The 59,354-nt window shown below is 38.7% G+C and overlaps 4 protein-coding genes across 5 annotated transcripts; 3 read left to right on the top strand and 1 right to left on the bottom strand.

The window, feature by feature from the left end:
• Positions 1-13,079: 13,079 nt before the first annotated feature.
• nfam1 (NFAT activating protein with ITAM motif 1) lies at positions 13,080-17,727 on the top strand. Its single transcript, XM_015040336.1, has 6 exons — positions 13,080-13,363; positions 14,997-15,254; positions 16,239-16,354; positions 16,982-17,110; positions 17,208-17,297; positions 17,398-17,727. The coding sequence occupies exons 1-6, from the start codon at positions 13,270-13,272 to the stop codon at positions 17,458-17,460; spliced, it is 750 nt and encodes a 249-aa protein (XP_014895822.1). The 5' UTR covers positions 13,080-13,269; the 3' UTR covers positions 17,461-17,727.
• An 877-nt stretch (positions 17,728-18,604) lies between these two features.
• Positions 18,605-26,759, top strand: f8a (coagulation factor VIII associated). The gene is made up of 12 exons (XM_015040335.1): positions 18,605-18,719; positions 20,030-20,076; positions 21,267-21,339; positions 22,842-23,001; positions 23,114-23,182; positions 23,296-23,416; positions 23,517-23,609; positions 23,748-23,812; positions 24,338-24,419; positions 24,561-24,607; positions 25,962-26,017; positions 26,133-26,759. Exons 1-12 carry the CDS (start codon positions 18,661-18,663, stop codon positions 26,212-26,214), a joined length of 954 nt encoding a protein of 317 aa, XP_014895821.1. The 5' UTR covers positions 18,605-18,660; the 3' UTR covers positions 26,215-26,759.
• Positions 26,760-27,614: 855 nt separating this feature from the next.
• LOC106952307 (epithelial membrane protein 1) lies at positions 27,615-34,195 on the bottom strand. Of its 2 annotated transcripts, none has more exons than XM_015040337.1 (5): positions 34,089-34,195; positions 33,227-33,310; positions 31,901-32,009; positions 31,655-31,795; positions 27,615-28,103 (listed from the first exon to the last, which is right to left on the bottom strand). In XM_015040337.1, the coding sequence occupies exons 2-5, from the start codon at positions 33,299-33,301 to the stop codon at positions 27,943-27,945; spliced, it is 486 nt and encodes a 161-aa protein (XP_014895823.1). In that variant the 5' UTR covers positions 33,302-33,310; positions 34,089-34,195; the 3' UTR covers positions 27,615-27,942. The 2 variants fall into 2 exon arrangements, with proteins under 2 accessions (XP_014895823.1, XP_014895824.1); XM_015040338.1 differs by lacking the exon at positions 34,089-34,195 and adding an exon at positions 33,482-33,718.
• Positions 34,196-39,295: 5,100 nt separating this feature from the next.
• Positions 39,296-52,009, top strand: LOC106952304 (uncharacterized). The gene is made up of 18 exons (XM_015040334.1): positions 39,296-39,808; positions 40,684-40,842; positions 41,137-41,255; positions 41,343-41,526; positions 42,592-42,704; positions 42,787-43,852; positions 44,565-44,689; positions 45,315-45,570; positions 45,795-45,922; positions 46,026-46,122; positions 46,219-46,341; positions 46,621-46,793; positions 48,627-48,724; positions 50,291-50,418; positions 51,011-51,191; positions 51,300-51,444; positions 51,641-51,764; positions 51,964-52,009. Exons 1-17 carry the CDS (start codon positions 39,382-39,384, stop codon positions 51,713-51,715), a joined length of 3,597 nt encoding a protein of 1,198 aa, XP_014895820.1. The 5' UTR covers positions 39,296-39,381; the 3' UTR covers positions 51,716-51,764; positions 51,964-52,009.
• Positions 52,010-59,354: the final 7,345 nt, after the last annotated feature.

Here is a 59,354-nt window from a genome sequence, read left to right as displayed (position 1 = left end):
GTTTTTTGTTTTTTTTAAAAAAAATTATTTTTATATATATTTTATTATTTATATATTTTTTTTTTTTTTTTTTTTTTTTTTTTTTTTTTACAGAAAATACTGTAAAAATGTTTGCAGTTCACTTACAGTTCTGGAGCAGTTTATATAAAATCAGACCTATATTGGGATTGGAAGGATTTATTGAACTGTTTTTCTTGTGATGGAATGATTTTTGCAATGTTTTCTTACAGGGAAGAGTCGGATGCTAATGTTTAAATTCATGGTGGATTTTCTTTAAGGCTAAAAGTATCAATATAACCTCAAATATATACATGTACCCCACTATTACTTAGATAAAAGTCCTTCAGCGAACTGCAGAAAAACCATAGGATATTTCCCAATATTCTGGCTGAATTTGACCACTCTTTTCACCAGATATGGTTGAGATCATTCGAGATGTTTCATGGTCTCCCACATCTCGTAAATTTTCAATATCTTTCCAGAAGCTTGATCTACCCCAAACACTGTTTTTTTTTCTTGTTGTTGTTGTTGGGTTTGCTGTGTCTAAATAAAAAAAAAAAAAAAAACACAAAAAACACAAAAAAAAACAAACACAAAAAACAAACAAAAAATAATAATTGTTGCTTTGAGCTAAAGTTAAAATTTTTGGATGTAATCTTACTTTTTTATTATTCCATCTACTTTTAACAGAGTAAAAGCAAAGACCCTTAGCATGGTGCTGCCACCACCATGCAAACACAGTTTTCTTGGGCCTAGAAAATAGGCCTTGTCTTGACTCCTCTAAACATGTTGGTGATTGCTGTAGCCAAACAGCTCAAAGTTTGTCTGTTCTGAGCAAAACTCTTTCCTGAAGAAGCATTTGGCTTCTTGTGTATGCAGCTTCAAGCTTTTAATTGTGCTAATGTTGGAGCAAACCCTTCAAAGTAAATCTTATGTCAGATCTATTCCACTGTTGACACTGTGGAATAGCAGGATCCAAAGAATGGCTTGAGCCTTGGTGGATTTTGAATACAGTACATTAACTAATCCCCTCGTCTCAAAGTGAAACATTTGCCACATTTAGGTGACCATAAACATCAAAACTTTGGGAAGGCTAACACTAAACTTCCTGATTGGTCGACCTTAAGCGCTGACCTCAACCATATTCAGATCTATCCACTATGCTTCAAAGGGTGGACCTGTGCTAGGAAACTTGCTAATTTACATTAGCTTAACTAATTCCAACAAGAACAGAGAGAATGATGCCAGAAGCTTGTTGAAATTTACCCAAAGTGTAAGTGACTTTTATTTCTATTTGAGCTTGTATGTAAAATGACCATTGCTTTATAAACACTAAGAGACATCGCATACAGTGGTTCAGATTTACTATTTTGTAAGACATTGGTCACTTTAAATGTTTAAAAACTGATTTATTAAGAATTTGTAACTAATTTGTTATAGATTTTTACTGAAAATTTGTATCTAATATTTAGTTTGAATAAATAAATCTAAAAGATAACGAGTAGAAACAAAGAATGTCTTCAATTACTTTGCACAAACTCAATTGTTTGCTTAAATTTCTATTTTACGCTTTCTGAGAGGAATGAGATAAAAGGGTTTTAGTAAAATTTTCACCATCTGTGGATTAGAAATATTAGCTGTTATCTTTTGCTTTTTTAATGTTTCATTTGCTTCCCTCTGTCTGCTACACTAACCTGGACTCTCTTCTTGGAAGGCTTTCCGACAACGGACAAGAAAGGGTTTGGGTAAAAACACCTGAGGAAAAAAAAAAAAAAAACAGAGCGAGCTAGTCGATCTGTTGAGGGAGAAGGAAAGTGATGCAAGCCGAGAAGCACAGATCAAAGCTCCCAAACCTCGCTCACTCCTCAGACTCGCCCTTCACTGTGAAAGCCTTGTCCAGCAACAGGAGTTATTTAAAGAAACCAGCAGGTTGGATAAAAAGTACCAATGCCTTGCACAGAGATTGGGTGGGAGACTCCTTAACATCTGCAGTCCTGGGTGGTGACATAGAACAAGGTGGGGTGCTGGAGGAAAGCTGTTTTGATCCGTCTCGAAACTTTCATCTTCTTCTCAAAGGATGGAAGGAAAACAGTTTATTTTGCTCACTTGTTCGGCTCCTACGCAAAACCCAACAAGCTCGGGATGCAGCGAAACACATGTAACTACTTCTTGACAATTAACTGTTACCTAGCAACTGGCTCTTTTTCCCAGGGACGGGAGGGAGAAGGGATGAAGAAAGAGAGACAGGCAGCGAGAGAGAGAGTTATACAGTATTCCCGCAACATCCTCACTGGATCGTATGCAACAATGCATTGACAATACAGTACCGAAATGGAAAGAACAGCCTGAGCTTAACGCCCACACCGAGCAGCATGGAGGAAGGAGTGAGTAAGTAGAGGAGGGTCTGGAGGAGGGTGGGCGGGATATACAGCTTACAGTATGAAAGAAGAAGCCGAAACGGCAAAGGAAGAAGGTTGAGGACCAGGCCTCACGGCGGAGAGGGTGACAGTCTGCAGGAGAGCAGCTTGTTGCTGTAGAAACACTTGGCGAAGTTTTAATGAAAGTGTAAACTTCAACGCCTGTGCCCGCAAACTTGCACACAGAAGCACACGGCATCGCCGTAAAGAAAGAGAATATTAAAATTATGTTAGAAGATAATGCACCAGAAGGGTCACTTCTGACTTTGACAGTAAGTCCTCATAAAAGGATGAGGACTTACTGTCAGATCTGAGCACAGCAGCAGGTGAGGGCTGACACCCTGTGGCAGAAACAACATCGTCGGATTGTGGAGCCGAGCTGTTGTTTGGTGCTGGACGGTTAAGAGTGAAAGGTCAAAGGTCTCATAAGAATTTCACAAAGACCAAGCCGGTTGGGACTATTTTGCCATCTGTTGAAATGTCGGTATAATCAGGGCAAAAGTGCCACAATTTAATCATCTGAATTATTCAATAATTATGTATGCAAGTCTTTAATGAAATAACATTTTAAATAAATAAATATGTCATCTGACAGCTGTTTTTCCCTGTCTTTATGTTTGCCTGCTTCTCTGCTGAAGTGGGAGTGGTCTTAAATCAGCGGCTAACTGGGAACACCTGAGCCCAGTGTTCCCAGTCTACTTAAATCTAGCTGCTCCTCAGACAGGTCCCTACCTCTGCCACAGCAGGGTCTAAATCATTTTTATGTTTTTATCTTTTACCCTAGTACCTGATTTTATGCTGGGATTTTTGTTGTTATTTTGTTTAAGAGATATTTGATGAAAAATAAATAAATAAAAACAACTTCCTAATTTTAAATCTAATCTGCTTTAAGTGTGAAACATCTTGTATTTGTTTATTTTGAATATTTAATGACACAACTTAAAGATAATCCATTGTTTCATTTGTGATACTGAATTGTGGCACTTTTGACCTTCCATAGTAATGCACCAATATTCAACCCTAAAGTTGCTGTTCTAAATGATAGGAATTACCAATAATGGCTCCTTTTTTATTTTCTAACATCTCCACCTCTTGTTCATTTATTATATATATTTTATTTCTTTTAAAAACCTGAAAGGGGGACAAGAAGAAGCCAGATCTGAAAACGCTTCAATCCTCAGAAGGAGTCTGTGACTCGATTCAAACAGATGACTGAAGATTTATATCAGCTCATCCCCTGAGGATCTTTTCATGGCCTGTTCCATGATGTGTGGAATAAAATGTCACCTTATTCTTTAAGGAAATCATGTTGAGAAGTGAAACACTTAGTATCAATTTAATGAGAGATGCCAGTTGATAGATTATCTCTCTCCTGCGTTTCATCTGCCTTTACTGACCCTCAAAGTGCATAATATAAAAACACATCGTAACATTTTAGGAAAATTGGGACAAAACAAGTAGTAATATAGTTAAAACCAAGAGCTTACATTCACTGAACGAATGAGAAGACACACCCTTTTTTTCCTCAACGTCTGAGGTTAAATTAGACTGTTCTCTTGTTTTAATTCAGCTAGAATTACCAAAACTGTATTTTATGAAAACTGTGTTTTTGTTTTTAATTCAAAACTGTAGAACGTAATTAACATCCTGGCTCCAAAGGATTAAAAAAATCACCGACATATAATTAACATTTGACATAACTTCTATGTACATAGTTGACAAAAATAATAACAGGTTCGTAGTGCTGGTAATGATTTTTCTTTGCTCTCCATCATCAGAAAACACCCACTCTTCTGGAAATAGTGAAAACAGATTAAGACCATTTTGATTAGATGAATTACTCTACCATTTTTATTTGCAGAAAAACTACAAGTCAACATAAAATGAATACATTGAGTTTATTTGCAAAAATATTTCAGAGAAAACTGTGACAGAATTCTACTTTTCATTATATCTTTGTTGTCTAAGCGAAACAAACAGGACAGAAGCTATTTGATTGTATCCATCCATACATTCATTTAATTGATTTAATTTTTAAAATACAAAAATGTAAAACAAGACAAAAAAACTCTCAATAGAAGCAAAGACAGACATGCTTAGAGCAGATATTACAGATTTGATACACTCAAAATAATATTGAGGATAACCGTAAAAGTTGAAAAATAACACCAGTAGGTAGGCAGGTATCCTATCTGTCTATGGCAACCATAGAGCAAGAAAATGGCAGATCAGTCTTTCAACTGTAGCTTATTGATCTTTGGGTATTTTAGTTATCAAATATCCTGAATGTCCTTCAGTAGGAAAATTAAGTGTTTGTTTTGATCACATTTGTGAACAAAGGAGCTGTGAAATCACATTCCCGGCCACTGGAACTTGTTGGAATACAGCAAACTAAAACAAACAGAGTATTATTGAGCTTTAAAGAGTTTATCGAGTCACACAATGACAACTCATAATCTCAGGATTGCATTTGAGTGTGTTGCACATATACTTTCACATACAAAGACTCCACAGTTCATTATATGCAACTTTCCTCCCTCGGTCCAGTCTTCTGTCCCTCATTCTGAACCAGCACCTCTGTTCCTGACCACCCTCACTCGCTTCCTCCTCATCACCCTGTTCCCTCTCGCAGTCATTCTGCTCTCAGGGGCGTACCGGGCGAGTGTGGTGGCCTCCCCATGAAGAATCTGAGCCCTTTTGCCGCCTCCCGCCTCCGCCATGTCATCCCCGCGGTAACCGTGGCGACGGAGGTAGGGCTCCAGCGTTGCTAGGCGATGAGAGAGTTCGGTGATGCGATGGCGCAGCAGGGAGACTTCCCTAAAGAGGTCGTTAAGAGACTCGGACAGAGGGCGCACCCTGCAGGAAGAGCAGTGGAGGTGCAGTGTCACACATAAAGCGCCTTTCTAACCAGGGAGAAAAACATTAACTGCTACTTGCATGTTTATGTAATACTCCTTATTTTTATTATTTTTTTTGGTTTATTTTATGATTTAATCTCAAAGTCAGCCAATAAATTCAGAAGTATCTTATGGCTGAATAATTCAAAAGAAAGAGTTAAAAGAAAAAAAAACAATTAAAATGTTCATCTGAAAACAGTCAGGTGTTGGACTGACTGACTTTGAGGTAAAAGCAGCTAAAGTTCAAAGAAAACCACAAAATGATTCATTTGGAAAAGCTTCAGGAAAACAAAAACATGTGGATCCATGGAAACAAAGTAGAAGGAGCCCATGAAAGACTAAAAACCTCTACAGACCTAGATCTTGGTGTCAGAGTGAAAATGTGGAACCTATTCTTTTAATTCTACTTTTAAAACATCTGATTCGAACTGGCCCATTGCAAAAATAAAATATATTAAAGAATTTGAAAAGGTTAGCTGGGAGTTAATACCAAGAAAATGCAGTGCTGTTTTTCTGTAATGTTGCCACTGTGTCCCCGTGCCATCAAAAGAGTTTTTGTTTTGAACAGTTCTTCTAAATTTGGCCTCAAATAACATCTTAAATATTTAAAAATGAGGCGTGCTTTTGTTTATTTCTTGGGGAAACATCTGTTAGTTTCAAATTTCGTCCAAGCCACATATTTAAAAAAGCCCTGAGCTTGAGGCAGCTTTACTGCTGCGTTGCATCACTTCCTTTTAACAAGACTCAGCATTTGGAAACTGCTGTTGCTGTAAGAAAGTGAAATCATTTGTATTCCCCTTTTTGTCTTGTTCAGCTGCTAAAGAGTTTTTGTGCTCAGTTGCTCCAAATGGTGACAATGCAGGCTGACACATTAATGTGTAATAGAGTTTGGTACTCTGCTACACATCAGAGTGTGAAATACTCAAAGTTATAGTCAAAGAATAAAAATTGGAAACAGGGCGGGGATTTAATTTGGTGCAGCTCCAGATAGTGTTTAAATAGGATCTAGCATAATATTTTTTTATGTAAATGACACTTATAAACTCTATTTACTTCTGAATCTTCCCCTTTGCTTGCCTGATGTGTAACTTTGTGACATTACGTCCCCTCTAATTGTAAAACAGGGTGGTGGTGGCACCATCATGAGAAAAAGGAGGCTGGTCAGAGGTGATTTGAAGATGGACTGAGCTAAATTCAGAGAAATTCTGGGAGAAAACATTTCAGACAGTAAAAGACTTGAACCTAGGACCAAAGTTTAGCTTCTAGCTAGACGGCAGCCCTAAACATGCAGCCACAGCTACAATGGAAAGATTTGTATCAAAGAATATACATGTTCAGACCAAGTCCAGAATTTGTGCCATGACTTCTGAATATATTTTCACAAATGGTCAGATTGAGCTTGAACTATTCAGTATAGATTGATAGGCAAAAATGTCAAGATACAGCCACAGTGGAACATATTTCTACACCTCCTCATGTGGCGGAAAACAAGTTCACACCACACTATAATTTTTCAAACAGCCTGAAATATGATGAAAGCAACTTAACCTCCTGAGGGTTAAGTTCGGTGTGTGCGGGACCCCCATCTTGCCACCCTGTCAAAAACTTTCTTGAGGCGCCCCTGTTTTAAAATTTACCTGGAGTAGTCCGGCAGCAGAGCGCTGGGCTCAGAGTGCAGTAAAGTCTTTATCTCCCTGAATATGTGTTTCCCCCAGGCATCCAAAACTCTGGTCACGCTGCGCACCGAGGCCACGTCAACGCTGTCAGCTGAAACCAGAGCAGGACACCATCAGGTTTCCATTCATGTCTGAATATATCAAAGATCTCATCTGGACACTTTGCTGCATTTCATTTAGTTGCTCTGTGATTTATGGACTCTGAAAGTCATAAATTTATACCTCCTTCTCTGTAGTTCCAGTACCCGTAATCCAACTCATTCTCCTCACTGCCTGCTCGGGCCTCCGTTGCTGTGGCAACCAACGTCAACACCATGAACACAGAGAAAGGGGCCATGTCCAGGAGACAGATGCTGTCTTTTGAAAAGACGGATACAAAGAAAAGAACAAAGCTTTATGTGGCCTTTTGCTGAAAATAAACGATAATCTTTTAGGGGTTTTTTATTGCATGAGGCAATAAAACACATTAGAGAGAAAAATTATAAAATCACAGAACTGTCAAGCACGAGACTCAAGCAGTTCTGTTAAGTATTGACATGAATGGGGGAATAAAATATCTCACGCAGCCTTTTAGTGAAGCAAAATAAAGAAATATTTTACCTTTAATCTTAACTTGGAAAATGGAAAATCAGATAATGGGACGTGCAGGCTAGCAAGTCTTACATCTATAGTGTGCCAGTGGACTCTCCCATCTAAATAAGGAAGATTCTTCTAACTTTCACTTTCAAGATTGAAGCAACTCGATGTTAATCTGCTCTTATCGTATTCCGCTTTTTCCTCTTTCAGACATCCAGCATATTATAAAAAGCTACTGATGTAATCTCAACCACAAATGCCTGACTTCCTTTATTGAGTTAGTTTGCAGAATCACATTTCAATCATCTCAAGTCATATGTGCCAGCCTTATCATTTATTCGCATGACTGCTAGCTCACTACCGAGGCATGCTTGACCCTAAGTGAAGGTTGGTAATTATTGCAATTCAAACATGCAGTACTAATATTTGTCCAAAACGTATGATCTAATTTGTTAGGTAAGAGGGGTGAATAGACTTCACAGAAAATTTTCCACAGGAGGAAAAAGTAATTGATGAGACGATAAACTGTTGTTTTATAATAATGTTATTTTCAGGGCCTTCCGTTTATGATTTTGGCTCAAACTGGTGAACAATTTTCTCCAATTAAAATAATAGTTTTAAATACAAAACTATCGCAGAAACTATTTATGCCTTGCATTCATACTTTTAACCAGTGACTTTTGTTTTCCAAATTCAGTTGTTAGTTTGCAAAAGAAATGAGGAGGTAATTTCTTGTTCAGATAATAGTTTCTCTTGCCGATTTAAATTAAATACAAAAATCATTCTCTGTGACCCAAATATTTTGTGTAATTGTTTTTTCTTTGGCAGCCTAACATTTGGGACAAGAGCAACACCTTGAAACCCGATCTGAATTATTCACCAAGTTAAGATTTAAACGTTCCTGGGATGTATTTTCTTTGTTTTTCTATTTGGCAGCTTCATTGCTGTTAAATTTGGCTGACGAGTGTGTTTGGCATTTGATCATCCGCTGTAGGTTTGATGAGGATCCAAAATGTGGAACTGATGTCGGGCAGAAGTCACCTTGGTCCAAGAAAAAGTAACAATTTTCCTAATTTAAATTGTGTTTTACAATGTAACCAATTTCAACGTGGTGGTGGTGGTGGTGGTGCTAAAATTCTCAAAATGCAGACATGAAACTACAGCGCCTTGTAAAAGTAATCATGCGCCCTTAAACTTTTCCAGATTTTGTCCTGTTACAACCAAAAGCAGCTGTATTGTATTTGGACATAATGTGGAAAAAAACAAGACACAAAGTAATGCATAAGTTTAAAGCAGAAGGGCAATGATGAATGCTTGTCAAGATTCTTATGCACAAAAATTTGAAAAGTGTGGAGTGAGTTTTTGCTCAAGCCTCAGAGGTTTGTCAGAGAACACTAGTGAAGAAGTTTTTACCGTTACTGATACAGGATCAATATCATAGCACAACAGGCACAACAGATAGACAAGTATAATTAAAACAACAAAGCTTGTGTATAAAAAAGAGGTCTCACTTTAACATAAATCTGAGTGTGGTGCATTTGTTGTTAGAACATGACTTTCTTCATTCGGTGAATTCACCCATGACAGTGAGAAGATCCAGAAATAGTCAAACAAAGGAAAAAAGTACTGTGCAGTAAAACTACTCCTAAATGTATATTTTTTTTCCAAATCAGTAACTACCTCTGCAAGCAATATGTGAATGTCATGACAGCATAGAGTGACTGCAAAAGCACGGCTATGAAAAATACACCTACACTCTGTAAAAGGAGATTTTTATAATTAAAATAAGTTATTCGAAAGCAGAATACATAAAAGAGAAATTTTGTTTTTGACAGCCTCTCAAAACATTTCTCAACAAGCACATGATGAAACAGAAACCTCATAAGACAGCACTGTCACTCCGGCCAGATCTCTTGGCACGCCTTTGCGCATCCATGTAAAGTTTTCTACATCTGTCACCGTGTAACACACTATGCATGACAGAAAGCTCTGACAGTATGTCATGGTGGACGAGCCATTATGGGGTTGCTTTTCTTCAACAGGAACAGAAAACTGATCACAGTTAAAGGAAACAATCAAACACATTAATGTGTGACCGAATCAAAGTCCAGACATAAATCCAAAACACGTGGACACAGCATTTATCCTTTTCCCTCCACATAGCTACACTGTAAATATCTATTAAAAAGATACACAATATCTCAAATGTTTGTGGTTTTATTGTGGTAAATTGCCAAAAAAAAAAAAAAAAATAAAGAAAAATGAAAACTTTTGCAAGGTTTTTTATACTTCATTAAACTAACAGCTAAAAGCTGCTCCATATGACAGAGGAAGAAATCATACTGAGGAACAAACAGAATGAAACACCAAAGATACTTGTGACACTTGGCTTTGATCAAGTTGAATCAACATATTTGTCTGTCCCCAATCACTTGAATTAGACTTTATGACTAGGCTCATATTTTATAAATATTTAGTCTGGTTGTCTGTTCTGCTCTAATTTGACACACACACACACACACACACACACACACTAAAAAAAACTTTTTAATTTCCATGTTTGACAGTGGAAAAACAAGAAACAGGTTACAGGCAGGCGACTGAGCAGGACGACAACTAAAAGCTAAAATCAAACAGCTTCCATCCGTAGCACACTCTGGTTCCACCAAAGACAATAATTAACCGGTGACTCATTATTTTGCTGTTGAATAATACTAATTTGAAACTCGCAGGAAAAACAGAAGACAGAGGAAGTTATCTTCTGCTGCTGTGGTTAAAGTTTGTGGCTTGGAAATTTGAAACTTTTTATAAACTTACGTAAGAATCCAGGGGGGGGAGGAGGAAACTGGAAGCTGTTTTGGAAAAAATGATGGAATACTCACAGTTGTAAGCAATGATGATGAGACTGTAAGACTTTCTCTCCTCTCTGTCAGTGATCCGCCTGCGATCCACTCTGATGCTCTCGTCTCGTCTCCCTTGGCCCACAGAGGTGTTATGAAGACAGTCTTGTTTATCTGAGTACACCTTGAAGTACGTCTATAAGTGTAGTGGCTTTGAGAGCTGTGGTATCTTTAGACCTCCGCACACGCCCACCTCTGACTCTCCCTCTTTCTCACACACACGCACGCACGCACGCACACATACACACACACACACACACACACACACACACACACGTACACTCACTCTGCTATACAGCTGCTGCCAGATGTGTTACAGATCCCCATTTTCCTGATTTGCCTCTCACTCTTCTCTCCTTGTATTCATCACCTTTTTTCAGTTGCAGTTGAAGTAAGAGGCTTTAATTTTGCTGTGCGAAGTGATGAAAGTTCTGTAGTAATATAGTAGAGTACAGTTTCTTTTCACTAATGTCTGATTTACTTTAAGCATGTGCTGCTGACAATATTTTCTCCAAAGCTGGGATCAGCTTAACATAATGTAACTGCTGTTTTATTAGACATATGGAAAATAGTAGCTTCTTTTTGCAAGAGTGACCTGGGCATCTAATTTAATCTAAATTTAAACTATATCACTCAGCTGCAGGCTGATATATTTGGACCTTTTATTTACTGTTAAAGTTACACAAAAAATACATGGAGTCCCTTAAGGGACATTAAATAATGGAGTAAATAAAAAAGCTAATTTCTTGTGTGCCCCAGATAGTATCTGGTGTTTACCAGATCTTGTGCATACTAGATAACATCTGGTATGCATGAGAAAATGCATTCTTTTATTATTTTTATTCAATGTCCCTTTAGGGATATAGCAATGTTAAAAAAAATAGAGTTTCTTTTGTGTGCTTTCTGTGTATGAGACTGTCAAAAGTTGATTCAGTCTTTACTAGGTAATAAACTGAATCAAATTTAACCGAGTTGTACAAAAACATACAAGATGTTCAAATATGTCATAATTTACCAAAAAAAACAACATAAATGAAAACGAGTTGTATACATAAACACAATAAGGCCTTAGTAATTACATGAGGTTTAAGATAGAAAATTGCAGCCATGTGCTTTTAATACTAAAAGCACATGGCTGCAAGAATGCATTGGCAGTTTGCTGGTCTGGAGCACACAGGTGTGTGTGTTGACATAAAGCTACACACAAAAGAGATCAACAGAGACCTTAGAGAAGTAATCTACTGCAACTCAATCATGGAAAAGTAAAGATTTTCCCCTAAAATATTGAAAGTCTATCATTCTACTGTGAATCTTTCTTTTTTCTAAAAAAAAAAAAACATTTTAGTTTTCAAAGACAGAGGACAACATTTTAGACATCATCATTCTTCCTGGTTGAGGAGGTGTCAGCCAATTCAACTCAAAATCCAGCTGAACTACACAGCCTGCTACATTTGCTCCAGGTCTCCGTTTCTTATAAAACTAGATTTTTGCACTTGCACAATTTCAAATTAATGAATCAAGGATAGGGTTTATTATTGCTGCACATATGCAGTGACATTTTACTGTACTGTGACTGAGACTACAGTCTCTTGTCTTGAGAATGTGCAGTTACACACACCCAATGTGTAAGAAGACCAGCAAATCTGCTTAATAAAATTCACAAGCACATTTAAAAATCATTTACAGAGAGCAAGATGCAGGAGAAACCTAAATGTTGAAATTGAATAAAAAGTTTGTTCAACAATATATCAGTATAAAGGTGTGCACATTTATGTTACCAGCTTATTTCAGCTTTTTATTCTTATTTTGAGATTTCATTCCTAATAGAGTTGTTTGTTTTTAACTTAAACTTTCCCAGGTAGGCCACATTAAAGCCAAGAAATATTTTCAAATGATTCTTTTCCTGGACAAAAGCACCATCTTTTGACTGTGGTGTGTACACGTTTATGGTATCACCATTTTTTTTAAAATGCAGCAAATATTTTTATTCAAATGCATCTTTTAAAGAAGAGAGCTGCTTAATTTATTTCCCAAAAAGGGAGAGAGAGAAAAGAAGCAGAGGATAGGATCAATTGCATCAAATGTGTAATTGAAAAAAAAAAAGTGTTTTCCTGGCATCCAGATGTTTTTCCAGCTCACACGTCTGTTTTCACGCTGCAGCAGAGGTGAGGTCAGAGTTGGCCCGTTAGTGCCCCCAGAGAAAAATGTGGTGCAAAAGTCAAGCAGAGGGGAGAAAGAGGAGGAGGGAGGCCAGATGAAAAACAAGACCACCAAATGAACTTGGGCATGAAAACTGCTGCTGCTTATTTTCCAGCATCCCAAAACCTCACCAGAAAGCGACAGCAATGAAAGAACCTGGTTCATATTAACACAAGTAAAATTGCAACATCAAACACACAGAAGCTCTAACCATATGAACATACTCACGCAGTGATTCCTCCAACACTGTCTCACTGTGGTAGAAAGCCAACACTGCAATTCACCCCTAGAAACTGACTGGAATGCAGCAGCCAGAAACTCATCTTTATTTATTTTTATTTTTTTTTACCACAACTCAGAGCAGGTCACATCAGGAATCAGGCCTTTGTGTTTAATGCAAGCTGCCAGACATGGAAGGTCTCATTGCATTTGTGCTCTGGCCCTTTAATGTCCAGTTGAAGCAGGTTCCTTAAAAATGAAACATTCTTTTGAGGAAGTAGTGGTTTAGTTGCTGTCAGGAAACCCGTTGCTGTTTATTCACTGAGACAAAGAGAGAGGAGACATTTGGCGCAAACCCGTCCAGACGGCTGATAACTTCCCTGACATGGAAGCTCAATACTTCTGGCATCTGTCCCTTACTTTGGCTTGGATATTTCTATTTTCCTTCCCTTCTGTGTGCAAAGGAATGAATGGAATCGGTAAGACTGTGAAAATGCTTTCTCAATATTGCATAGGCCGATTCAGATCGCTACAGAAGTCTTGGCTGACGTCTTCCTCATCAAGTATGCTTTTGTTTAGTGTCAGATTAGTCACAATTACTTATTTTTAAATGTCTTCTAAGGTTTGTAAATGTCATAAAAATGTTTAAAAAAAATTGTTTCATGGGTCAGATTTTTTTTTTTATTAAAACCTATATTTCATATGATAAAATAATTCTTGTTTGGTGCTGTTTACAGTTTCTTATAAATATTTTTAAATAAATACTTTGTCAACCACAAACTTCAGGCATCTTTTTTGGAATTTGACTTGATAAAACAACATGAAAGTGCAAAATAAATAAATAAAAAAAGAAGGAAAGCTATTTCTAATTTTAAACATTATTTCAAAGTAAAAATGAGATGCCTAGCACACATTTTGATTCAGCTCTCTTTACTCTGATAATACTAAAAATATTGAATGCAACTAGTTGCTTCTCTAAATAAATACTTTCCACTTCTGCGTAACGTCATCGGTAACGCTTTATTTGACGGGTTGTGAATAAAACTGTCATGACACTGTCATAAACATGAAGTAACACCTGTCATGAACACGAGTAAGTCTTCATGAATATTTATGACTCTTGTCATAAAGTGGCATTTGGTAAATAATGACACTTTTAATACAAAGTTGACATGATTAAAAATGTCTTCGTTATGACAACTTGACATTAACCAAGAAATCATGATCTGACATAAATTTGTTATAAAAGTATTACTGATTAAACTTTAGCTTTAATAGCATAAAGCTACACAATTTTTCAAGTTTAATCAGTAATGCTTTTATGTGACATATCTAAACTGACAGGAGAGGCAAACAGAACATTAATCAGAAAAGAAGCCAAAAAGCTTTTGGTAACTCTGGAGGAGCTGCAGAGATCCACAGTTCATAGGATGACCTATTTGTGCACTCCATAAATACAGGCTTACTGCATGCAGTTTAGCTTAATCCATCTAGAAAACACAAATTCGTTTATCTCTGGTCAGAGGAAATTTAAAACTTAAGCTTCCCCACTTCACCATGAACACAGCATTCCACCAGCTTAGCATGGTGGTGGCAGCACCATGCCATGGGGGTGATTTTCTTTAGCAGGCGCAAGCAATTTTGTCACTGATAGTAGAGTTAAATACAGGGTGATCCTGTAAAGACTTGAAAATTGCATTTACAGACTCTTCTCTGTCTGTAAATCTGACTGAGATTCAGGTTTTATTTGTGAAATAAAATGGACAAAACTTTCATTCTCAAGATTTGCTAGACTATTCGAGGCATAACTCAGAAATATGCAGCCGTTTTGAGGTTGAACTTGGTTCTACCAACCATGGACATCAATTGTCTAAACCTTGCATTATGTTCTGCTACATCAGAATGCTACTTTGTGTTGCTCTGTCATGTAAAATCCCTATGAAATGCATTGAAAGTTGAGATTGAAACTTGTCCAAATGTGAGAATGTTCAGACGGCATGACGTATTTAGCATGAAGTACTTAGAAATGACCAACTAATTGATCAGAACCTTATTCATCTCTAACCTCATTATTTAGCAGTAACATGAACTTCTTTTATGTCTAAATTGCAGAGATAAAGCTGAACACCGCTGTGTTTGTGGCCTTCTCCGGTGAAGATCTCACAATTAATGGCACCATCCATAAAATGACCAACGAAACTTCAGAATATTTGAGATGCTACGACCCAAATGGACAACCGATATGCAACATTACGATCAACCCCACAGAAGGGGAACACCTACATCTGTATCTGAAAAACCTGAGCAGTTCAGGATTGTACCGTTGCAAATGTAATTCGGCTGAGGTGAAGTGGTTTATTCGGGTGACAGGTAAGCCTTAACAAAACATCAGGGTACACAGAGTTCCTCTCATCCACATACCTACATGAAGATGTTTGATTTTCCTCTGAATGTGACTCCAGCAAATATGATGTTAGTGAAACTTGTATTGCAAATGTTTGTAAAGCAAGCACAGAAGGGTTCAAGTTACAAACCAACGTAAATGTAGCCTTTGTTTTCCTTTTATGCAAAGACATAAACATGCATCTATTGTTTATACTACTGTATCGTGGTTTCCAACTGCCATCTAAGTTTCAAGAAGAAGAAGAAACAAGTAACCAACAACACATTGTCATTTAACAAGTGTATATTTAAAATATATAGTGAAATAAAATTTTCTTTCTCTTCTTTTTTGATTATTAAAGCTACCAGCATGCCAGTACACCAGATATATAGGGACAGTCATAGAAAACATAGCACTCTCTTTCATGCAGATGCACATGCTGGGTATGCAGCTGTAAATAATTGCCCCTCTTATCCAGCAGCTGAGCAATAGTAGCCAAACAGTGGCGGAGTTGTTTCTTAAAGTTACATCAACTGGATTTTCTGCCCAACTTCCATCTCTAAGCACATCACATTCCCTCAATCTGCCACAGGAGCCTTTATCAAAAGATCAAGCTAATTTTAGCCAGCATATGACCAGTTTTTAAATGTTTTTGTCGTCCTAAATAAACTCTAATCCTCAAAATACGGAAATGGTGTAAGGGTGTACACACTTTGTTTTTGTTTTTTTGCATGAAACCAGAAGGCAGATTCTCAGCCTGACTGTGTTGAGCACATTCTGTTTTTGAAAACAACCAGTTTCAAAATCCTTCACTGAAAAATGCCTTCAGTCAAAACTTGGTGACACCAGGGGCAACAGCTTCTTTGATCACAAATACCTTCCCACCAGATGGGGAATCTATAAGTCAACCTCTGCCATCCAGTGTTGCTGCATTCCAGCACAGACTGACCATGTGTGTTTTCCATCTAAAGCCTACAGGGAGCCCCAGAAGCCGGACTACACAGAGGTCTTCATGATGGCTGTCTTCACGGTCTTGCTGCTGGTCTTCAGTGTGTTTGCCTCTGTGTATGTCTTCAGAGGACATTGGGTAAGATTTAGGTTAAGAAGCAACACGTTGCAAGATGAAAGTGTTGCTTTTTGTCTCATATTGGGATGTTACAAAATCTGTACAGATTTTCCTGCATTTAGAAAGATACAAAAAAAAAAAAAAACATGGGGGTACACGCACACACGCAAGACACACACTCATATCTAACTTAGACACATCCAAATTTTTGAACGGTGGGAGGAAAACTGACTGAATCACAAGAGAAAACCCACACAAGCAAGAGGAGAACATGCAAACTCTATTTAGAAAAGCCCATTTTGGCCACAGCATTTTCATAGCACAAAGCAGCAATGTTAATAATGCAGCCCACGCAAAACAGAACAACTTCAATCAGTTGTACTTGTTCTCTATTCGACACTAGATTGGGATTAAGGTTAATGTTAGTGATGAGTTTATATGCTAAATAGACAATAAATAAGGTATAAGGTGTTTTTAACCTGCAACTGTAAAAAAAAAAAACATATACCCAAATTTATGTGCATGCACTGTAGCGTGCATACAGTCATGGATGTATGCAGACACATACATACATAAACATTTTAGAAGAATACTTCTTCTACATCTGTTTCATGTTAGCCTGTGACCAATAAACTTCTTTCCAATTAGAAAGAGACACAGTCTGGATCTCTGGCCACCAGCAGAACACAGAAGCAGAACACAGAAGAAAGGAAGGAGACAGGAAAAGAGGAAGACAACATGGACATGGCAGCAGCTCAGTCTTCTTCGTTCTATGCTGTAAGCATCAATTTTTTTCCCCATTCATCTCTTTTTGTTCTCCATCTGCCATGGTTTTATGAGTTTATTTTGGTTAATCATTCTTGAACTCGGACAGAGTCTGGAGGCTCGGCCCAGCTCTATTTATTTTGTGCTGGATCATTCAGCTACCAACAGTGACGAGAAGCGAGCAAACGCCCCAAAAAAGGTACTCTTTAGCAATCCTAAAATGTTTGATGTCAATAGTGAAATACTTAATGTCAACATAAAACCTATAACTGCTCCGTCTCCTGCTCTGTCCCCCACAGGCGGAGCAAATTGCCGAATACCAGGATGAAGGCATCTTTGAGTGTGTTTATGAGAACTTTTGAGTTAAATAAACTGGGTTTGACTGATTTTGCTTCATAGCACCGAGCTAAACATCAATGCTTTCCACTGTCAGATATTTCAAGAAAAGTAAAACCAAAAGAAAAAAAAAAAAAAAAAACATCCACAACAAATATTTCAATAAAACTGTGTAAATAATAAATAAACAAAAGTATTAAGAGTAACCTGTAAATGAAGATTCCTAGAGCTTGTGTCACATTGTTATACATCTGATATCTGGATTTAATAAATATTGCTGGATCAGTAACAGATATTTCATTTACTGTTGTTTTTGTGTTCTTGTGACATTTCATACACAGGGATGATGAGCAGATATTCACAGTTGTTTGCTTGTATTGTAGTGGTTTAGTTTGGGTGTTGTTGATATACTTGCACACATAGTATACCAACTATGGACAATATGTTTTATTCAATATATTGACACCTATTGGCACTGCCAGTCCCATTTAAAAATGCCTACAAACCAACATGACCAGCAGTCAGTAAGAAATGCAGAGCATGTCAGCTGTACCTAGTCATTTCTCCCATAGTATGATACAGATATTTATACTTAAATAAGTATCTTCAGTTACATACTAGTAACTTCATTTAACATCAAAGGTCTAATATAAAGTATTGATTTTGTGATTTTATGTTTGAAGGTAATCATCTAACTCCATTTGAGGCGAGCATCATGCATCTCTAAATATTTTTTTACTGGAATTTTTACTACTACTTAGGGCATATCATTCTTTAACATCTCAGAAGCAAACAAATTTTTGCTATTAAACTACGTCATTGTTATGTTGCCAAAACTAAGGAGCTACTTTCTACGTCAAACCAACATAAAGGAAGTATTCCAGTTTTGAGTGACAGTGGAGAAAACAAGAAGGAAAAAAGAGAAACTATTATAATCATGAGACGGTTAATTTAAATCATATAAACTGTTTAACCTGATATGATAATAAAAGCCTCTGTAACCACCGCCGAATATACATATTTTAAAGGCTGAATAATACCGTAATAACATTACCTGTTTAGACGCATCAGCTTAGAAGCACTGTTTTTGGACATTTCCTGTTGGGACACGCGCTACTCATTCGGCATACGCCAGCCAATGAAACCTTGAGAAGACCTTCAGTAAGCCAATCGCAAAGCTCCTGTCAGAATGATTTCCTGGTTTGGTTTGTTTAGCTGTGTCGATCATGGCTGCGGAAGGCGATTTTCTGGCGAGATACAGAGCTGTGTCAAATAAATTGAAGAAGTCAGTAAGACTTTAACTTACTTTGTTTCACTGAAAAGTTGAAAGGAATGACTAGACGACGTTAAGGACAATAACGTTTATTATCTTGACTGCTATATGTAGCATTGAAGGCTAATGCTAACAGTCAAAGCTAGCGGTCGCTGTCCGTTTCTGTCATTCTTTTTTTTTTTCCATTATCTGTGCAATACATGTGTTTGCTTATTTTTTTATTAACTTGACGTTAGCTTTGACGCTTAGTTAGTGGTCGTCGCTGGTTTGATTTCAGGAAAACATGCTCCCAAGCAGTTTATCGTTAGACACATCAACCACAAAAGAAATGTAATAGAAATGTCAGACTTCATAATGTTGAGGTGTAAGACCAAGAAGAATAACATGAATGTGACCAAATGCATTTTTCTTGCATAACAAGCGAGAAAAAAAAATCATTTAACCCTCACCCTGGTTGCTTATTTTTAACCTTAAAAATAAGATTGGACTAAAGAATGGAATACTAGTTTGTTAATGTAATCAAATATCTAAGCATTTGTTGATATTTCTGCTGACAGCCATGTAAGTTATTAAATTAATCCAAATGTGGATCAGTTATATAATAAACTAAAAGGAAAATAGATGTTGTTTCTGTTGCTTGATCTCTATCCCCATTACTCTCTGTGTTCTTATCTAAGAGGTAAGCTGTTGTCATGCTTAAAATTAATCAGTTTAATTTCACAATTTGTTTGCTGTTTTTGTTTTAAGAAACACTCTAAGGTAATAATATCACTCTCTGACTCCCTGAACTTTTGGGGTTTATTGAGGTATTTTATAGTGTTAATATTTCTGTGAAACATGTTTGTTTCCAGGTTTCAATAAATATATGCTGCATTAAAGTTGGGCTTCACAATATTAGAAAATCACATGCTTGTAATAACATTGGTAAACGTTAAGATGGCAACATCATTTGCTCTAAATCCCCGTATTTTTCACTCTTCTATTTCTAATCTGTGCTTCCAACATTGTGTGATGTGACCTGTATCATGTTTGGTATTGTAATCTGTGTCAGGTGTGAACATTTAACTGCATTGAGACTACATTCAGTAGGTTTATTGGCATGCAAAGTACGACCTCATTCCAAACAACCCTTTGCCTTATTGTTGTTGTGTGCACTGATATTAACATGTTGCTATATTTCATGTATCCCTAATCAAACTCTTAAGTCTTCATCACTGTCAGATTTAAGCCCTGTAACACATAACAGGTCAAAGATTAATCCAGAGCTTCACTTCAACTAATCATTTGATGTAAACGCTTCTGGTTTTGCTTTCTCATTGCAGACGTTTTCTCCGGAAGCCAAATGTAGCTGAAGCCAGTGAGCAGTTTGGTGAGTCAATCCGTATCCAGGATTGAAGATTATCTGCTGTTTATAACATTCGCTTCCATGAGATAGGTGTTTTTTTCACCTGCATAGCTTCTTAAAAATTAATCTTGTGCCATATTTATAATTAGTCCTTACATAGAAAACTTTTCTTTATGAGTAAGATTTCTCTTTCTTCTAGCAGTAATGTTTGCCAAAACTAAGCATAAACTTGTAACCTGCTGCTTTTAGAACTGCCTTTATATCAGAAAATGACTATTATGTGTCTTAACAAACGTCTATAAAAAGGCTCAAATAACTTAAGTCCCATTGAGTTAGTCTATTCTGTTTTTCTCTTCTACCAAGTTTCCTGGCCAAACAAAGATGTTCATCAGGAGGCTGTCAAGGCTTCAGCGGAGCAGTTACCTGAAACAGAAAATAGACAAAAAGAGGCATTCATGGTTGTCAAATTCTGTGTCTGCAGATTGTCAGGATATCAGAGACAGATTTATCTTCATGGCTACATAGGTTTTAATTGTAGCAACAGTTAAAGATTGAGATGGATCTAGTCAAACCATGAAGAACAGCTGAAAATCTGTCTCTTTGTGAGACAGTTTTGACTGATCCAATTTTATATCGTCTGGTTTCTTAGCAGCTTATAGCTGCCACAGAGCTGACAGGAAATAATGTTTACAATATTTAAGTAAAGAATAGAATAATTGTGCCATGGGTTGTTCATCATGACCCTAAAGACCAAACTGATCACAGGGCAACAGCAAAAGTAATTGTTAGCATAAAGGTACTACTGTTATATACAACAAACACGGCAGGTTAGTAGGGTTGGATGTTCCTGTAGAGGCATAAAAAAGACCAACAATGCACCAAATTCAGCATTAAAGTACAAAGAACAGTTTTAAAATGTGTTTGCTCAACATGGACAGAAAAAAAGCTTGCTTTAATTCTTCATCGTGTGTCTTTCCTTTCAGTTTAGCTGTCCTGATTTTCAGGATGAAGGTTGTGTGTATCCTGCACACGACCCTCATGTTTTTCCACAAATATCTTTAACAGCTCTGTTAGGGTGAGAAATGTCTGAACAGGACACCAGCGCTGTCACTTGGTCTGCCCCTGTGATAACGGGGAGCAGATGTTTTAGAACAGTTTCACTGTTTGCCTCTTCTGTTTCATTGTGTTTTTCCCTTCTGCATGCGTGCTTCCAGGTCAGCTGGCGAAGGAGCTGAAGCAGCAGGACTGTCTTCAGTATGCCGCCTTCTGTAACCTGGCCATGGCTCGGTGAGCACACACAGCTAAGGTTGAATTTTAATGTTGTTTGGACCTCCTTATGGTTATTTCAGTCTGCTGTTCATTTGGTTGTGATGGCGACAGAATGAGATATTTTGGGACGTTTTCTTCAGAGGGTTATATTGACGTATTGTTGATATTTGATGTTATTGGATTTGACAGGTTTATGTATTTGATACCCAGTATAATAATGCATCTACCTCCATATATTTGTCTACATCGTTACATGTTTTTAATTTTGTTTTACTACCTGGAGCAGTATTTGTGTCTCGGAGTGTTTGCTGTGTGAGCCAGCTGAGTTTGGCTCCAGTCTTTGGCTGACTCTAAGCTACTCTTTTGAAACAAACATGGCAGATAAAGCGTCTTACTGCTGCCAGATGAACCTGGTTTTAAATGTTCTAAGTTTTCTAAGTCTGAAGTGGATCCTAAAAACTAAGCGAAGTTATACTGAGGTAGATTTTGTTACGCAACAGCAATGTGCCATGTATGAGCAGCTACATGGGGGCTGATCAAAGCTGGCGGCTGCACTCAGGGGTTGGACGAGTTGTGTGTCTGCTACCTTCAAACTGTGGTAATTTTAGTCGAGACTATCCTACTCAGAATCTAAATACCAGGTATTAACAGCCTTGCTTCCAGCTGTCCATTTGTAATGAGCTTGCAAAATAGAAAGGTTAAAAAGTGCAAAGGTTCCAAACATTGGAGCGTTGAATTATAACATGACAGCATTATATTTGCTTTTATTGATTATTTTTTGTAAAACTGCAGCATAAATGAAAATGTAGCTCTGTTTTTTTCACTTGTAATTGGGGCTGTTTTACATAAATGATATTTGTACGACAATATAGTACTCTCATGCACACTTCTTATTTTTTTTTCAAACCTCTGTGTTTTGCGTTCTGACCCTCACCTATAGTCATAAGAAACATTACTAAAAGATGAGCTGACTGGACTCTGCATTAGAGACAAGCTGATATGCTCTATCTAGGGAACTTGTAGTAGAGCTGCTGCTTCTGTGCGTCGAAAAGATATTTTTTTGAAAGGTCTTGAAATCCCCCAGAATGAGCTGTGAAGCATCACTGGGGAGGAAGGATTTCTGAATTTTTCTCCTGAACCACCTATAACCTCGGCAACCAGATTTCAAATAAGCTGAGTTGGATGGATGTCTTGGATTTAAGATGCCAGTTGCATATGGACAGCACTCTCTACTGGAAGTACCTAAAATTGCAGTTTACTGTAAGAACTTGAGTCCAACATTATTGCTTGACTTTGCTGTAGCTCTAACTATGTAGATTCAGCTGCTTCAGTGAAAGTTTTCCTTAAAGATGCTTACAGAAAATTTTTATCACTTTGGAAAATAACGCTGGGTCACTGCACCATTTTTATTTTTTTTTTCAGCGACCAATAAATGTGACAATTTCAAAATGACTCAAATCACTTTTGCATTCAGCTCCATATATGTTTTTTTTATTTTTTTATTATTTATTTGTGTACAGGTGCGAGCAGACCCTGTTTAATGCTCCTGGAGAAGCGCTGGCCTTAACTGACGCTGCACGTCTCTTTCTGTCATCTGAGAAGGAGATCAGAGCCCTGCAGGCTCAGGGCTTCGACGAACACCTTCAAGCTGCCCTCAACTGCTACAGTTTTGCCATTAAGGTCGGCTGTGTAACAGCAGCAGAACTCCGTTCGGTGTAAAATCTGAAAACAGATGGGAGTCTGACTGCATTCTTGTGCTGTGACTGAATGCTGATGTGAAAATGTGTTACAGGTGTACATTGAGATGAACCAGCCTGTGATGGCAGCCAGCCTGTGTTTGGAACTTGGCAACGCGCTCAAGGTTTGATCGTTGCTTCCAGCTGTCCCGTATGATTAATGAAGAAGGTTTTCATTTTTGCTTTAAGGGTCACGTAAGCCACTTGGCGCATCAGTCTTTTCTCCATCCTTCTACAGGAGATGAACAGACCGGGAGAAGCGATCGTTCACTTCCAGAGGGCTGCGGAGTTACAGGCGCAGACGCCTATAGAAGCTCTGCTGTCCATGGGAGAGATCGCCACGTGTAAAATCCTCACACGTGAGTTGCGTGCGCTCATTCGAATGAGATCATGTCGTTTGCGGTACGTCGGGCTCAATTCCAGATGTTTGACTCTGTATTCAACTCCTCTGATTTGCAGGTGACTATGACGGTGCTTTGTCGGTGTTCACAGAGATGCAGCTGATGTGTCAGGAGAGAGGACTGCAGCTGCCAGGCACCACAAGCCCTATTGGTGAGGCTCCGACCAGAGCCTACTGGTCACCATTCTCAGATGCTCAGACTTTTGTATTGTTCTATGTTGTCTCTAGTGTTGTTTATTCCTGTGATTGAACTGAAAAAGCTGACCAGTTTCTTTTGTTTCAATCAAAAGGCGCCTTTCTGGACATTGTAGCAAAATGTGAGATATCTAGAGTTCTGCTGCTGATGTTACTTGAGGTAAGCTTCGAGAAAAAAAATTGCTATTGTTATGTAAAGACACTTCTGACATGTTTTTGCGCCAAACACTAGGGCCTTCTAAAAGTATTCACACACATGCAAGTCTTTCACAATGCATAAGCAATCATACATTTCAGTCTGATAATTAAATTTTCCAAGTACAAAACAAACTTGCGCAAATTTGTGAGGTGAAATGAAACTGAGACATTGTTTTCAAAAGTGTGGTGTGAATTTTTAGTCAGCCTTCCTGAGTCCGTGCTTTGTAGAACCGCCTTCTGCTGCAGAAGATGGTTCTATGAAGGCAGTGTTTATACCAGATTTGCATGTAAAGAGAGTGAAATTTTTGCCTATTCATCTTTGAAAATACATCAAGGTCAGTTATCCTGCAATTAATTTACAAATAAACGACCCTTAACCGTTAAAGCTCTAAAAGAGCAAAGCATTTTCAGGCATTAAAACAGCTCAACTGCTGCAGGTCATCACATTTTAATGGAACTGCCTCAGTGTGTGTGTGTTTCTTTGCAGCCTCCACCTCAGAAGTTACTACCAGAACATGCCCAGACCCTGGAGAGGTACGCATGGGAGTCCTTTGACCCTCACAGCCAAGGTAGGCACTCCTTAATACTTAACTGTTTGGGAGAGTTGGAGGGGAAAAAGTGAACGATTTTAGTTCCCGTCAAACTCTGAGCATGAATCAGGCGAATGACCCTGGCAGTGGTGTAAATATGAATGCTGTTTGCTCTTTCAGTGACCTTCCTGCCTGAGAATATGTTCCTGCTTCTGCAGTCTGTAGTGGTGAGTTTTGTGATACGTGCACTTGGCCAAGTCAAAAGGTTCCTGACCTTTTCCGCCTCGCACACAGAAGTTGTTTTTCGTAGCCTCTACATGACAGTGATTAATGTTTTGGTTGCATTTCCCCCTTTGGCAGCATAATTACTCTTCTCTATTTGGCACCTATGTTGCTAGACTTTTCATAGTATCTTTCAGGTTCTCGCAGTTAATATTTTGTGTTTTTTATTTGTACAACCACACAGTAGTTTATTAGAGTTTTATCAGCTCAACATGATGGTGAAGTGGAAGTAAAATGACAGAAGGTTGTTTTTTTTTCCTCTTAGCAGTGAAGGTTCATCCTCCGGCAGGAAAAAGACTCTAAATATAAAGCTAGAGAGCTGGGCAATAAGTCAATAACAATAGCTGCTGCAATAGACATGCAATTAATATCAATAAAAAATATGTCCAACAGAATGTTCAATAATTTCACTTAACTGTGTTCCAGAACCACAGAGCATTCTGGGGGATGTAGGCAAAGGAAAGGCTTTATCCACTCAAGCTCTCACGGTCAGCTAAGCAACGTTGGTGGTATCAACTAACTCACTCGCTCTTTGGTTGCCTAGCAGCAACCTGTTGAGTAACTTGCGCAGCAGTAGTTTCAGGTTTTGCCAAAGTAACTCACAAATACTTGATAAAAAACAGTGTGGAGCGAAAGGAGAAAATTAGTACAGCAACTGTGGATAAAACAGGAAAGGAAAGGAAAGTTTGGCTGTATTTCAGATTTTTAAAATAATTTTTTAAAAAATGTATGAAACAGTATTGATATTGACTGATATGAAAGCCTTATATTGTGGCAAATTTTCAACCGACCCTAAGTTATAGTAGAAAGACTGATCAAAGTATAAATACGTCTTTTACTGGCCTACACCTAAATATATTGACGGTGTTGGTTTGCAGCTGTAATTACACCAAAAGGTGCTCGTACTTCTACAAAGTACTAAATTAGGCAGCAGAATAGTGAATGCATGTCACTCTTTTTCAGGGTTTAATTTGTAAATAAAAAAAGTGTTTTTCCTTCCACTTCTCAATTATGCATTACTGTGTGCCAGTCTGTCTCAAAAATCTCCCCAAAATTCCCAATGAAATAGACCTTTGCAATGTGACAAGAAGTGGAAAACGTTCAAGCTGCTTGACTAATACAGCAAGGCTCTGCATAAGTCGAATACCTTTAATAAAATAAGAGTTTCTGTTGTTGTTATGCTGCCTAAGCTCATGTTACGAGGCAGTAAACATAAAAATATGAGACGCTAACAAGCTCATTTGAATCTGTAGTTGTGTTTTTATTAGTGCGGTGTCTAACAGCAGATCTGTTCTGCAGATGGCGTGTCAGGAGAAAGACACAGAGTCCCTCAAGTCCTTGCAGACTGAGCTGTGGTGAGCACTCATAAATGTCTCTTTCCATCATGTGATCTGCACAGAGAAGCATTTCCAGGCTTCGCCATCATTTTCCAATATTGATCACATGTTTTTGTGGCTCTTCTCTCTGCAGGCCCTTTCTGACGGCAGAGCAGAATCACCTGCTCCACCTGGTGGTTCTGGAGCGAATTGCACCGTCTGGTCAAGGGATTTAGCACAGCCTGGCTTTTACTCACTTCCTCTGGGAACAATACTGTGTGTAATGGAATATTCCCGTTTCTGAGCGGTCTGTTGTAAGACCCGAAGAAGGGTTGTTTTCACGGTTTAGGAACTCTGGTAGAGACATTTTTTTTATGTTTTATTCACTCATTTCAACCTGGACCAATTCTTATACAATGTAAAAGTGAGGTTGTTTGAGGTAAAACACAGCTTCTGTTTGTTTTAATTGACTTTATTAGTAAAAGACATGGCTTAGATTCCAATGTAAATACAAACAAATTGTCTAATGCATAGTTCTGTTAAATGGTAAAACGTAACACTTCCGCTCTTCATCCCTGGATCGTTTTAAGGTTCACTTGTACAAACGTACTTTACATAAGATAGCAGCCGACTACAGACGGAAAACAAAACATAGCTTAAAAAAATACACTCAACACAAAATGCTACAAAAATATAATTGGTTACATTGTACATAGACGTAGAAGGTATATACCATACTTGTAAAATAATGAGAAACGATTAAATGTAATGTGAAGTAAGGCTTTTGTTTCAAGAGTGTTCATTGTTATTGCTGTTTAGGCAAGTCGCTGTACCCTCTCAGATACAGGGCAGTAGTAACCATCAGCCTCACGACACAATTTCCTCACATGATGGATTCACTCGACATATCTTTCTAAAATACAGTATATCCCAGGAGCTTCTTCTGAAGGTGCTCATCTTTTCACATCAGAACTTTGTTAGAAACTTTAGTTTTTAGCTCAGCAACAGAAAAGATGAATGATCCAACGCTCATGTCTTAGGACGTCAGCAACCGTTGTAGAATAAAACCTGGACATAAGCTGCAATTCTGATCAGAGGTTAGATCTACTCATTACAGGAGTAAGTTTCATATAATTTTTTTTTCTTTTCCTTTTTTTTTTCCCCCAGGACAGGATGATGCTTCATGTAGCTTCAGGAATTTTTAAAAGACAAGAATCTGATGCACGAGTTTGAATAAACACTCAAAAATAAATATGCACCCTCACTGACCTTTTGGTATAATTCTGGCTGGATACTTCTTATCAAAATGGTTCATTCAAATTAGTTGGTTTTCAGGAAGAGCCCCATCTTTTAAGCACAGAACACACATTTCCAATTGGGTTACGGATTCCCAGGACCTTATTTTCTCATCCTGCTTTATCCGTTCCGAAATAAAAAAATTGAGCATTTAGGTGTAGGACGGATTAGCGAAAATTCACAACAAATTCAAAATTGTTTCCATTTTTGCTTAACATAGAAATTAGCTCAGCAACCTGAAAATTGGGGAATACTGAATGCCTGCCAATGAGGAGTGTGTGAACAGTTCTGACTGGATCTGTACCACTCGCAAATTAAACTTGCATGATCCGATCAGACATGAGCGCGGCGGAAATCTAGTCAGTACAGTCAGAAGAACAGCAAGTGACATTTCACACAAACTTTAAAATACTGATAACGTCTGGACTGAGTTCCCAGACCTACAAGTAGCTACATCGCAGAGATAAATGATTAATTAGTTAAGGTTACACAGATGAAAGCTCCTTATCTTACCCACTTACAGACCCACTCTCCAACTCCAACTTGTTAAGATCAAATCAAGAGTATTGGCTCGTTAGCATTCCAACATATTCCTAACCGAGGATGAAGCTGACAAGTCTTGAAATGACTGAAAGGACAAAGGAGCACAGACTCCGACCTCCTCCGATTCAGTCATTCCTCTTCCGCAGGACGATGTAGGTGATGGTGAGGAAGAGAGTGAGGACGAAGGAGATCCACGCCAGGATGTAGCTGTGCCCGTACCCTCCTTTTTTCTCAGTGGTGTGAAGCTGCGCTGTGTAGATCGAGGCTGCGGTCATTATGCACAGGCCTGCAGGAGAGGAGGAAGGAAGGAAATGGGGAGTGATGATGCACAGAGATGAGATTTTTTAGAAGTAGTCATGTTTTCTCTGAAAAGGAAAAAAGTCAACAGCGGCAAGATTGTTAAAGAGGACTTGTGTACAGCTCCAGGCCATTCAGTTCAAACAGTAAAACCATTAATGTAAGGTAGATCCTGATATATTTCAAACTTTTATTTCTGTTCATTACGATGATTATTATAAGTAGGGGTTAGCAATATACTTTGTGTTATTATACCCATACATACCCATTTGTAATGCGCTTCTTTAGGACACAAGTCACACACAAAAAAGTGTGTGTGACTAAATTAAGAATCTGATGATTAGTGATTTAAATCACTAATCTGCACACAGTAATTACATCTAGTTATATTTTGAAATTTATTGATATTTATTGACACTCTCAATGCTAAAAACAGTGGAGAAAATAGTAAACCTAACAATCCCAACAATACAGAGAGTTTGGGGCTATTTTAAGCATCATTAGTTTGAATTTATTTTGACAACGCTAAATCAACATTCTTATCGTGATTTTTAAAAAAATGATCGCTGTAAATGATAAGCAAAGCCAAACCCTAACTACAAGACCGAGGTTCTCACAATGTTACAATCTTACATCAGACCAGTAAATACCAGCTATTTCAAGATGTCGGCCTACAGGAAAGCATATCCATCTTCTTGGTTCTTGGTCTGGCTGCACTGACCTTAGACCTCTGGAAAACCCTCTGGCTTAACAGAAGGAATGTAAAAAGCTGTTTTCTGAACGCTTCTCTTTGTGCTGGCTTTTGAAACGCTGACTCTTCCACCAGTCCACATTGCAGCAATCTACCTCAAGCCTTTGAACAGACTGTGGTTATCCCTGTTACTGGTGCAGATTTTCCTAGCACACGTTTTCCTTCCACTCAGCTTTCAATTATCATGCCTGGATAAAGCACTCTGTGACGAGCAAGCTTTTTTTTTTTTTTTACAAATGACCTCTTGTGGCGGTTCGTCCTCAAGGAAGATGTCGGTAACTATTTCTTGGTCAGCTGTGAAGCCATCAGGTGTCCATATAGTTGCCTGCTGATTACTGATTGTTTATTTCCTTCAACAATCTGGGCCAACACGATCCGTTAGAAGTAGGAACTGCCACCAAAACATCTAAAAGGATCACACCGATTATAGTCATGTTTAAAATGCATGCCATATTCAAGTATTTTTGATGTGGTTACTCAATGCATTGCAGTACATGGCTGTGCACTAAAAAAACAAATAAATAAATAAAACCTCTGGAGGCTTCCAGGATGGGAAAATCCAATTGTTTTGAGTCGTGACTGAAGCAACAAAGCTTTGGAGCCTTGAATAATGTAACATCCCAGGCATTCTCAGCTCACTGGCAGCTGTTTGGTGAGTTACGCTTCAACTAAATCTTTGCTTTTGAGTTGAAAAAAAGGAACACGTTAAGACACGATCTTTTTTTACACTCAGTGATTTCGAACGTCGTTCTTCTCTATTGTTTATTGTTGCTACATTGTCATGCTTTCACACAATAAAGCAAACACGGTCACAGCATTTGAGGACGTCACTCTTACTTTAAAACGCCTTAAATGTTTTACTTTCTCACTTCCTGTGAGATGAAAATAGACGAGTTCATGATTCCTAAAAGTCGATGATGTTTCTGTGTATTACCACCTGGTCAAATTCTTTAGTCGAACAGAAACATGAGTCTGAAACTGACCCACCCTTCTGTATCCCCCACTGGGGATTGTATAGACATTGGAGGAGTCTTTGGGTGTTGCCTGAGATAAAAAAAAAAATAAAATAAAAAAAAATCCTAACCATTGTCTGATGCATATGTGCATCAGACAAAATAGTCTTAAAACATACCGAAAGGACTGAGACAAGTTGAATTTACGAGGATCTTGTTAATGAGTCTACAGTTAAAAGAGCTGAGTGAGCTGGCAGATCGACAGAAAACGCGGCCCAGCCAAAGGCACCGACAGCTGAAACAATGGAAAGGACGATAAAACTCCTGGAAGATATCTGAACAGTGATTGTTCCCAGATAGATGAATCTCCCATCTTGTTTGTAGGAACAAACAAGTTGGGAACAAACTGCTAGGCGTCAGAATGGGCCAGGGTGAAAGGTTTTCCCAGCAACTCGTCTGGCTATAAAAGGGACAGGCTCTTTCACATTTTGGCATTTTACAAACACAAACTTCAAAGTATGTCATTTAGGTTTTATGTGATACAACAACACAGCTTTGGACACATTTTTTAAATAAAAGAAAATTAGTTAATACTTTGCCACATGACCTGTTCCCTCAACTACAGCTGTGATTCTTTTAGGGTATGTCTCTACCAGCTTTGAACATGTACAGACGTGAATTTTTACCCATTCTTCTTTGCAAAATTGTAGAAGCTTTGTCAGATTTGGTGGAGAACATCAAGCATTAAATTCTAAGTCTTGCCACAGATTCTCAACTGGATTTTGATCCTGACTTTGACTGGGTCACTCCAACACATGAATGAACTTCTTGGTGTTTGTCAGGGGGTTGTAGTTCTACTCGAAGCTAAATCTCTGACTAGTCTCGAATCTTTAGCAGCCAGGCGTGCTGTATATTTAGCTCCATTCTTTTACCAATCCGCTCTAACCAACTTTCCTGTCTCTGTTCAACACCAGCTTCCCTTAGCATGATGCCACCACCACTATGTTTCACATGGGGATGCTGTTTTCAGGAGTATATTGTTAGTTGTCTGTCACTGTGTTCACTTGTGTTCTCTAACAAACCTGTTGGGCCTTCGTGAAACAGCTAGATTTAAACTGAGATTAAATTACACACACGGACTGTTTGCCAATTACGTGACTTTTGCAGGCAGTTCATTGCACTGGATTTTATTTTAGGGTGTCAGTGTGAAGGAAACTGAATAAGAATGCAAGTCATGGTTTTAGATGTTAAATTGTAAAAAAAATATATTTTATGCTACTCTGTGTGGCTCTATCACATAAAAACCAAAAATGTGAAAAAGTATTTATAACACACTGTATGCTGCGCCAAAACTACTGTTGCGGTCAGCTGTAAGTATGAAGGACCAGGAAGAAAAGTGCTCACAATTTATAACTTAATAACAATCTACATAATGAGCAAACATAAGCTGTCATTTACAGCTTAGGATTTGCATCTCATTTGAGCTGATCTGTGTATGGAAGCTCAAGCATCACATGTTTTCTCTGACCTTTAAAACATGATCTCAAACAAGTTGTTATTCATTTTTAGTCATTTAGCCTTATGGCTAAATGACTAAATAATAATGCATTTTTTTGTAATGCTACAAAATCTCATATTTATTTCTGCTTGAATGTTTTATTTTTTTTCAACCGTCTGCATCGTTCCGTTCCGAAGGCATCGAGGTTTAATGGCATTATTGACCTCGGTCAGCCAAGCATGTGGCATCCGTAAGAAACAAAATCCAGCGATATGAAACAGGGACATGAATCAATATCTCTCACAGCAGCACTCTGCATTTGACTCTAGGTTACTTACAAGCGATTAGCTGTAAAATGCCAGTGAAGATGAACCTCTGCCCTTTGGGCAGGGTAAACAGCTGAGCCACGAACACAAACAGGGCCAGGATGGTGAAAACGCAGGCCAGGACCGAGGTGGCCTGCACCGACTGGAGGAAGTCTGCAGTGAGACGGAGAGTTTAAAGAAAAAAAAACAACAAACAAAACTTTTTTAATTAACACCGCTGATGTTAATTTTTTTTTTTTTTTTTTTTTGTATTCAAACCTGATTGGACATCTGAGTATTTCTTCAGATCGCCATAATGCCAGTCTAAGCCTATTAAGTTCCACCTGCCCCACAGGTCTGTGTATTCATTGTCAGTAACCCACCAGGCCTGAAAACAAGAATAAACGTCAAAACATACAGAGGCACATCATGGTTACATTGCAAACATTTGGAAGTTGTATTGCCGGCAAAGGTTTCTTTCCTCCTCATCTTGTTTTTCCCTCTAATGTGTGTGTGCGTGTGCGTGTGTGTGTGTGTGTGTGTGTGTGTGTGTTTATCAGTGTGGGTAGACCAATTCACTGTTCTCTTACAAAGCTTTTTTTATTATTGTATACACATTGCTCTGCTTGTTTTTGTGCATGTGGAGGTTTGAAGATCTGCAACACAGTGGGCTGCGAAAACATATTTTGACATTCAAGTCAGGCTTTATTCTCGATGTGTTACAAACTTGCACCGTGAGGCCAAAGATGCATTGAAAGGCAATGTTGAAAACTTAGGCTGTTCTGAACTAAAAAAAATACTGAGGACAGATATAATTTAATGAGATTAGTCAGACTTAAATCAATGTGAAGGATGTTTCCTGAAGGGCTATCCCATTGTTGTTAGCCATGTGTCTTTGTGTAAGCTAATATCATGAGTTCTGAATATGAAGGAGTGTTTTAAGCTTTCCACATTATAGTTATTTTTGAGACTCTTATTGCTAAGTGGAAAAGGAAATTGTACTTAAGTCTCATAATTAAGGGTCAACTAATAGTGAGACTTCTACATCTGGAATAAAGATCGGCACTAAGTGATTACAGAGACAGGCTAACTGTTGGCCAATACTGACGCTAAAGTTGGCATCTACTTGGAAGCTTCCTTTAAAACGTAAACTAATGGATGTCTTACAGTTTTTAAGGAATCTGGAATGTATTCCACTTTCAAGATTGTTTATTTCAGATATCTAGACTGATCAAACGTTAACTGGATAAATTTATATTAAACAATGATTCTTTAAAACCTTCCCTCTATTTGTCAATGCTTGTTTGGCATCAGGGCCCCATTGTAAGCTATAAAGTGAAAAATAATGGGCAGAGGTCAGTAAAGACACCAAATGAGCAAGAATGTAGAATTTCTGAATGAACAGAGCAGGAAGTGCTACGCCTCAGTTCTGTTGCCTCTTGTGATGTCATCATCCAAATTGAAAATAAATTAGCAGGGATTTTTGTTATTCAGTGCAATTTTTTAAACTCCTGCAGCTTTGTTTTTGCCATCCATACAGATCAGTTAGTAGGAGGAAAAAATCACTTCTGGCCCCCCGTAAGTAAGGAAATAAAAACTACTCACGTTATCAATGGTGGCCACTAGGAGTAGGATGACGGTGGTGATGTGCAAAACGACGATCCCTGCCAGCACCAACATTGTGACCCTCTGAAAATTAATAAATGAGAGGAATGCGAACGGATGCACATCACTACTTATTTTCCACTCACACGCGCTTTATAGGACGTATCAATTAACACACAGCACGAGTTCCAGTTATACTATTTAACATTGAAAGACGTTGAAAACAGAGAGGAGAGAGACAGAGAGAGCCATTACATGCGAATCCCAACACGCCCCGGGAGTCAGGAGGATTTTTGAACAACATCTGGAGTCAGACACGTCGCACAGTCAGGCGGTTTGACGCTCCAAAGCGCTTCATTTTACAACTCAGTCCTATTTTCTAGCAACTTAAAGTCAATTCCACCCCAATTACGTGCTCTGAAAACTACTGATCTTCGCTTATCTTCTCGTTTTCGCCGCCTTCCGCAGTTTCCGTGGACCAGAAAGGCGCGTTTGTTTGGACGTGTTTGGGCATTCCCAAATGGGACCCCCTCAGTTATACACACACGCGCGCACGCATGCACGCACGCACACACACAGGCCCGACACCGAAGTCAACAACTTTAGAAAGAGCGCGAGAATCCAGCAAGGCAAAAACGACTCACAACTCTAACTTGCACAAAAACAATTATGACTATTTTATTTGTGCATCCTCTTTGGCGCACTTATTGTGCTTGTTTTGCCCTTCAGCGCTTTTACAATGCACTCGGCTAACTTTATCTCTCTTTATATAATAGCAAATAAGACTGATAACACAGTTCCGCAGAGTACGTCCGGTAATCTAGGACTTCTCCGAAATAGAAACAGAATGAGTAAAAGTTACCTGAAAGCGCTTCAAGTCTCGGCGCGGCAGCTGCTTGGGAATGTGTAAAAGTGTGTCCCCACCCTGCCTCTAATTCTCAACACACACATCTCCCTGTTTTCTCACTCTCTTTCCACTCCTTTTTACTCTCCCCTCTTAGCCCCACCCAGAAAGTCTCAAATATAAAAATATATAGCCTAAGTACATATTTTTTTTCAATAAAAGAAAGACTCCAACCACGGAAATGCTTTCATGTTGTACTTAAAACTGTGCGTTAAACGGGTCGCACCTAAAAATCTGACTTTGTGATGAGTTTGTATTTTCAAATGTTTGAGTCGAGTGGCTCAACTTTCCCCATGTGTTGATGGAAGTTAGAGGAAGAATCCCCTGTAACTTCCATTTTCTGTGCCATTGTGCACCCAGAATAACTTCTGCAATGATGGCAGAGTTGTAGCCAGTGGAGCAGCGCGATCTGAGTCCATCTTCTGTTAAACAACCACACTCTGATGGTGACATTTAAAGCGTGAGGGGAAAAGCAAAAGAGAAGACAATAACTAGAAGTCTACATTTCATGCGTTTCAGCAACATGGCTCCTGTTTTGGATCAACTTTATCAAAAGTATTAGTATGATCATTTCTGTCCCAGCTGCAAACTAGCAACCCACAGCATGACTCTGCTGCCACCGTGTTTCACCCTGGAGAGCTGGCCAATCGTGTCCAAACATGTTGCCACATGGTTGAATCTTCTAATGTTAAAAATACTCAAAGGACACAATTTTGTCCAGTCAAAAATTCTCAAATCTTTTTAAAGTTTCTATTTTCTTTACCTGCTCAATAATAAACTATCCATCAAACCATAAAGTATGCCCATTCACCAGTCTGTAAATCTAAAACATAACGGGTCTCACACATCTGCTACAGTATAAGAAAGGCTTGCAGTTTCTGAATTTTTTAAAATCAGATTTGGGTAAAAATAAATAAATAAATAAGATGCTCGTTAATGATGTATACTTTGACCTGTACAAATTACCCAAATATAGCCTTTCCAGAGTTTGTTTTTAAAAATGTTTAACTGTCCAGTTGCTGGTGAAACCTGATGTAAATAATGTTTTATTTTTAATTGAACTGCTTTATTTTTTGTGCTGTTTATAACTTTGTGGTCATAGTAAAAGTAAGTAGGTTGTCAATGTGGACAACCTACTAAGGTTGCATAAAGTTGACATGTCTGATGAATAAAGAAATCTTAATATCAACAACAGCTGAGATCTGAAAGGACTGAAATCGTTTACTTACCGAATGACAAAATTTATCTTCCAAAAAGTTGACCCAGACTAAGTTTAGGTTCCTGAAACCGTGGCAACCCCAATAGGAACTTATGAATAACTTATTCCTGGAAGAAAGGCCTTTCTGCTTTACATTTTCAAAATAATTTTTCACTCAACACCAGTACACAAATAGTACATTTTGCTTCAACATTTTACCTCATGGAGTTCCCTGTTATGAAAAAGAGATCAATTTCAGTTCAATCCATTCTTTTTACAGTTCATTTTTGCATGAGGGCCAGGTTCAGCGTAAATAGCCACAGAAGTCAATGCAAATTATCTTCTAATGTTGTATGACAGCAGTTATAAAAGAAAATATGCATGAACCTCTGCGAAATTCTTGAGATTAGGGAATCCCTGTAAGAATGTGGTTCAGTGGAAAAGCAGTTCTGGTTATTTGTGAGTTTGAGAGAATTTGCATGATCCCAAACATCCCAAAGTGTCTGTGCGTGTGTGCTTGCTAAAATAAAAATATTTTCAAAAGATTAAAACTATGACTGTGAGCTGCTCAGTCTATGGAATTTTTCATGCATTCATGAGCTTTATGAACGTTCAGCAGCTACAGTATGTTGATCGAATTATGCCAGAACCACATTTATAAGTTCATCAACAGTGTCAACAGGCTCATCAGGGAGAAACACTGCAATTAAACCTCGAGATTCATTGTCGTAGCAATGAACTAAGACAAAAGTTCTCATCAGAGCTTTGCTTTGACTGAATGTTTAATATCTTATTTTTTTTCCCCACAGAATGATGTGTTTTGAATATAAGCAGGCCCTGCAGGTCACCAAATCTTCTGTTTTTCATGATGTCAAGGTAAAGAGGTTCAGTTCCTCGTAAAGTTGTTCATATCTCTTGATTTTTATTTTTATTTTTTTGCGTTTGATATGTTCCAATCACAACCTTCAGATTATCATGGATCTTGATCCATCTTCCCATAACTCAAACCAGCTCCCCCTGTGCCTGCTGAAGAAAAGCATCTCCATATAGTAGAGGATTAAATATTATGATTCATCAAGCTGTTTGTTATGTTTTCAATTGGATAATACCCCTCAGTCTGAATCTTCATGTCTGCAGCAAGAATCGTCTTACAGAAAAGCTGTTTCTGAGGCCCAACTTCCTCTCCCATGCCATAATTTTGTTAATTGCAGATCCTACAGAGCGGCGCCATATATGGAGATCCCTTTGCGAAACATCTTTGGCAGATTACAGCACAGAACCTGTTAGACAATAAAGCACTTTGTTGTGACTGTCTACCTAAAATTCTAATAAAATGCATTGAAGTTTGTTCTTGCAAAGTCACAAAGTGTTTAAAAGTGTCAGGGGTATAAATATATAGTTGCAAGTCCCGTAGCTGTAAGAACATTCCTCAGTGCTGGTGTCTCCTAGTCTTCTCTGAAGGTCTCCATTAAATAAGAGAATCATCGTCTTAGACAGAGAATGACAGTTATTATGTCCCTTGCCTCTGAGCTGGCCAGCATTTCTCATTGTTTTGGAACATTTCTGTTTACCCTATAAGCACCAAGCCAGAAGTTGCTGAAAACCAGAAGGCATTTTTTTTTTTTTGGCTCTGTCTGTCTTCAAACTGAAGATAAAGGGTTATATATTGGAAAAGTAACCAGTTTACAGGTCTACTGAAGTTGGAAACTTGGATTTAACTCTGTGTTTCCTGTGTTACATATCAGGGCTGCACAAAATTAGGAAATTAAGTGATATGCAATAGCATGGATGCCTGTCGTGATGAAAAAACATTTTGCTAAACGATGTTAATGTTTTTCTCATTTGCATCCATTGCAAACAGAATGCAGGTGGTGAGTAGTCTATCCAGGAAACTTTGAAAAATGAAACCCATTATTTATAGTTCAACAACATGGTTTCATAGAATACGTTGGAATTATACATCTAAGTAGTTTTCTTAATTACTTTACCAGAACATCTTGGTGATTTTCTTTAACACTGACTGCTGCATCAAACAACAAACATCAGAAATCGTATAACTGGTGAGCCAGACAGCAACGTATGACGTGATTAGCTAATATTTTTTGCGGCCCGTAGTTATTGGTGACATGATTATTATGCAAGTGAAACTGCAAGAACTATTCATTTTCAATGTTCAATACTTTTCTCCCCTTTTTATATAATCTCATTGTTTTTCAGGCACTAACATCATAACAGGCCTGTATAATGAAACATGCCCTGTCTCTAGCATTCCTAAAATTCTGGTACTATAACATCAGTGAAAACTGAAGTTAATCAATTTTTTTTATTTATTTTTTATCTTATGCCAGCCTGAGGAATGAATAGTAAATACTTTATATTTACTCTCAGTAACAGAAAGGACTTCATTAATCTCAATATTCTATGTTTGTGAATATAGAATATAGCATTTGTGCAGTAGAATACATTTCATTCAAATACACATAATCAAACTGTCACAGAGTGGCTTCTTGAGGAGCGCGGCTATCTGACAGCCGGCGATCTCTCAGAGAAACTGGCCTGGACTGATGAAGTCCTGCTCTGAGTACTACAAAGGCTGCTTTATTCTGTCTGAGCCGGGAAGGGTGCAGACGCATTCACTTCCTCTTTTGCTGTGTCTCACTCTTTTCCTATTTTGTTGACAGTAGAGTTTCACTCGGCATGAACAGACCGACGACTTAGTTTACACGGTTTGATGTTAGACGTAGAGAGGGTTTGTTTTCTGAGAGACAAATCAGATCATGCTTCTGAAGAGTTGTGCAAGCTGCTGGGGCTAAAATGTTAACCAATAACAGTGGAATGCATCTGGAACTGGAGTTGGTAACATTTTGTGTTATTTGGATAGCAGTCAGCCTGTTGTTATATGAAAGAACGATGCTGGGAAAGAACCAAGAGGTTGTTGATATCCTCTGATGTTTTAGGCTTTTCTAGTGGATCATGCCCACAGTTTCCCTTCCGTTTTAACAGCTCTCCTGTCCCCTTTCCTGTGCTATCAGTTTATATCAGTGTCCTTTTCCTCAAGCAAAAAATTTAAGCAAACAACAGTTGTAGTCTTCATATCTCTTGCTGGATTTGTTTAGGAGCAAACTTGACTTCCATCTGCACTCTCAACCCCTGCAAGCAGATTTTTGACATTCAAAGTATTTCTGCACCTTTTTTCAGGACAAAAAGATGTGACTCACCAAGGGCACGTAAATGCACTAATTCATCTTTTTTCTATAGCTGCCTGTTCTTGCAGGATTATAAGGGGTCTAGTGCCTATATCCAATGGTCATTGTTGGAGAGGTTTCCAGTCCTAATTGCACAAATGTTTTATTATTTATTTATTTTTAATCTGGATCCACTGCTGAGTCTGGATCAGAGAAAATAATCATATTTAGAAAGCATCTGCTGGCAGCTTCATAAAGACCAACCACCAATTAAGTTTAGTGACTGCTAAGTTTTGCATTTAGTCACCTTCATTTAAAATAATACAATAAAAGTGCTAAGCTTCAGAATTAATACACAATTTTAATAAACTCTCACCCCAAGACTGCCTAGTTGAAAGTATTTGTGGGCCATAGCATTTTTTTCTTCTTCACTTAACTAGTTTGAATATAGTGATCTTAAAAATTGTGTTTTAAGATGGAGGTATATTTTTTAAAAAATGAATTAAAGTTATTTATTTAAGAATCATTCAGCTGTTACGTTTACATCACTGTTTAGAAATGTTGATTCAAATATAAAGAAAAAAAATGAAGAAATTGGCACGTTTGTTTTATTTTATTTTTTATTGAATTCAAACAATATATCAGAGTAAAATTGATCCAATTCATTTTAGAATTTATACTGACAAAACATCCAAAAAAAAAAAAAAAAAAAAAAAAAAAACGAGCAGAAACTTTCTCCCAGTTTCCACGTTTTGTGACGACTTGCTGTTCTTTAATTGGCTCGTGCTTGATGACTCCTAATTAATCGCCTGGTGTTCAGGTGGCGCGTGAGTGTGCGTGTTGGGAAAGGAGCCTCTTCAAACCGGCGATGACTTGCGAGCTAATAAGAAAAATACGTTTATTTTTAATAGTGCTTATTGTTCTTTTCTATTCTTTTCAATTAAGTGGCTCGGTTAGTTTAGCACAAAGGGAAGATGATTCGACCACCAAGCGAGGAGAGTCAGCCTTAGCCTGGGAGGAGAGGCCTGAAGACGGTCAGCGTGGACAGCCCTATACGGTTAAACAGGTTATATGGACCCCTAGTCGGAATTTATCCATCCTGTCGAAACTCCTGGAGCCCCAGGTAGACATTAAGCATCCTACAAACCCACACCCAGGTGTCAGGACACCAGAACTTGATCAAACTAGCGACAGGTTAGCCCTCATTAGCCCCACATGGACCACTGGTAATGTCAAGGAAGAAGGAAGACCCTTTGCTCCAGACCCTGAAGATGGTTATCAAGCAGATTTTACAGGTGAGGTAACAATTATTTACGCATCTCAAAACAACCAAAGTTGACCAAAGTGCTTCATATAGTAAATACAAGTGTGGGGCGACTGTATTGTACGGTAAACTGGAAGTATTTGAATGAATTAAACCCAGAAGAAAGTCGGCACTTTTGTAGATGATGTCGTATGACATAAATAAGAACATATAAAATTAATACACGTGGCATTTACATCACCTGCATTAGTTTCTCATTGGAAATTAGTGTCAAACGTTTTTATTTACATTTTAGTTTCAAGATTGACACTAAAAATTGTTCATACTCTTAATGAGTGACAAAATGTTTGACATGGCTTCAAACACTTGTAATTCAGCATCCTTTTGGGTGTTTCCACTTTTATTCAGTCTGTTGGGGTGAACTTCAATTATTAGGAACGCCTCATTGCCAATTCCCTAATCTCTAGCTATATATGTATAGATGTTTTCTTGAATAGCATTTTTTATTTTGTTTTATGGACTTTTAACAAACTAGTTTTGCACTTTTATTATACAGTTAGCATGAACTATAAATGTTATCACATTCAGACTGATAAATCCTCTTCCTTTTGGCTGTTTGGCTAACATTAAAGCAGTTCTAATTTTATTTATTACTAAACCCACCCTAACTATGCAATAACTGTTCAAGTGCCTGAATCACATTTTTGCAACTCAATATGCTAGAAAACAACATTATTCAGAGTTGCATGAGGTGAGGTCTGGGCTTTGACGTTTCTAAATTGCATTTCAGTGTAATGTTTGCGTCTTCAAGAAGTAAAAAATTCTATACATTATTATCAGTGCAAGCATATAATAAATTTAGTCATGTTGACATTAATCGGGAGACATTTTTTCTGTATCTTTTAGGTTTCTCTGAAATTGAGGGGAAGGTTTCTGGCCTGTCGTCTGACTCTAGCCCATATTTCTCTGAATGGGAGGCCATGAGACCTCTGGTGGAGTGTGCTGATGATGTCATGACTTTAACTTTGTCCGGTAGAGGCTTCATCCACCTGCAGGTCGACAGAAGTAAGGCTCAGTTCATGCTGCAAACATCTCTTTAGGTGATGGGCTGCATTGTAGATGTGCTGTGTTTACCTCAAAGAGCATGAACAAAGCAGAAAGATTCATGTTAATGGTGGCAATTGTGACGATTTCCTTTTCTGCCCGATAGCTGAACTATCTTTTATGTTGACATTCCTGCACCAATTTTGAACTTGAAGTGTATACAACCTTTTCTGAGGGATGAACTAAGCACTGTATTAAGTCCCTTTCTTCCCCCTAAATCCTTTCTATTCACAATCTTAAAACATCTTTTTCCAGGCAGGGCCTCTCCCATCTCCATCTTCCAGCTACCTTCCGACTGTGGCTACTCAGTGAAGGCATCATGGACTGACCTGGAGATGATGGTGCCATATGACGGCTGCTATATTGTTAAGGAGGTGTCAGGATCAAAAGTGTTGTAATTTTTAGTTATAGTATATCTGTGCCACCCTGTGTCTTATTTAATTATTTGTGCTACATTTCAGAATGGCAGCTACGTGCTGCCCATGCTGTGGTTGGGGATCCCACTGAAGTTGTCCTGTCCGGTGATGATATCCACGGCTATTCCCATGTACACGTTGTCTGCTCCCTTTGTCTTCTGCTCTCCCTATGGCATGGCAGTGAAGATCCAAGGCCAGGAGCATAGATTACCTGTGCTTGACGTCATTGGTATGTAGGCTACAGGCACATCATAAAACTAGTTCTATTTATGCTGTATCTGTTCTGAATTTACTTGGCAGACTGACCAGTAGGGCAAAGAGCATTTCTCTTCAGCTGTCTTCTTTTTGTGCTGTGAATACATATTTGCCCAGGTACAAATTTATTTTTAAATATCTAGTTGTCTGTTTCTAAGTAGTTTATTTAATGGTTTTGTTTATTAAGAAACCCAATTATTCAATGTGGCATTGTGAATTAAAAAATGGCCCCTAAATTGTTTGTGCCAACACCAAGCTGATGCAATGTAAATGAAAGTGAGTGTTTTACATGACTGCACAGGAATTTTGACACACTTTTTTTGGCGACTTGTTTTAATTCTGGAGGGGTGTTTTTAGCATAAACATCCTATTTAAGGCAAAGGTGGATTTGTCCGTTTTTAAATCCTGTTGCATTGCCCAATTGCAGAAAAATTCTTATTTTTTTGTGCCTTCATAGTAAATAGAATATTTGTCTTGTGGCTCATTAAGATGTTTGGAGAATGTGAAACTAGGCTGTGGTCTTCAGTGGTTTTTGCCTGGGAATTTTCTTATAGATGCCTTTTTTGGCCCAGGTGTGGAGTATGTTGGACATTGTTCTGGTTCCTTTGTGAACTCTTGGATGGTTTCCCTGGCTCTTATTGTGGTTTCTAAGACTTTCTCAAAGTCTTACAAATGTTTTTTTCAAGTTGTGGCAGGTTTTTCAGGAGAGTCTTGGTTACATTTAAAATTTTAAGAATTGGATTTTGTACTTAATGATTTAATCAAATTTCTTTGAAATATTTTAGTCTGACAAAAAGTCAAAAATAGAATAAATCTGTAGGTGGCGGAGCGCTATTTCTAACTAAGAAATATCAACAGCTTTGGATGGACAATTTCAAAACTGATTAACAAACATAGGAGTGACTACTTTGTTTCTACAGTTGAACAAGAAATTACAAGAGGTTTTAGTCAAAAACTCATAAGTGGTATGAAAATACCCAAAATTCAGTTTTCAAACCTTGACTCAATTGATAACAGAAATGTTTAATTTGTTTGGCAGTGGATGGAGCAAAGGATCCTTTTGTGTCTGAAAGGTGTGCATTCCTGGTTGACTCCGAGGCCCAGGAGTTGACCTACCTTATCTCCCACAGTGCTCCTTGTATCACAACTGATGTAAGTTTGCTCATTTAGTTGAAGACTGCACCTGGATTCTCACCAGTGAATGACATAAGGTTAATATGTTTTTTCTCCACAGGATGGTCCACAGCTTCGGCTCATATTGGGTGGTTTGCAGTATGTTCTCTCCTGCCCCGTCAGCCCTCAGCTTCCCTATTCTCCATCCCTGCCTCAGTATCCTCCTCAGTTTCCCAGTGACCTTTTGTTTCCATACTTGCCAGTTCCAACCCACCCTGTTCCCACTACCACTCTCCCTCCCCCTCATCGAGCCCCAGTTAAGGAGCAGACGATGCAAAACCCACTCTACCAGCACCACCTCTCTTCTGGTTTCCAGTACCACCAACTACTTCCAGTCGTCCCCCATATCCTATTAGGGATCCCTCATCCACCTCAGGCCACCACTGACCGCTTCCCTGAGTCCATGCCACAGCACGTCCAGAACCCACCTGGATCTGAAAAGTTATTGTATTCTTTAGGGAGCTATCTGCAGTACTTTCCTCCTCACTTTCATCTGAAGGATCCTTCTGAACATCAGGTTTTTCAATTTCCTCATCACCCACCTGTCTTCTATCCCTACCTGCCGTTCTATTACCAGGAATTGATTGCAGCAGCTGAAGACCACTCCAAGTCTCCAGTGGGTCCATATTATCCTCAGTACTATCATCAGAAACCTGATCATCCTGTATTCACGGCAATACCAGTGACCCAAGCTCCTGTACCTCGTCCTTCTTTTCCACCAAAACAGCCGTTAACCCCACAGCATCAAACCAGTTCATTTTATCCACCCATGTCCTACTACCATCCAGTATTTTCTTACTCTGCTTTACATCCTGCTGCTACTCCACCTGTTGACACCCCTGATAGTCTTGGGCATCCTTCCAGCCAATCTCCTATCCAAACTCCTTTTCACTTTCAGCTGCCTCCATATCTGCTGCCAGTCCAAAAGGAGCCTAAGAAACCGGCAGCCAGTCCTCACATGTTCTACCAAACGTATCACCCTAAACTCCATCCCTTTTCACCCCATTATCCGAAGATTCCTTCTCCCCCGAACTGGATCACCCCTCTGGAATCCCGCGTCCAGTGTCTGAAGGACAGTATGGCTGCTTTCCTGCCCTATGCCGACCCAGAATCCATCCATGTTAGAGGTCAGTATTTGTGTAAACAGAAAAGTTTTTCTCAGAGGAAAATGTGGCTCCTTACAGCTTGTCATATATGTTTTGTATTCCAGTGTTAGGGGGTTCCAGGTATCAAAGATGTAATGTTTTTATAATTTTAGCTGATTTAACTTTAAGGAATAAATCAGTCTGGAAAAAGTCTCCAGTTTGATTTTAAGTGATTTTATAGTTCTGGATAAGAATGGGGCAACAACAACAAAAAAAATATGGGCAAATATGCGTTTCCAAAATTTATACCTTATCCCATCTGTTTTTTTTCTCTCCTCAGTGTGTTTCTTCTTTCTTTTTTGCTTCCCTTTTTCCCCATCTTAATGTTTCTATTTCCAGGATTTTTACAGCCTGTCCATTTCAGAATTATACTTTACAAAATTAGGCTCACTTGGACGGTTGTTGGCTGGTAGTTAGGTTTTCTTCTATGGCACATTCACATCAAAATGCATCCAACTGCATGCATTTTGGTGTTCCTCCAAAGAACTAAGTTTAAAGTACACAATATGCTACAGCTATTCACGTTACAACAATATAGCTTATTGGAATCCAAGAACCTTTGATCCCTTGTTTAGTTTTTCTTAGAGGCATCACACCTAAATGCAGAATCTGAGTTTACATTTGAAATAAGTTTTAAAGCAGTATATCGATTCTAAATATAAAAAATCTTTAACCGCATCACTGCTTTCCTCAGACCCATTTATGTCATGGCAGTCGCTCTCCAGCGTGTCTCCGTTCTGTGGGTACATGTTGCAGGCGACTGCAGGCCACGGCTTAATCCTCCACTCTCCTCTGCCGGCCTGCCACAGCCAGTTACAGGTCAGACGACTGTTTACTTCCTCTATGTGCTGCTAGTGTGTTTACTGAGTTTATTTTGGTGTTCATGTTTACATAAAGTTTGCTTATTGCCTTGTCAGTAAAGATCATCCTTCTCTCTGATCCTTTTGGACTCTTCGCAATAATGTACTTTTTATGTATAACTACAGCACTTTAGGTATGAAATGGCACATGATCTTGATGAATTTTGAATCACGCACCATAACATTTAGGATTTATTATAGGAAAAAGCTGGAGAAGTATTAAAAAAATTTAATCAGTTCCAAGGTTGCACAGTATTTTGAGCGTTTAGTTTGATAAAACTCTAGTAATCTATATTTCTTCTTTCTAGGGTAGTTCCACTCTATAAGGTCTGAATTTCTGTTTATCTAAGCAGAGCAGCAGTTTAGCTTAATAATTCATGTTCAGATAAATCTATCACGGATTATAGGCATTTGTGGACTGTAAAGTCTTATCTTTTTTTCATGCTCCATGCATCTTAGCTGTCAAGAATACAATGTTTTTTGCAAGTTTAGGTAAATTCACTTGTTTTTAAAAACACGTGTATCTATAAATTTTGTGTGGTTGCGCTAACTTCTTTTGTATCAATTTCTCTCTCGCTCCTCAGACTCCCACAACCATTTCTCTACCCATAAGTTATTGGGATTTCTTCACTTGGCAGAATCGGACCCTCGATTTACAGTGCCCATATCAAAGCCCCCTTGATCCTCCAGAAGAAACTCCGTGGACTTTCCCCACCGCTCCGAGCGCCACCGAGGATGAGTCGGGTCCATCCATTGCCACAAAGACCGAAGTCTTCTGCTCCTTCCAGCAGATGAAGGTCGTGCTTCCTCCTGGACCCATTTCAGAAATAGTTCTTAAAGGTGTGTGTCTGCTTTTGTACACACCAGGTGCATATGGTAACCATCATTTCTGCATGAGTTCAGAGGGTTCAGAGGCTCTGCTGTGCGGTGAATGGGAGCGGGGGGTAAAGCTTGGCTTTTTATTGTGACTGGGGATTTCTGCCTCCCTCTGCAGAGCTTTAATTGTTCTCTTTAAGGTCTACACTGAAATGTCTTATTGTGAGTTTTTCACATATGCATTTAAGACACCAATGGGAACCAGATGAGCCTTGCTGAAGCGCCTAAAGAATGTGGATATTATGCAAGTGAGGCCAAGGATGGCAAAATCCATTTGTTTCTCCAGTTACATTCACACTGTCATATGAGCGTGCAGGCAAGTATTGACTCAGATTTCACACTGAGCACATGACATTTTGAACAAGTGATTATTTTATGCGCGTATTAACTCTTTGTATGACTGTATTTATGTTGAAAAGGGTAAAATGTACATCATTAGCATCCTCTACACAACGCAGAGGGGAAAAAAGGAGGCAAAGGTTTCCTGCCCGCTTGTGATCCCAAGGTCTGAGCATGGTAGGTAGATTTTAACTCTCTAAAAGGCTGTTCAGTTTGTCCAGGCCCGTCTGTTATTTCAGCTGTGTTCCTGACATTTGTCGTGCTGCCCCTCAGAGTGCAACCTTCACAGCGAATACCGCCTCCCCTGCGGATCCAGCTCTATATCCGAGACACAGTGCCTCTCCATGGGCTGCTGCTTCAACAAGCACCCCCCTGCCTGCTACTACCCAATGGATGGTGAGCTGCGTTCTGTATCCCTACTGGCATTTTCACGCCACTTAGCTAAGTGCAGTCGAGCTGTTTTAGAGTACAGAAAGGTACTATAGCTGCCGTACGTGTGAAGAAACATATTCAGGGCAGGCGCAGCATGATTTAAGCCAGCAGCAACACAGAACGGCTGGAAGAATCTTGGGTCTGGGTATCAATTGCCTCCTGAGATTTCTGACCTTTTGTTCATGCGACCTTTTTGTAACTGTGCATGTGTATCTGTTTGTGTGTCTTTGTTCATCCCTCCAGAGTGCACTATTGACCGCCACATGATCTTCTCTGTGCCCGCCTCCCTCACGGACCCCCCTCTTTCTACTGCGCTGCTGGCCGCTGCCAGCAACTCCACCTGCAGACCTCAGAGGGTGACCCCTGAGTATGCATTGTTCAAAATCCCAATGGATGGCTGTGGGACACGCAGAGTGGTGAGATTCATAAATCATGTCAAAATATCGAAGAATGGGTTGGAAATAAACGCCATTATGTTCAGATTCTCAAGTCTAAGCCAAAGACATTTTAACTAATTTGGTTTGTGAATATTTTATTTACAGCTGAAACAGACCTTATGTGTAAAAAGGCTTGCAGCAGTTTCTTTTTTTTTCTCAACATTAAATCCAGCAGAACAGAACCTAGCTGTAATGTGGGTTGGGACTACCAAAATTATTTGTATTTGCAAATAAGAGATTGAGATTTTTTGTTGTTGTTTGTGCACGCTTCATAAGGATGTGATTTAAAGCACTCATTTCAAATTTGACTAATTGCGTAGATTTAAGATTTAAACATTTTTAACACAATTAATTGCTTTTATTCAAGTCAAAAATTTCTGTTGATTGTACACCTGAAAATCTGTTGCACAAATTATAACCACAGACAGCGATGAACAACACAGCTGCTTTTCTTGGCCCACTTTGGCTTCATTTTTGCTCGTGAAACAATCTGATGGGAAGTTGGACAAGACTAGTGTTGTATGCAAGTTGTGCATAAAGGAGTTGGCCTATCACAGACACTATCGAAGCCTAAAATACCATCTCGATACAAAACATGTTACAGTAACCGCAGATATCCCAAACGCTCATGTTGCCATTCAGATTACTAAAGGGGAAAAAAAAAAAAACGAGTTACATGAATGATCACGTGTTCTTGAAATACCTGTATAACACTTGGCATCAATGAATGAATAACCTATTTAGCAGATTAAAAATTAACATCTTTGTTGCTGAGCTCATTTTCTTATTTATTCAATAATTCAGCAGCAAAAAGAGTTTTTGAATTGAAAATGTTGCTTATATTGTCAATTAAATGCAGACAACATAAGCAACAGGCAAAAGGCTTATGCATAAGCCTTTTGAACATTTGAGAATGCTCAGATGTCGGTGTGTTTATAAGGGAACATCTCAAACACACTGCTTCCTTGTTTAGCTGCATGGAAAAATAGATGTCAGCCAAGTCTGGTTCATCCTTTGGTTCAATTCCCAGATTCCTGAAAGTTTCTATGTTGGTCCGTTGAGTTGTATGCAAGCATAAGCACCATGGAAGTGTCCCACAATGACAGGAGTCAGGAAGGAGACAGGTTTTGTTCTCCTGAGCTGAATGGATTTTAGCTCGAAATGAGATGGTGGTGAGCTTTCAGAAATTCTTGTCTGCAGTGTTTTCTACTTTGGGGGCTTCCCTGTCTGAATTTCTTCAGCTTTAAACTGAGTAGCAGCATAAATTCTGATTTGACGGTTTGATCAGCCAAACATATTTGTATTTGCAGTTAGTGGGCGTTTTCTTTACCATTTTGAAATACCCTTGATGGCTTAATGATGATTATTTGGGAGACTGCTGTCTGTGCTGTTGCTGGTGCTCAATGTTCCAGGACATTAATGCAACCACCAGGAGGACATGGACCCACTACGGATTACTTTTCTAGCTCTTTCAAGACTGTTTACCCATAAAAAGGTGCTTAATCAAACAAAGGTTTGTGTAGAGTTTGCAGTTTTTCAGTTGTGGATTTTTTATGGGCAGTTTTGGCCAGGAGCTGGAAAATATGGATTCAGGTTGGGAGGTTCTAGTGCTTAAAGAAATGAGAACCTGGAAAGGCTACATTTTCTTTAAAACGGACTCCCAACTGTTTTAAAATGCAGGAGATCAACCTAAACAAACATGAAGGCTGACCCTTTTGGGATCACATCAATGGATTAAGGATTGATTCATCCAAATGGACAGAATGGATTAAGCATTTGTTTTTTGTAATGTTTTTCCTTCTGTCCTGACAGGTGGTGGGGAAGACCGTCGTCTACATGGTGGAGATTACGAACACAATACAAACTGTCAGCCTTAACTATGGCACCATCACAAGAGATTCACCTGTCAGGTCAGCTAACCCTTTATATCCTACCTGTAGTAGTCTTGGTGAAGCACTGCTAAACTTCAATCTGAATAACCTCATGCACTTTATTTGCATCGTTCCTCTGAAAGATCAAATTACGTCTTCAACCTGCACATAATTTGTGGGTTTTAAATTTTTCTCCCCTATTTTACTGTTTTTTTTTTTTTTTTTTTTTTTTTTTTTTTTTGACTGTAGTTGTCATTTATTTAAAAGTGTGTTTATATAAGTTCCAAAAAATATCTTAACTTTATTTTTGGTTCAGTTGAAGGAGAAGTAGTCATGACACTGAACAATACAACTTCACTGGACACATGTTAAAACTTGCATCTCTGTTTTGATGATTTTTGGTTTTCAGCTAATGAAATTACAAAATGTAGTTTCTCGTAACCTTGAATATTACATAAGAATAACTAAAATTATGTTTAATTCAAAATTTGATGTTATTCCCTAAACAATCAAGTTTGCTGCTCAACAGCTAATCAGCAGACTGTCATTAACGCTTGCTGTGTATGCAAGCATATTATTGGAAGGTTTAGGTTTAAGAAAATGTGTTACACGGGGAATGTGCACAAGATGACTGCACCCTTCAGAGGATTGTGAAGCAAAGTCCATTCAGGAGTTCTGAGAAGCTTCACAAGGTTGGTGGAGGTGGAGCTTTAAGAGCCATCACACGGATGTATCGGGGACGTGGGTGAAAACTGTCGCAGTTGTGTTGTCATTCGTGAACCAGAGACGTCAAAGGGATTTTAGCTCGGCTAATAATCTCGGCAAGTATTCGGTGACTGTAATGTACATGGAGGTGTACGTGCAAGGTGACATATTTTCTAGTACAATACAAATTGCATATGTCAGTAAATTAGATATTGCAGTTACACTGACCAACTGGATTTTTGGTTATAGCTGCAGTCAATCAAAAATAAGACACAAATTCTTTTACTGTGTAATAAATCTACAGGAGTTTAAGTTTTGAAGCAAAATAGAGCAAATACATGCAAACAAATAAAACCAACTTAATTCTTAATTTGAGATGCTTTAGTAGTAAAAATGTCATACTAACCAGAAGTCATTACAAAGATCAATCCTATTCCAACATAAAAATGAAATGCAATTTGGCATCAGTTCTATGAGATGCATGTCTTTGAAATTAACATTCAGAAACATTAAGGCCTCTGGTGTGGTTTTTGCAGTTGACTTCAAACATGCATCAGTTTTGTGTGTGTGATTAGCTTTGCTGGCAAAACAAATCTGAACTTTGTTAGAAACGCTGTACAACAGATGCTCTGCTCCTGAATCGCTTCCAGTGAATGCTTGGGGAGCAATAAAGCCACAAGAAAGCCTTAGCAGCTGTTTCTGCGTTCTGATCTCTCAGCGCTGGTACTTTACACTTGCTGTCCGACTGCAAGTAATCTTCAGTTTTCTCAACCAACATGACCGCAACTCATTGTGATTTTGATTGCAATACATTTGGTTGCAAAAGTAAAATTGCAAAAGCAATACATATTGAATTTAAACGGTTTTTGCCATGACTTGAGTCTCGTCTATTATTTTCAGGTTATTGGTGGAGTGCAGATACGTGCCAGGAACAGTTCTCGGTGTGAGCTACGTCGTTAAAACTCCCACCCTTGGTCCTGATGTCCATACTCAGGGGGTGTTTGGAGTCCAGCTCAGGATAGCCAAAGGTAAATGGTCTTTCTTTCAAAACTAAAAGGTTCTGTTAATGTTTGAGATCAGAGGTGGATCAGTCGGGTGATATTAAAAAGGACAGTATTTCATGTTTAAGTACAGTCAGTCTTCGTAGTGCCATCTGGTTGCTTTGAATATGATATTGTCTGGTGAAATATGGTTATAGCTCTCAAGGACCAGACTTGGAGTCCCAGTTGTAGTCAATGCTGAACTAAAGGGCTGTTTTACACTTGGCAGTGATTCTCAGCTGCATTTTATCATCTGTGGTTCAAAATCTAAATTATTAGTCAAACATAAGCTGGAAAATTCTACACTGAACAAAATTACTGAAGTAGTTTGTGTAAACAAAAAGGACTTTTAAAAAAAATTACATAATGACTAGCTTAGAATTGGCAAACAAAAAACAATGTATGGGTGAATCAAACCGGTCTACAATATTCTACACCGATTCATTACCTCTATTAAAGATTACAAAAGAATGACTGCATCATGAAAAATGTAGATGCATGCTGGTTGAAGAAGATGAACCAAAAGAAAAAAAAAATGTTAAACTGACTATTTCCCTCCTATGCTACCATCTATTATTAGATGCCCAGTACACCAGTTACTACCCACAGTATCACCAGCCTCTGCACATGTTGCTGGGGAAACCTCTCCACCTTGAAGTGCGCCTCCTCAGCTCCCCAGATCCCAGTTTGGTGCTGCTGGTGCACTTCTGTGTGGCCTACCCCCGCTCTGGAAATGCAGCGTGGGTGTTGCTTTACAATGGGTATGCCAGAACATCTACACTGTAAAAACAACCAGCATTGACTAAATCCAACCTCATCTGAGGAGGTAGCTTCTAAAATAATTAAAAATGCTCATGCCATCACTGCAGATGCCCTAACCCTCTGGACCCAGCCCCACCAGAGACAGTTCTGTCAGACCCAACGCCGCCGTCTCCTCAAAGTCAGACTCGCCGCTTCACCATTCGCACCTTTCAGTTCCTCCCGGATGGGGAGTTCCAGGATATGGATGAGGAGGTAAGGCTGAGCATTGACGGTCACTGTAAATATAAGCCTCAATGTGGTTTATGAACAGTTGTTTTGACTTAGTTTATTTATAAATCCAAATTATCTGGACGTAACCATTTCTTAACGAGATTAAAATTCAAATGAGTTTTTTTTGTCTGCAATACTTCATTTATTCATTCCTGATCTTCATTTGGCTCCCTTTCAGATCTACTTTATGTGTTCAACTGAGATCTGTTCTCCTCGAGATGGTCCTTGTGTTGAGGGATGTTTTGGTCAGTGACAATGGAAAAATGGATTTAATTCACAGCATCCTTGAGTTCCAGTGGAAGGTATACGAACATGCAGCTTTATTGCAATCAGACTGAAAATGTTCAGAAAGTTTGAGAAAACTAAAATTTAATTTAACCTATTTAAATGAGAATGGTGACTGAGTAAATATTTTTTTTTGTTAGTCGAAACCTACATAACACCTAGAAAATGATGGTATATGTCTGCGTTCTGACTGTCTTCTCTCCTCTTTGTCCTCAGATATGATACAAATAACCTCCAATAAAAGCTCTTGAAAAACTTTAAAGGCGGGGCTGTGTTTTCCTTTAATCCTGCAACTATTTTATTTGATATGGGGATGAGCAGTAAAAGTTTAGGTTAAAACTATAGCAAGAAAACCTTTTCTTCAGAAAGGCATAACATGCAAGCTTTTTGAGATGCTGTTTTTAAAACATCCCTCATATTTGATTATAATCAAGGGGTACTTTTTGCAAATTCTGCTGATTAATGTTTGCATTTACACCAATAAATGCATCATAGAAATGTATATGAAGTGTTTTCAACTGAACAAAGTCAAAATAAACAACTTTTTTTGTTGAGGTTTTGTCTCCGTCATTCTGTTTGCCAACAAAATAAAAAGGCCAATATCTCAAATTGAGAGCAATTCATGTACTTTGTATTTGTGCTGAAGATGGATCACAAATCTAAGTGTGCAATTATGACAAAGATGAGATTATGCCTTTAAACCTCGACCACGTGTACTTTTTCTACATTAACCCTTTAATGCATAGTGGTCACTACAGTGGACGGCTATCTAAAAGCCATTTTCTTGTGGATTTTTATGTTATAAATGCACACAGACCACTGAAGTGGACACTAATGCATCATAAAATACACTATCAACTACTGGCCATCAGCTGCAAATGCAAGAAATTATTTTTGTTAAATCCAATATGGCCAACAGACAAAAAAGCATGCTAGCCAACCCGGTTCCTCCTCCTGTAGACGACTCTTGCAGGTAAAAAAAAAAAAAAAAATGACATCAGATAACCCCTAAAGAACAATACTACTGATGTATTTTTCAAATAACTTTGTATTTGGAGAAAATTACAATTGATTACCTTAAAAAAAACAATCCTTTTTTTTTTTTGCCTTGAGAAAATTAAAACAGGAAAAAAAATCCTGACACAAAGGATCATAATTCATACATGAAGGAGTTAAAACTTCTGCCTGTAAAGACGAGTCCTTGATATTAATGAATTAACACTCTTTGCTTGTTTGGACAAACTTTAATTCACACAAATCCTTGTAGCTGCACCTATGTAAAATGTCTTTGTCCCTACATTCAGTAGTGTCAAAAATTAGATTTTTTGTTGTATGTCTGTTCAAATTTCATTTCACCGTCAAATGCATAAACCTGCTTAACAACTCTTCACCATCTGCAAACCCAGTACATTGAAAATATCCCACAAGCTGCATGCAGGTATTTGCATGGCTTACGCAAGCTAATTTTGGTCTAATGAATGCCAGTCAAATTCACATAACTTTGTTTAAACGGCTGTTCTTTGAATTCAGCTTTGTACATAAAAACTATGTTGTTTGACTGCATAAATTATGTCAAATGTAATGGGGTTTGTCCAGTATCATGAATAACATAGTACATTTTTGTTGAGACTTCAAATGCAAATTTTGACAAATTAAAAGTTTTCAAAGTGTAAAAATCAATTTCACTGAAAACTACCAGCAATTTGCTTTTGCTGATTATCAATGCATGTATAACATCTTGTACAAATTGTCAGGTCACCATCGCAAAACTTCAATGTACAGTTTTGTGCTTTAATGTTGCAACATATTTCACTTTCAATGCCTAATTGCAAGATAAAAGGAAATTGTGCATTTTTTTCCTATTTGGCCTCATTTGGTTAATACCTTGTAGAGTTGGTTATCTCTAGTATCTCCACAGCAAACTACTATGTTTCATCATGGAGATGGCCATGAAATATTTTTGTAGGCCAAATGCAAATATACACACCACATATGTATTTATTTTTTTTAAAGATTTAAAACCCATGCATCTTTTTTTTACCTTTTGCTTCAATTATGCCATTTTGTGTTTTTATATAATCCCAGAAAAATACATTGAGATTTGTGATTAAAAATATTAATACCAGTTCAAATACTATGAGTAGGCAAACCCAGAAAAAAATAAAATATCTCATACGAAGATGGTGTATATGTTTTAGTCCTTATGAGTTTAAAAATCAGCCATCTTCTACTAACTGGGTGATTTTCCATATTTTTGTCATTTTGGTCAAATGGGCTTCTATACCGTAGCCCATAAAAACGCAGCTTGTTTCAATTGATGTAAGTTTATTTAAATTGCACATGCTGAGAGGGGGCAATTTAATCTGGGGTTGTGAAGAGGTTAGACACCTAAAACCATCTGCCAATGGGAAAAATATTTGCAAAGCAGTGTATTAAATTACCTAGATTTCATGGCTGAAAGCAAGGTAAATAATATAAAATTTCTCTTATTTAGAAGCCAATAAGCAAATGTAGTACATCCTCTTATCACCCACTACTAAGCCTACCAATCTCTGAATTTATTCGACCACAGAACTGTTTTTTTTTCTTAACCACTAATGTAAATGCATACCACTGGGCCATGTTTGGTTACTCCAAACATTGCAAAGAAAACTTATTTATAATCCCATCTGCAAACACTGGCACATTCCTTTTGCTAAAAATATAACTGGGTGATTTAATGTCTGAATATGAAGGGAAACGTTTGAATTACTGTGCTACTAAAACTCAGAAAATGCATTTAAATTTAATAAAAAAAAACACTACCATCCTAAGAGGACTCTTATTAGAGTTTCTTCAAATATGAGTTTTGTATTCCGAAGAAGCCTCTGTCTTGCCGTTAGTCGAGAAGAGGATGCTCAGGGTTGTCCATGATCTTCATTCTCTGAGAAACCTTCTTTTCACCATCATCTCCAGATCTCCCAGAACAGGACCAGCTTTCTTTATCTGTTTGTTTGAACTTTTTAAAGTCCCTGGCTCTGATGCTGCCACCGCAACAGATTGACAGACGAGATTGTATTCTCCATAGCAGATTTTAAAAAAAGATACATGGCATATTGCTGCAAACCCTGAAACCACAAAGTAAACTTTGCTCTCTCCCTTTTTGTAGATGACTTCATCCTTTAGTCTGCATGTTAACACTGAAGTATTTTTCTGCCTCCACCACCTCCAGATCCTCCCTATAGAAAGTGTTTGACCTGACCCTTTTTCTTATGAAATCTAGAATCTTGTTTTGTTCACATGCAAGATATGATTGTTGCCACGCCATGCCAAAGTGGTCCACCAACTCTGTCTTCAGCTTCTTGACCATCTCTGATACACCTGACGACTCCAGAGTCAGTAGACTCTTTCTGAAGATGACAGGACTCTCTGACTTATATTGCAAGTTTGGTGTAGAGTGAAATGGAATGGTAAGAGTACAATCCTTTGTGATGCTCTGCACATTTTGGCATGTTGCAACCACAAAGTTCAATGTATTTTGTATGCGATAGCCTAAAACAAAGTAGTGCAACGTCACCTGGAAGCTGCCATAGTGGCAGTAGCAGCATTACGCTGTGGGGATTGTCTGCAGAAAGGACAGGGAACTTAGTTAGAGTTGATGGAAGATAAGTGGACCTAAATACAGGACAGTCATGGGAGAAAAACAATTGGAAGCTTAAAAGTCTTGAGGCTGGGGTGGAGATTCACCAGCAGGAATATGACCCTAAGGATACAGCCAGACAGGGGAGTGGATTAGATCAAAGTAATGAATAACCAGAAAGTCCAAATTAAATGACGGATATGTGGCAAAACCTGAAAATTTAGTTTCACAGATGCTCTTTCGCTGTCAGTGAAAGATGGTGCTACAAAGTGCACACCACAATTTTCACATTTTTGATGGTAAAAACTGTTGAAAACCATTTTCCATCCGCTTCACCGTGTTCTGCATTGGTCTGTCGCATGAAATCTCAAAACCCAAATATGAAAAAGTCAAAGGGGTGTTAATATTTATGCAAGGCGCTGGAGATTTGAGAGGACTTTTGAGCCCAGTATCTGGTGAAAGGGATGTCATTGTTTTCCCTCATATACACTCAATTTGTGGTTCACAGTTTAATGTGACTCATTAAGACGCTTGACTGAAACTAGGTCACCAAATTACCAAATAGTTTGCATTTGGGTAAATTTAGGAAAGGACAGAAGTCTGGAAAGTTTAGGGTTTGCATTTAGACTTAACTACTTCTTCCTTCTGAGTATAAGAACAAGCATGTCCTTTAAATGTTTATGACCAGTTTATTTAGGAGTCAATAAAGCCTTCTCTGTACCTTTTTTTAATGTGTTCCTCCCTTGGTAGCCTTTGACCACTGGGTGTCATCCAAGCAATAAAATTGCCAGAGGAACATGAGGTTCTGTGAGCTGCATGACTCACAGCTGGGCTTGTGTGAGGACCCTGGCCTGGGTAATGGTTGTGTAATGAGTTGGGCATGAAATCTCGGAGAGAAGCCCACCCCGTTATTATTTAGTCATGTGAGGTGTCTGCATGGAAACAGCTGGAAAACCCGAACAACACAAGTAGAAATGTAAGGAGGATAATTTGATTTAAAGAATCTGGACCGTGGGGAGCAGAGAGGCTCCTAAAGCAGGGCTTTCCCTCCTCCCCATAAACACACCTCCCCTCAGTAAAATGTATGGAAGCACTGCGGCACACTGCGTGTATTTTGCGGGCTGCATGGCTGCCTGGCTCAGCGTTCAAAGGCAGAGCGGAAGATAGGAGGAGGGGAATGAATACAGCAGGAGAGTGGGAGGAGGAGGGAGGGTGGACAGTTTCCTTTCTGTAACACACACGCTACAGGAACACACCGCCGGGAAAAAAAAAAAAAAAAAACGGGGAGAGGGAAGAAAATAATAACCAAGAGAGGGAGAAGGAAACACCGCAGCCCCTCCGTCCGTTTATCCGTCCCTCCGTTTGTGCGTCCGTCCTTTTGGTTGGTTTTTTTCCCCCACTTTAAGCCAGAGAAAGCTTTCCCCCCCCCCCCTCTTGCGGACTAACATGGACAAGAGCTCATGAGGAGGGCTGACTTTCAGTGAACCACTTCTCTGTGGCTGATAGGGAGGAAAAAGGCGACGGGGAAGACATGTTGAGGGGCTCTTCGTCTTGAGGTTGCGGTAGGCTGTTGTCGGTGTTCCGCTCTCTAAACACTCGGCTCCGGTAAGAGGAGAGGAGGAGGAGGAGGCTTAAAAAACGGGGCAAACGGAAACTGAGCTCAGCAGTCAGTTGGTGTGTTTAATTGGTTTTGTTATGGTCTGAAATAAGGCAGGCCTCTAAGGCAGCCCCGCAGTAAATAAATACACGGACAGCAGAGGGGCTACCTGCTTAGCTTCAAATTAAAGCTGCTTTTATTTTACAGGGACATTTTCATATTTGCTGAGAGTAAAAACAAAGCAGGCTATTAGATATTTGCTAATTTTTTTTTTACAGACATCAACTCTTTAGGGGGGTTATAGAAAGGCCCAACTTAAAAAAAACAAAAAAACAACTTGTCCTATTAAGACGTTTATTATCCTCCACTGTCAGGCTCAAGGCACGGAGGTGCAGAAAATTAAGTAGGCGGTCTTAGCCTCGGTTTATTTCGGGAAAAAAGGAACAAAAGAAGATTTTTTTAAATGTTAATGTCGACCGACGTTGCATCCATCATGCTGCCGGTGTCCCGGGCTCTCATAGACCGGGACAGGGAGCTGGACACCATGGCCGGGGTTCACGCCAACCCGTCCGGCGCTCCAGGAGCCGTGCGGGGCATGAAGCGCGGAGACCCGGAGCCCGATGGACAGACGGCGGCCGCTCTGATGGACTCCACCGGGGCTGAGTGCAAGCGCCCCAGAATCGACGGCTCAGGAGGGATCGGCGAGATTGGACAGGTGAGGACAATTGTCGATTCATATTTTAAGAACAGTAAGGCTGTTTTTATTCAACATGTTTATCCAAGTGATGGTTGTTGTTGGAGCTGCAGGAGAAGGCCCTGCATGCACTCTGCTGCTTCCATTACCAGCTGGGAGGGAAATACCACCACGTTTCACAGCTACACATGCCTTGAGTTGACTTTTAATACGAAGCAGGAGTTGTAACAATGTAACGCATGTCTCCATCAGGCTGCTTCCCAGACATCCTGTTAGAACTTTTCAAAAATCATCTGGTTGATAAATATCCTTAAAACACACCACAGGGTGGACAATGTAAACAAACCGAGCCTTTAATTATGTGGCCAATGTAGGGTTAGCGGTATGAACCAGAGATGCACAGATCAGCATTTTCCTCGGCCAGTACCGGTTTCTGATTCCCTTCAGATTGTTTTATAAATATTTTGTAAAACGTTTTTTCAAAACTAACGTTGAAAAGTGCTGCATGTCCTTTTATAGACACATTTAGAGGCTAACACATAATATAAAGATTATACTTGTTTATGCATCAAAGTATGTCTCTAACCTTTATCTGCTTTATACTAAGCAATAAAAAAGTAAATGACAATAGAGCCGGCTTGGCCTCAGTGCACCAAAAATGGCCGTATCTTGTTTTTAATAGAGCATCACCAAAGGGCAGAGGGATGTGCGGGATATCATTAGAGTGGATTATGTAGGCTGAAGTACTCCACTGGAAGACAGACAGCAATTTCTCCACCACTGAAAGAGCCAGTAATGGAGGTGAAGTGGCCTGTTTGCTCCTGTTTGGGAAAACTAAATGGCTTCCTTCAGATCGCCGTCCTGTCTAGTGAGTGCTGACAGGCAGTGCCTGCTGTAATGCACTTACACACGTGATTGGAGGATTTTATGTGTGTGTGTGTGTGTGTGTTTTGGGTGGTGGTGGGGGTCGGATCAATCGTATTCGGGCTCTAAAACGTATCGAACTGCCTGGCCGGACAGTCCGGAAATGAGAGTGGGAAAGGTACCCTCTCCCCTTTTCACCCCCCTCAAAGGCAGTCTCTGTTGGTACTGCAGGAGCAGATTTGCACTATCAATGGCAGTAAAGAGGCTTTGTTTCCAGCTTATGGGATCGCTGTGGATACTGGAGGGATCAAAGATTCTTATTTAAAACAACAAGAACAAAGTGGATGCCCAGATATTTGTAGCAGGTGGCAAATGAAGATTAATATTGCTATCTGTTTGGAGCTGCTCAAATTGGCTGACACCAGTATGATCAATTAGTAGAGTAATTTTTCAATCATAATTTATAAAACAATTTTGAGCCTTTCAGCTGAAAATGTACATCATAATTTCATCACTTTGAAATGTGACGTTTGTCAGTGTATTACTTCTGACAGGTCATAAATTAAATATTAATTTGTTTAGAGAATCAGAAAATTAATTTAGAATGGAGATGGAGAGCAATAAACAGCTGCAAATTTGGGTTCTCTGTGACTCCAACAGTTAATTTAAGCTTGACTTTGAAAGAAATTCCTTTATAGACATATTATCGTCTCCTTGTTTACACTGATTATTGTTAAAGCTCACTGTGTTTGAAAAAACTGAAGATGGATCCTTGAACCTTCTCATATTTTGTAACATATCTGCAAACTTCAAGTTGTTTGACAGACCAACTC

Source organism: Poecilia latipinna, unplaced genomic scaffold (genome assembly GCF_001443285.1).
Source record: "Poecilia latipinna isolate Pla-1442-1.1 unplaced genomic scaffold, P_latipinna-1.0 Scaffold505, whole genome shotgun sequence".
Taxonomy (NCBI): Eukaryota; Metazoa; Chordata; class Actinopteri; order Cyprinodontiformes; family Poeciliidae; genus Poecilia; species Poecilia latipinna.
This window is presented reverse-complemented; position numbering and strand designations above follow the sequence as displayed.

Coding starts and splice junctions, on each gene's coding strand:
- nfam1 (XM_015040336.1), top strand. CDS start 13,270: ATGGAAGCTCAATACTTCTGGCATCTGTCCCTTACTTTGGCTTGGATA. Junction 16,355..16,981: donor ATGTCTTCAGAGGACATTGG/GTAAGATTTAGG, acceptor CTTTCCAATTAG/AAAGAGACACAGTCTGGATC. Junction 17,111..17,207: donor AGTCTTCTTCGTTCTATGCT/GTAAGCATCAAT, acceptor GAACTCGGACAG/AGTCTGGAGGCTCGGCCCAG.
- f8a (XM_015040335.1), top strand. CDS start 18,661: ATGGCTGCGGAAGGCGATTTTCTGGCGAGATACAGAGCTGTGTCAAAT. Junction 18,720..20,029: donor GTGTCAAATAAATTGAAGAA/GTCAGTAAGACT, acceptor TTCTCATTGCAG/ACGTTTTCTCCGGAAGCCAA. Junction 23,002..23,113: donor GCTACAGTTTTGCCATTAAG/GTCGGCTGTGTA, acceptor AATGTGTTACAG/GTGTACATTGAGATGAACCA.
- LOC106952307 (XM_015040337.1), bottom strand. CDS start 33,301: ATGTTGGTGCTGGCAGGGATCGTCGTTTTGCACATCACCACCGTCATC. Junction 32,010..33,226: donor TAGTGGCCACCATTGATAAC/GTGAGTAGTTTT, acceptor TCTTGTTTTCAG/GCCTGGTGGGTTACTGACAA. Junction 31,796..31,900: donor ATACTCAGATGTCCAATCAG/GTTTGAATACAA, acceptor GTCTCACTGCAG/ACTTCCTCCAGTCGGTGCAG.
- LOC106952304 (XM_015040334.1), top strand. CDS start 39,382: ATGACTTGCGAGCTAATAAGAAAAATACGTTTATTTTTAATAGTGCTT. Junction 51,192..51,299: donor TGGGTGTTGCTTTACAATGG/GTATGCCAGAAC, acceptor CCATCACTGCAG/ATGCCCTAACCCTCTGGACC. Junction 51,445..51,640: donor TCCAGGATATGGATGAGGAG/GTAAGGCTGAGC, acceptor GCTCCCTTTCAG/ATCTACTTTATGTGTTCAAC.